The sequence below is a fragment of the Muntiacus reevesi genome, chromosome 1 (assembly GCF_963930625.1).
Source record: "Muntiacus reevesi chromosome 1, mMunRee1.1, whole genome shotgun sequence".
NCBI lineage: Eukaryota > Metazoa > Chordata > Mammalia > Artiodactyla > Cervidae > Muntiacus > Muntiacus reevesi.
In genome coordinates this window covers 178791901-178863989 of record NC_089249.1, presented here as the reverse complement: position 1 = coordinate 178863989, position 72089 = coordinate 178791901, and the positions used below count along the sequence as shown (strand labels likewise).

At 44.9% G+C, this 72089-nt stretch overlaps 1 protein-coding gene and 3 pseudogenes across 1 annotated transcript; 2 read left to right on the top strand and 2 right to left on the bottom strand.

Moving 5' to 3' along the window:
* Positions 1-7065: 7065 nt before the first annotated feature.
* Positions 7066-9388, bottom strand: LOC136155479 (tomoregulin-1 pseudogene; annotated as a pseudogene).
* Positions 9389-40426: 31038 nt separating this feature from the next.
* On the bottom strand, positions 40427-44229 carry LOC136152832 (ubiquitin carboxyl-terminal hydrolase 17-like protein 6). The gene is made up of 4 exons (XM_065914313.1): positions 44099-44229; positions 42896-44017; positions 41424-41455; positions 40427-40716 (listed from the first exon to the last, which is right to left on the bottom strand). Exons 1-4 carry the CDS (start codon positions 44227-44229, stop codon positions 40427-40429), a joined length of 1575 nt encoding a protein of 524 aa, XP_065770385.1.
* An 11823-nt stretch (positions 44230-56052) lies between these two features.
* On the top strand, positions 56053-56584 carry LOC136165179 (centrosomal protein of 126 kDa-like; annotated as a pseudogene).
* An 11-nt stretch (positions 56585-56595) lies between these two features.
* Positions 56596-70046, top strand: LOC136152776 (centrosomal protein of 126 kDa-like; annotated as a pseudogene).
* The last annotated feature ends 2043 nt before the right edge of the window (positions 70047-72089 follow it).

The window sequence follows — 72089 nt, the reverse complement described above, 5'->3', positions numbered from 1 at the left end:
ACGCGGGGCTCACACATGCTGATAAGGCCAGAGACTTGGTTGTGAAGAGGTACTCAGGAGGACAGCAGCAGAGTAAGGAAACCCAAGGGGACGACTCCGCAACGTGACTTGCAGTCTCGGGTTTTATGGTATTGGGGTTAATTTCCAGGTTGTCTCTGGCCAAACAATCTGACTCAAGGATCATTTCATGCACTTTGTTCAGCTTTCTATGACCAGTAGTAGGTGAGGAAGTCCAGAAACACCTTCTTGCATTTTACAAGCAGAAATCATATTTCATTAAGAGAAAATATACTTTTGAAAAAATAATTAAAAATTGCCTAACACATATGCTTGAAGGTTACTATTGTTTCATATTCTTTGTTTTGTTCATGAACATGGTAAAATGAAATATCAGGAGACACAATTAGATGGCTTATTTCACCACTAGAGAAAATAGGGGCCCCCTCCAACTCAGGGCGGCTTGGTGGCCAGGCGCCAGCCGTGCCGACCCAGGAGCCAAGTCACCCCGCTGGGGCCGCCCAAGCGCCGGCGACGGCCCCTCAGGGACAGAGGGTCCCCGAAGGGCATCCGCACCAGCGACGCTGGGCCGACAACCTTGCCCTCCGAGTAAGACGTTGAAGGGAGACGGACACGCACCACCCCCGTGCGCAGAAGCAGCCCCCGGGCCTCTGCAAACAAGGCCCACGAGTCTTTCCATCTCCTACCTGCAGCTGCACGAGGACGCCTCCTCCCCTCAGAAGGTGCTTCTCCGAGAACGGGCCTGGGCCCCGCCCCCTCGGGCCTTTGATGGCTTTCCCACAGCCCCACCCCCGCACGCGCAAGCTCCTCATTGGCTGAGGCGGCCGAGGGCGTGCTCACTCCCACTCCCGACATCCCACCGCCCACACTTTGCTCGGGGAATTCCCCATGACGAAGCCCTGCACGCACTTCCGATCTGGCCCTGGACCAAAGGGCTCAGGATGCAAATGAGTCGGGGGGCCTTTGACCTTCCAGCCTTGCCCGCTAGAGAGTCACTGCAGGGCTTCCACGTTCAGCACACACATGCGGGCTGGGGAGGAATTCCGTGGGCTCACCCTGCAGATCCTAACACACTTGTGGAAACATATGTCTGCCCACCTACCCTCTCCCCTTGAGGGGTCTCCCCACCCCAGACCCCTGCCTGAGGACAACCCCTCCCCGGACAACAATAAACCCTTGCCTCAACTTTGCTCTCAACTGAGGTCCATTCCAATTTCTGTGCTTTCTCACTAGCCACTCTGATAGCGTTCAGGGTCCTAGCATCAAAAGGTGCTGCGAGTGTGGCACATATGCTTTTCTCCCTTCAGGGCCGTTGGTCATGGTCCAAAGCAAGCTCCTTCAGAAAGCCAAAGGCTCGCTGCAACTTTGGATTCATTTCTTCAACACCTTTTTAATCTTAGTTGTCTTTTTTTTCTTTTTTCTTTTTGCTTTTTCATTCATTTTATAATTTGTTTCTCTTGTATTTTCTGTTAATGTTATTATTATTTTGTTTGTTTTACTTCTCTTTATCTATTTTAATGACACTAGTTGACTTATAGAGTCATCTTTCTAATTCACAGGCTCAAAACGCATTATAACTTAAGGTATAAAGAGATTTACCTCCTGGAGGAGGGTGACTGTTGGTTTCCTTCTTGGTGTGTGACATGTATGTCTGTCTGCTCTCCCATCCTGGACATTATGCTTGCCTTCTGGCACTATGGGCGTTCCACAGTCCACGGGTTTCCCATAGCTGACGTGTTGACTCCGTTGATCCTTACTAGGAAAAGACGGCCGTGACCCCGCTTTCATCCTTAGCCTCTTGCACCCCTCACACATCCCGCTGCCCCGTCCCATCCCAGGAACCTAGCGCTTTGTGCTTTATGACCCAGGTGCTCACAACCTTGCTGTCCTTTTGCCTCCTTCCCATGGCACAGAGAAGCCAGATCAGCCAGCATTTGTCTCTCTTTTGCACGGATTTGCCCCAGCATCAGGCGACCTTCCCATTCCCTCTGCCACACATTCCAATCACCATTCTTCTCCTTTTTCACCTCCTTCTCCTTCTCCTTCTCCTTCTCCTTCTCCTTCTTCTCCAGAGGGTGTGGATGGGGCAAGCAGTAAGTCCTTTTTAGGACTTATAAGGTTAATGAGGAATCATGCTATTGCTAGGGTAAAACCAATGTCACCGATGCGGTTATGTAGAATTGCTTGCAGGGCCGCTGTATGTGCATCTGCTCGTCCATATCATCACTCAATAAGTAAGAATGATACAATTCCCACGCCTTCTCATCCAATAAATAATTGGAATAAATAATTTGCGGTGACGAGAGTAAGTACAGTAATGAGAAAGAGGAGGAGGTATTTAAAAAATTGGTTAATGTTGGGATCTGAGCTTATATACCATATTGAAAACTCTATAATGGATCATGTGACAAATAAGCTACTGGGATAAATATTATTGAGAAATAACATTTTTTAAAGCTAAGTGATAGTTTGACAGTTTGGATCGTAAGTCAGTGTCAGTTTGAGATAATTATTTCTTGACCTGTGTGAATGAATATTATTGTGGGAATCATACTAGTGATGAAGGCACTTGAGATAGTTGTTTTTACATAGAATGTGTAGTTAGAGGTTTTATAGTTTTCAGAACTTGTAGTTATGATGGGGATAGTTAGTAAAAGCAGGGTAACTAATGTGAAGGAAGAGAATAGGTTTATTACATTTATTTGTAGTTGTACCAACTTTTTGGTTCCTAGGACCAACGGATTACTGCCATTCTCTAAAAGTTCGAAAAAGTCATGTTATTATACATGGGGGCATAGAATTAGCAGTTCTTGCATACTTTTTCAGTAAATAAGAAGATATAAGCTTCTATTATTAGGTTCACAATCTAATGTTTTTTTTGTTTGTTTTATTTTTTTAGCTATATTTACAGTACAAGGATCCTAGAATAATCTTTGGGTTTAGTGATCATAGTAATAAGGATAAAATGTTTAATGATATGAGGATATTCTTTCGTGTAAAGGAGAGTGAAATATTATTGATATGGTGAGTATATTTACCTCATTGTGTTGTGATTAGTATGTAAAGAGAATATAAGGCAGTAATTACTATATTTAGTCCTATGAAATAATTGTAATATTGGATCATCAAAAAGTAGATATTACTACAAATAGCTCTCCAATCAGGTTAATTGTTGGGGGGAGAGCTAAGTTGGTTAGGCTTGCTAAGAGTCATCAGGTGGCTATTAGTGGAAGGAAGGTTTGTAGACATCAGGCTAGAATTATTGTTCGACTGTGGATTCGTTCATAGTTAGTTTGCTAGGCAGAAAAGTATGGATGAGGTGAGGCCATGAGCAATTGTTAGGGCTGCGGATCCCATATAGCTTCAAGGTGTTTAGATGAGGATGGCTACGATGACAAGTGCTATATGACTGACAGAGGAGTATGCAATTAATGATTTAACATCTGTTTGGTGGAGACAGATTGAGCTGGTCATAATTATGCCCCATAGGGATAGTATAATAAAGGGATATGCTATAAATTCAGTAGGTGGATTTAGGAATGTTGTGATTCGTAGTATGCCATATCCTCCTAATTTTAGTAGGACTGCCGCAAGGACCATGGAGCCTGCAATGGGGGCTTCTACATGGGCTTTAGGCAATCAAAGGTGGAGGCCATATAGGGGTATTTTTACTATGAAGGCTATTATACATGCTAGTCATATGAAAACATTTGATCAGGAGTTGGATAAAGGCTGTACTCAGTATTGGAGCACTAGAAAGTTTAGGGATCCAATTATATTTTGGAGATAAACTAATGTGACTGGTAGTGGAAGAGAGCCTACTAGTGTATAAAACAGGAAGTAGAGGCCGGCGTTTAGGCGTTCTGTTTGATTTCCCCATCGAGTAATAATGATGAGTGTTGGGACTAGTGTTGCTTCAAATAGAATATAAAAGGAAATTAGTTCTATGGCAGTGAAGGTCATAATTAGAAATCGTTGTAGCAGAATTAATATAATAATATAGTTTTTTGGGGGTTAGATTTTCTTTTGATAAGTGGTGTTGACTGGCTATTAGTATTAGGGGAAGAAGCCATATAGTTAGAATTAATAGTGGTGTTGACAGGGAATCAGAAAAAATTACTAATGAGAAGTTGAGGCTATTATCACTAAATTGACTTATAAGGAGAAGGCTTGTGAGGCTAATTAATAGGCTATGAGTTGTAGAATTAATTCAGATCATATTGCCTTTTGATAATCAGGTCAGGGGTATGAGTATTACTGTAGGAATAATATATTTTAGCATTGAAGTAGGTTAAGATTTTAAACGTAATCAGTGCCATATGTATTTGATACTATTACTAGTAGTGATAATCCTAGTGCCGCTTCACAGGCTGCAAAAACTAGTAAAATAAGAGGCATCATGCTTGCTAGGGTAAAGTGTGAATTTAGGATCATTAGGATGGCTATTACGAATAGGGATAATATTATTCCTTCTAGGCATAGGAGGGAGGACATGAGGTGGGATCGATATATTAATAATCTTGCAAGGGATACTATAAATGCTATTATAATATTTATATATACTAGAGACACTTGGTAATTATGAATTTAATCACAATCTAATGAGTCAAAATCATTTATTTTATTTTAAACTAAGTACCATATTTGGTTCATTCTAGTCCCTTTTGGGTTCATTCATAAACTAGGCTTGCGGCTAATAGTAAAATTAAGAAAAGGGCTGTGGTAAGTATTGTACCTAGATTATTTGTTTATGAGGCTCATGGTAGTGGTAGAATGAGTGCAATTTCTAGGTCAGAAAGAAGAAATGAGATGGCCACTAGGAAAAATTTTATAGAGAAGGTTAGGCGAACTGACCCTATGGGATCAAATCCACATTCATATGGGCTTGTTTTTTCTGGGTAGACATTTAATTGAGGAAGTCAGAATGCAATAATAAGAAGTAGTGAGGCTAGTGTAAAATTGGTTAGGAGAGCTAGTATTAGGTTTATTATTCTTTTTCAGGTTATACTGAAACTAACTGATTGGAAGTCAGCTGTACTAATTAATACTAAAAGAATATGAGCCTCATCAATAGATAGATACGTAGAGGAATAGTCATACTACATCTACGAAATGTCAGTATCAGGCAGCAGCCTCGAAGCCGAAATGGTGGCTGGAAGTAAAGTGGAGTTTTAATTGGCAGAAAAAGCAGACAATTAAGAAAGTGGACCCAATAATATCATGAAGGCCATGGAAGCCTGTGGCTATGAAGAAAGTTGAACCATAAACTCTGCCTGAGATAGTAAAAGGTGTTTCACAGTATTCTGAGGCTTGTAGCAGTGTGAAATAGACATCTAGTGCAATGGTAATAAATAGGGCTTGTAATATGTGGTTATGGTTTCCCTCTATAAGGCTATGATGGGCTCAAGTAATAGACTCCTGAGGCTAGTAAGATGGAGGTATTAAGTAGTGGGACTTCTAAGGGGTTCAGTGGGTGAGTGCCTGTTGGGGGCCAGCAACCGCCTAATTCGGGTGTTGGGGCAAGGCTTGAGTGATAGAATGCCCAGAAAAATCCAGTGAAAAATAAGACCTCGGAGATAATGAAAAGGATTATTCTATAGCAGAGACGTTTTTGGACAGTTGGAGTGTGGTGTCCTTGGAAGGTGCTTTCTCGGATAATATCTCGTCATCATTGATACATTGTAAGTATATTTGTTGTTAGGCTGCGTGTTAGTAGGATTGTTGAGTTGAAGTGAAATCATATAATTAAACCAGAGGTTATTAGGAGGGCTGATAAAGCTCCTGTTAGGGGTCAGGGACTTGGATTTACTATATGGTAGGCATGGGTTTGGTGTGTCATTATGTGTTGTCCTGTAGGTAACGGCTGAATGGGATGGTAAATACGTAGGCGTGAATCATAGCTATTGCAAACTCAAGAACTGTAAGTGGTACTAGAATAATAAATGTAATGAGGGCTATTATGGTACTGATATTTATTAGTACAAGTGTGGCTCCTCCAATCAGGTGAATTAGCAAATGTCCTGCAGTAATATTGGCTGTTAGTCATATGGCTAAGGCAATTGGTTGAATAAAAAGGCTAATAGTCTCAATAATGACCAGTATAGGTATCAATGGGGTTGGTATTCCTTGTGGAAGAAACTGGGTGAGTGATGCTTTAGTTTTGTTGCAGAAGCCCGTAACTACAGCTCCTGCTCATAGGGGACTAGCCATACCCAGGTTTATTGATAGCTGTGTGGTTGGTGGAAATGAGTGGGGTAATAGACCTAGGAGATTTGTTGACCCAATAAATAAAATTAAAGACATAAGTATTAATGTTCATGTTTGTCCTTTGGCATTATGGATTCCTATTATTTGTTTTGATACAAGTTGAAGTATTCACTATTGGAGAGAACTAAGACGATTATTTACTAGACGATTTCATGTTGGAAACAGTAGGCTAGGGAACACAACGATGAGGGTAGCAAGCGGAAAGCCTAGGATTATTGGGGTAATTAAAGAGGCAAATAAATTTTCGTTCATTTTGTTTCTCAAGGGGTGTTTTGTTTTTGTATTTTGGTTGATGTGGGTTCTGGGTTAAAATGGAAACTGTGTTTTGAAATTTTTAACTGAAAAATAATAAAGAGGACTAGAAATGTTGATGTAATTATTATAAGTCATGCTGCTATATCTAGTTGTGGCATATCATTAAGGAGAGTATTATGTTCTCAGTCTCTAGCTTAAAAGGCTAGTGCTATTTTAGCTTCTTAATGATTTTATAGTATTGATGTGGATCATTTTTCAAAATATTTTAGTGGGACTAGTTCAAGAACAATGGGCATGAAGCTGTGATTTGATCCGAAGATTTCAGAACATTGTCTGTAGTACAGACCTGGTCAAGTTGACATAAGAGTTGTTTGGTTTAGGCGGCCTGGGATTGCGTCTGTTTTTAGTCGTAAAGAAGGTACGGGTCAAGAGTGTAGTACATCTTCAGAAGAAACTAACGTTCGAATTGCTATTTCTTTTTTTTTTTTTTTTTTTTAATAGTGAAAACATTATAACATGCTTTTCCAAACCAAATATTAAAATTAATATTTTGAACATATTCTTAAATTCTACATGCATACTTCTGAATACCTAAATTACATGTTAAACAGCTGAACACATTCTATTCACACTTCAGATCTTTAAACATCAACAATCTATTAGTATAGCTATTACTACAGAACAAATTTGGATAGAGGTCTGAGATGATTTTTAAGCTCACACAAAGAGCACCAATTGTTAACAATCATTTTTGCATTTTATTCACAAACACTGATACCATTGGTTTATTTATGTTAAAACAAATACTCTCTTTAAAAATGAATGTGTATTAAAGTAGTTTAAATGATAGAGTAGGCTTTATTACAATTTGTTTGTTGAACAGACTATTTTCACAACATCTAAGTCTACTTTTCAGTGATCCATTTCATCATTGCTACCATATACTTTTAAAAATTAATTCAGAATTATTTTTTCAAAGAGAGAAATGATCAAATTCCAGTCCATACATCTTATAAATATTTTACATCTAACACACACAACTTTATAGTTCATGCGATAGGCAGTGTCTAAAAAATCAGTTAATAAATCTCAAAAACATTGAAATGTCTAAACACAGTGTCTTCTAGATTTTTTTTTGTAAGAAAAGTAATCTGTAAACATCTTTACCTTTAGTTCATGCTTGGTCATTTGCTGTGGTCATTGTGGAAGAAGTGGGTATGACTTTGTAACCATTTGTGAAGTGGTCCATCTTTGCAAAAATATTACATTCCATGGGTAAAGAACAAGTCTTAGAATTACCATGTGGTACAAATTTGTGAAATCAATTTCTGTATATAAAAACATAAAACAAAGACTACTAAACAGTCCAAAACTGTTGTAGCTGAATATTCTAAATACGAGCCAACAGTACTACACTAAAAATGTCCAAAAATAAGGCCTCTGAAATAAATATTTCCATTCTTTAAAAAAAGACATAATAAATGTACATCACATGGTCTGTGTACATATAAAAGTCACCAGTTCAAACCATTCTGGATGACGTATCTGAAGTAAAATGACCTAGGTTTTGCTTCTGTCGTAGTCCTCTATTATTTTTAGGGCATTTTCTGGTTATGCACATGACAATTGCGACTATAATGGCAATCTGTACAGCTCCAATAATTGCTGCAATAAGAACATGAGTGAGCTTTTGCCTACTTGGCACTACATAGAGAATACTAAAGTCTGTCTTTTCACAGTGCTGTCCAGTGTAACCAGATTCACATCTACAAGAAGCCTTCTGAGTAGAATAAATGAATTCACATTTTCCATGGATGCAGTAACCATTGAGGTTTTCAGGGCAAGGCATGTGGTTTCCAATATAAACATCTTCCCTTTGATCACTAGCATCTTTCACATCTGGTCGATACTGTAGCCCATCATCTTTCTTTCCCAACAAACTAGTGTCATCTGTATCTGTGCAATGACCAAGATGCCTTATATCAATTTGTTCTTGCTTTATACAAGATGCTTCTCGAACAAAACAGGGATTGTTATAGGAACTCCCATCAGAAGCACACACAGGATTAAAACTGTATCCACTGCAATCTATATTACACACACACCCAACATTTTCTGCATCTTCATCACACTCAGCTTTATATTTGCAGGGTCCACACTTGGAGTGTTTTCTGTGAACTTCTGCCCCTGATCCTTCCTCTTCTCCTTCTCCAGATCCAGAGCCATTATCAGAGTAGCATGGGCCTCTTGCTACTACTGTTATCTCTTTCTGATGCTTACAAGCAGCCCTTCTGAGAAAGCATTCATTTTGGTACGTGTCCCCATTTGATCCGCAGACAGGAATGTAATTCGTATGGCACTGAAACTGACATGCACATTTCAAACCATCTCCATCTTCTTTACAGACTCCTCCATATTTACATGATGATTCATCACAAACTCTTAGATCAGATTCCCTCACATTTAATTCTGAGCAGTTGATGCTCTTGCCTTTGCCGCCGGGACAGTCCCCGCCGCCGCCGCCACCCGGGGGCTGGTTGGACGCGCGGCTCCCGGGCAGAGAGAAGGCGAAGAGCAGAAGCACCGACGTGTAGCAGCAGAAGGCGAGCGGGGGCGCGGCCGGCAGCCGGAGCGGCGCCTCAGCGGCCACGGCGCCCATGGCTGGCGCCCCTGGACGGCGGGAAGCGCAGGGAGCCGCAGGCCCGGGGCATCCAGCCGCGCGCCGGAGCCCCGCCGCTGCCTCGGCGCCTCCTAGCAGCCGCGCCGCTGCGCCGGGGAGCGGCCCCTCAGCATCCCCGCCCCACCCGCAGCGCCCGCCAGGCCCGGGCCAGCCGCGCTCGGGACGGAGTCGGAGGGTCGGGGCGAGTGCGCGCGAGCGTGCGAGCCCGCGCGGGGAGACCCCGAATTGCTATTTCTATTGGTAGAACAACATGGTTATCTACTTCTAGTAGTCGTAGTTCTGCTTTTAATTCTGATGTTGGAATCATATAGGAATCGAAGCTTAAGTCTTCATAGTCTGTATATACATAGCTTCAATATCATTGATATTCTATAGTTTTTACTGTGAGAGATGTGTTGTTAATTTTGTCTATCATATATAAGATTCGCAAAGATGGGAGGGCAATTAAAATTAGGATAATGGCTGGTAAAATAGTTCAGACTGTCTCTACCTCTTGGGCGTCTGTAGTACTGGTGTGAGTTAGTTTTTTCATTAGCATTAATGAGATGATGAAGAGTACTAGTTAGCTGATTAGAAAGACAATTATTAGTGTATGATCATGAAAATGTAATAGTTCTTCTATGATAGGTGATGTTACATCTTGGAAGCCTAGTTGTATGGGGTAAGCCATATGAGGTATACGGAGTTTTCACCTGTATCTGAACTTTGACAAAGTTATATAATGTTTTACTAACACCTCATCAATTGAGAAAGACATAGTGGCTATGATGTTGGCTTGAAACCAGCTATGGGGGGTTCGATTCCTTCCTTTCTTATTTTAAGTTGGCATATGTAGGTTCTTCAAATGTATGATATGGTGGAGGGCACCCATTTAGTCACTCTAAATTTGTTGTTGTCAGTTCTACGTTAGGACTTCTCGCTTAGATGCAAACGCTTCTCAGATAATAAAGATTATTAGTATGACTGCTGTTAAAGAGATAAACGAGACTATAGATGAGATGGTATTTCACATTGTATATACATCTGGGTAGTCAGAATAGCGTCGTGGTATACCAGACAATCCTAGGAAATGCCGTGGGAAAAAGGTTATATTTACACCTGCAAATATAATTATGAAATGGATTTTGGCTCATGTATTATTAAGGGTATATCCTGAGAATAGTGGAAATCAGTGAACAAATCCCCCTATAATAGCAAATACAGCCCCTATTGATAATACATAGTGGAAATGTGCAACTACATAGTATGTGTTGTGGAGAACAATATCGAGAGAAGAATTGGCAAGAACAATTTCAGTTAAGCCTCCAACTGTAAAAAGGAAAATAAAGCCTAGAGCTCATACTATAGCAGGTGATCATTTAATGTTGCCTCCATGAAGTGTTGCTAATAAACTAAAGACTTTCACTCCAGTTGGGATGTCAATAATTATGGTAGTTGATGTGAAATAGCCTCGTGTGTCAACATCTATTCCAACTGTGAGCATGTGGTGGGCTCATACGATAAACCCTAGAAATCCAATTGATATTATAGCCCAGACTATTCCCATGTACCCAAATGGTTCTTTTTTTTCCTGAATAATAGGTTACAATGTGAGAGATTATACCAAAGCCGGTAAAATAAGAATATATATTTCAGGGTGTCCAAAGAATCAGAATAAGTGTTGATACAGAATAGGGTCTCTGCCTCCTGCCGGGTCAAAGAAAGTTGTATTTAAATTTTGACCTGTTAGCAGTATTGTAATTCCAGCTGCTAGTACAGGGAGTGAGAGAAGCAGTAATATGGCAATAATTAACACAGATCACAGGAATAGGGGGGTTTGATATTGTGATATAGCAGGGGATTTTATATTAATGATTGTTGTAATAAAATTAATGGCCCCTAGAATTGAAGAGACACCTGCCAGGTGTAGAGAAAAAATAGTCAGGTCCACTGAAGCCCCTGCATGGGCCAGATTGCCAGCTAGAGGTGGATATATAGTTCAGCCTGTCCCTGCTCCGGCTTCAACTATAGATGATCTAGAAGTAGTAAAAAAAAAGAGGGAGGGAGGAGTCAGACACTTATATTATTTATCTGAGGAAATGCTATGTCTGGGGCACCAATTATTAGGGGAACTTGTCAATTGCCAAATCCTCCAATTATAATTAGCATTACTATAAAGAAAATTATTACGAATGCACGTGCGGTTACAACTATGTTAAAAATTTGGTCGTCTCCAAGCAGGGTTCCAGGTTGACCCAGTTCAGCACGAATCAATAGGCTTGGGGCTGTTCCTACGATGCCTGCTCAGGCACCAAATATTAAATACAGGGTGCCAATGTCTTTAGGATTAGTTGAAAATGATCAGCGGTTGATGAATGTAGGTAAAATGGCTGAGCGAAGCATTAGACTGTAAATTTAAGACAGGTTTATACTCCTCTGTTTACCAAGCCCTGTGATGAAACTACATGTTGAATTGCAAATTCAAAGAAGCAGTTTCAATTCTGCCGGGGCTTCTCCCGCCTTTCTTTCCTTGAGGCAGGAGAAGTAGATTGAAGCCAGTTGACTAGGGTGTTTAGTTGTTAACTAAATTTTCCTGGGGGTGGAGCCCGCCAATCTAGTGAGGATTTAGCTTAATTAAAGTGGCTGATTTGCATTCAATTGATGTAAGATATGGTCTTGCAATCCTTATCAGGAGTTAAGTATATTATACTTGCTTAGGGCTTTGAAGGCTCTTGGTCAAGGTTAACCTAAACTCCTCTTCTAGTACTGATAGAATTGGTGTGGTGGTAGTAGTATGGTAGATAGCACAACTATTGTAGGTAGGAGGGTTATTTGTTTTGTAGTAGAAAATTGTCATTTTATTTTTATATTATTTGTGGAGGGGAGTATTATTAGTGCGATGGAATATGTAAGTCGTATATAAAAATATAGGTTTAGTACTGCTGTAATTGCTATGAGGGTGGGTAAGATGAGGCTATTATTTTTTGTTATTTCTTGGATAATTATTCATTTTGGCATAAATCCTGATAGTGGGGGAAGTCCTCCTATTGATAAGAGGGTGACGAGTATTAGGAGGGTTATTACGGGTATTTTATTTCGTATATGTGATAATGATAGAGTAGTGGTAGTTGAATTGGCTTTAAATAGTGTAAACATGGTGGAAGTTATAATAATGTAAATGATCAGATTTAGTAATGTTATAGTGGGATATTATGAGAAGACTTCTGTTATTCAGCAAATGTGGGCGATTGATGAGTAAGCTATGATATTTCATAGTTGGGTTTGGTTTAGTCCTCCTCAGCCTCCGATCATAATTGACAGGATGGAAATGGTTAAGATTATGTTTAGATTAATGGATGGAAAGATTTGGTAGAATACAGATATGGGTGCTAGTTTTTGTCATGTAAGCAGAACTAGGCCTGATGACAAGGGGATGCCTTGTGTTACTTCTGGGACTCACAAGTGGAATGGGGCTATTCCTAATTTTATGGTGAGGGCTATTGTTATGAGTATTGATGCTATTGGGTTAAATAGTTTTATTATAGTTCATTGACCTGAAAATATTAGGTTGATAACAATAGCTATTATTAGTAGTATTGAGGCTGTTGATTGGGTTAAAAAATATTTGGTTGATGCTTCTGTAGCTCATGGGTTATGCTTTTTTATTATAATGGGAATGATAGTGAGTATATTTATTTCAAATCCAATTCAAACAAGTAGTCAATGGGAGCTGATTATAACAATGATAGTTCCTAGTATTATCATTGATAAGATAAGAATAAAGATGATTGGATTTATTAGTACAGGAAGGATATAAATCAACATTTTTGGGGTATGGGCGTGATAGCTTAATTAGCTGACCTTACTATTAGAATTTGGTATAATTGGGAGCACGAAGAGTTTTGGATTCTTAGGAGTAGGTTCAATTCCTATAGTTCTAAAAATAAGAGGGCTTAAACCTCTATTATTTACTCTATCAAAGTAAATCTTTCATCAGACATATTTCTTATGTTTGTGGGAGGATGCTTGATAGGAAAATGGATAGTGATATGTGTCATATGCATAGGGCTAGTGTTAGAGGTAAAACAATTTTTCATAATAGATGCATTAGCTGGTCATAGCGAAATCGAGGATAAGATGCTTGGATTCATAGGAAAGAGATTATTAGTAGTAGAGATTTAATAATAAAATTGATTGTGTAAAGTTCTGGTAGAATTGGATTATGAAATGCTCCTACGAATACAATTGTTGTGAAGATATTTAATATAATAATGTTTGCATATTCTGCCATGAAAAATAGGGTGAATGGTCCCCCTGCAAATTCTACGTTAAAGCCTGAGACGAGTTCTGATTCACCTTCGGTGAGGTCAAATGGGGCTCGATTCGTATCTGCTAGTCTTGAGATGAATCATATTATTGCTAAGGGTCATGCAGGAAAAATGAGTCACACTTGTTCTTGTGTAATATTTAGAGTGGAAAGTGTGAAGGACCCATTTATTAGGAGAACAGATAATAGGATAATCGCTAGTGTTACTTCATATGAAATTGTTTGTGCTACTGCTCGTAGGGCTCCAATTAGTGCATATTTAGAATTGGAGGCCCAGCCTGATCAAAGGATAGAATATACAGCTAGGCTTGATATTGCTAGTATAAATAGAACTCCTAGGTTTATGTTGATGAGAGGATATGGTATGGGTAGGTGGATTCATATAGTTAGGGCTAGGCTTAGGGCTAAAATAAATATTGAAATTGAGGATGTGGCGGGTCGTAGTGGATCTTTAATAAAAAGTTTAATAGCATCTGCAATAGGTTGGAGTAGGCCGTAGGGGCCTACAACATTCGGGCCTTTCCAAAATTGCATATATCCTAGGACTTTCCATTCTACTAGTGTGAGGAATGCTATGGCTAGGAGAATAGGAATAATTAGTATTAAAATATTAATTATAAACATTTTGTTTAGGAGAATATTTGAATCTCCGATTATAAAGCTTTAAGTTTTACGCAAATACCGGGCTCTGCCACCTTAACAAAACCCTTTTCTAGGGGGAAGTTTGTTTGTGAAATTAATTAAGATAAGATCATTAATTGACTTAAGGCGCTTGTTTGAAGTTGGCCTTATTTCTCTGGCCCTTTCGTCCTGGGAGAAACACATAATAGATAGAAAACGACCTGGATTACTCCGGTCTGAGCTCAGATCACGTAGGACTTTACTCGTTGAACAAACGAACCTTTGATAGCGGCTGCGCCATCGCTGATCCAACATCGAGGTCGTAAACCCTATTGTCGCTATGGACTCTTGAATAGGATTGCGCTGTGATCCCTAGGGTAACTTGTTCCGTTGATCAGTTTTTTGGATCAATAAGCGATTGCGTGATTTGACTTGTGGGTCTAGTCTTTAAAATCGCTCAGAGGACTTTTTGTTCTCTGACGTCACCCCAACCAAAGCTGTTAGCCCATAAAGAGTGTTGTTGTTTCCTTAGTAATTAAGTTTGCTTCTTTGGGCTAAGTAGTTAAAGCCCCATAGGGTCTTCTCGTGTTACTGGCATATTCCCGCCTCTTCACAGCAAGGTCAATTACACTGATTGGAAGTAAGAGACAGTAAAATCCTCGTGTGGCCATTCATACAAGTCCTTATTTAGAGAACAAGTAATTATGCTACCTTTGCATGGGCAGGATACAGCGGCCGTTTAACGGTTGTCACTGGGCAGACAGGCAGTGCCTCCAATACTAGTTATGCTGGAGGTGATGTTTTTGGTAAACAGGTGGGGTTTAGTGTTGTCCGAGTTCCTTTTACTTCTTTTATCTTTCCTTAAGTGCATTCCTGTGTTGGATTAACAGTGTGATTAATAAGCTATTTATAGTTAGGCTATTCTTATTTTGCTGTTATTAGTCAGAATATTAACAGGCACTGACTTAAACTCAGGCAGGGAGAAGGTACTTCTTGTTACTCATATTAACATTACTGCTTCTATTTTTAATAGATTAGTCCAGTATTAGGCTAGGAGTTGATTATTTATTATTGAAATTAATGTAATTTTACTGTTGAGCTTTAATGCTTTCTTAATTGGTGGCTGCTTTTAGGCCCACTATGGTGTTGTCAAGTTTTACTCTCTAGTTAAGGTTGTATTCATTTCTAAAAGGCTGTACCTTTTGAGACTAACTTTTAAAAATACAGTATAATTTGCTCATATTTTCGGTATTTTTAAAGCTAAACTAATATTCATTTTCTGGACAACCAGCTATCACCAGGCTCGTTAGGTGTATCACCTCTACTTATAAATCTTCTCACTATTTTGCCACATAGATGAGTTGATTCTTGGTAAATTGTTCATAAGTAGCTCGTCTGGTTTCGGGGTGCTTAGCTGAAATTCATTTTGTTAAGTTTTTACCAGTTAACTCATTATGCAAAAGGTACAAGTGATAATCTTTGCCTTTTTGTACTTTAATTTTTTTCTTTCATCGTTCCCTTGTGGTACTTTCTCTATAGCGCCATATTTAAAATTTCTATCTCCTATAATTTTAATAATAGGTAAATGTTTTAGTTATAGTATTTTGGTAATTTAGTGTAAATGAATTTGTGGGCTAGAACTGGTTCAAGATATTCATGACATGTGAAATCTTCTAGGTGCTTTGTTTAAGCTATATCTTGATTTATCCAAGCACACTTTCCAGTATGCTTATCTTGTTACGACTTGTCTCCTCTCATATAATTAATACATATAAATAAGTTTAAGTGTATTGTGCCTATTTGAGGAGGGTGACGGGTGGTGTGTGCGTGCTTAATGGCCTAGTTCAACTAAGCACTCTATTCTTAGTTTACTGCTAAATCCTCCTTTGGTTATTAATTTCATAATAACTTTCATATTGGATTTTCTTAACTTAGAAAATGTAGCCCATTTCTTCCCATTCCATAGGTTATACCTTGACCTAATGTTTTTATGTATTATAATTGTGCTTACTTTTGTTCGTTTTTAGGGTTTGCTGAAGATGGCGGTATATAGACTGTATTAGCAAGGAATGGTGAGGTCTATCGGGATTTATCGATTATAGAAGAGGTTCCTCTAGGAGGGTATAAAGCACCGCCAAGTCCTTTGAGTTTTAAGCTATTGCCGGTAGTACTCTGGTGAATAGTTTTTTTTATGTAACTATTTGTGTTTAGGGATAAGCATAGTGGGGTATCTAATCCCAGTTTGGGTCTTAGCTATCGTGTTTCAGCAGCTGTAGAGTTAATTTCATTATTTATTTTTGTTGCAATTATGGCTTTTTACAGCTTAATTGGAATTTGACTTTATTTGATGTGGTGCTTTAACACACTTTACACCGTGTGCCTATTAACTTGGGTTAATCGTATGACCGCGGTGGCTGGCACGAAATTTACCAACCCTAATTAATATGGCTTACTCAAACTTTCGTTTATGGCTTAATTTTTATCACTGCTGTCTCCCGTGGGGGTGTGGCTAAGCAAGGTGTCATGAGCTACAGGCGTGTGCTTGATACCAGCTCCTCTTAGTCTTATTAACTCGGAGGGCATTTTCACTGGGGTGCGGATGCTTGCATGTGTAAACCTGTTAAGAGTTAATAGGAAGGCTGAGACCAAACCTGTGTGTTTATGGAGTTGATACATTCATCTAGGCATTTTCAGTGCCTTGCTTTGTTGTTTAAGCTACGTTAACTATGCATAATTGAGGGAGGACGGGCGCTTAAATATTTAGCTCATCCTGGAGTGCTAATTTGAGTATTGGAAATGTGATAAATTTAAAATATTATTTAGGGAGAAGTGTGTTAAAAACAGTGATAACTATATAAGGGGGGAAAAGAATGGATAGGGGAAAGAGAATTATAAAGTTGAGTCGTGAAATAATAATTATGTCCTGTGACCATTGACTGTGATGCCCGTGCCTACCATTATGGGGATGTTCAAGATGCACTTAAGTCCAGCTACAATTCATGCTCTGTGTCAGGGCCTTAGACGGCCATAGCTGAGTCCAAGCATCCCCCCAAAAATTAAAAATGCCAAATGTATGACACCACATGTGTGGTCATACAATGTATGACAGTCCATGTGTGAGCATGGGCTGATTTGTCATTAGTCCATCGAGATGTCTTATTTAAGAGGAAAGAGTGGGCGATTTTAGGTGAGATGGCCCTGAAGAAAGAACCAGATGTCTGATAAAGTTCATTAAATAGCTACCCCCACAGTATATGGGCCCGGAGCGAGAAGAGGGATCCTTGCTAAGCGGGTTGTTGGTTTCACGCAGCATGGTGATCAAGCTCGTGATCTAGGGGACGGGATATGCATGTTGACAAGGACAGATTTGTCTTAATGTACTATGTATGATCAATAAGTACATGTACTATGTACTATTAATAATAGTATGTACATGCTTATAAGCATGGGGCATATAATATAATGTACTACTATACATAATATGTCCTAATACATTAATTCTATGTACTATAAGCACATGAAGTCGTATTATGTGTATTGCTATGTAGTTTGTGTAGTTAATGGTATCTAAATATAAAAGTATATAAATATATATATATATATAAATATATAAATATAAAAAGTATAAATATGGCTGTTGAGTGTGAAGCTGTATTAAATTGTTAAAGGTTTTTAGGAATTTAATACTGATAAAGTTCTTGATTTTTGTGGCACTATATTAATAATGGTATCAGGGAATAGTTTAAATAGAACTTTAGCTTTGGGTGTTGATAGTGGGGCTATGGCTTCTTCCTTGAGTCTTAGGGAGGTTGGTTGTTCTCCTTTTCTGGTTTACAAGACCAGTATATTAAGTATACTACAAAGACTTGTCTTCACTTTAGGAGATTATTTTCGATTGTGCTAGTAACTGGTGTAAGTACTAGAATAATGAGAAAATATAAGATAGATGCTAGTTGTCCAATGATAATGAAGGGGTATTCAACTGGTTGTCCTCCGATTCATGTAAGTGTTAGTAGGTCTGCTAGTAAAATTCAAAACAGGCATTGACTAAATTGTCGGAATATCATGCTATGTTGGTTGGATGTATGGAGGAGAGGTATAAGAATTAGGACTAAGACAGATGAGACTAGGGCTAGGACTCCTAGTTTATTGGGAATTGATCATAGAATTGCATATGCAAAGAGGAAATATCATTCGGGCTTAATATGAGGGGGTGTATTGAATGGGTTTGCTGGAGTATAGTTATCTGGATCTCTGAGCAAGTCTGGTGTGAATAATACTAACAGTATTAAGAAGAGAATTAGAAGTAGGACACCTAGAATATCTTTGATGGTATAGTAAGGATGGAATGGGATTTTGTCTGCATCTGATGGAATTCCTGTTGGGTTATTGGACCTTGTCTCATGGAGGAAGAGTAAGTGGACTATAGCAAGTGCTGCGATGATAAATGGGAGAATAAATTGGAAGGTGAAAAATCGGGTTAGGGTTGCTTTATCTACTAAAAAACCTCCTCAAATTCATTCAAATAAGTTTGTGCCGATATATGGAATTGCTGAGAGAGTAAGGTCCTCCTGAGCAATATAACTTGTCTCCCCTCCTACCCCATAGGGAGAAGGTCTTTGCCTTACTCTCCGCCCTCACCCATCCCCCCAGGAGATGTGCCTCATCCAATCAGCAAATGACCGGCAAGATCCCTATCCTGCTCCCTGCACCCCGGGTATAAAATTGGACTAAGGACCCCTGTTCAATGATGGTTCTCTTTTGAGCTGGCCCGCAGCTCCAATGGTGTCTCCCACTCTAAGAAAATTTATTTCCCTCTCACTCTGTCTCAGTCAGGAAATTCTTTTCCATCTGGCACCCAGACCATGACAATTTTCCTTACTGTTGTTATAAAATACTGATTAAATTTTCCTATCTAAAATAGGAATGTCTGCTTTACTTAAAGGGATGACTGTAACTGATACAGGAAACCCCAAGAGGATATTAGTGGATTTCTCAGAAGAAAACTACATGCCAGGAGACAGTAAAATGAAATATTCAGAAGGCAGAGTAATAAAAATTGCTAACCAGGAAAACTATATTCAACAAACTGATCCTTCAAATATGATGGGAAAATAAAGGCTTTCTTAAACAAAAGCTGAGGGAGTTCTTTACCACCAGACCTGCCTTGCAAAGAATGCTGGAGAAGTTCAAGCAGAATGAAAAAGATGCAAAGTAACACATGAACACACACAAGAGTATATAACACACTAAGTAAGGTAAAAATGCATAGTCAGATTTAGTTAATTCCAATTACTTAGAACAATGGTACATTAACAACTTCAAGTATAAAGGTTTAAGGAAAAGATGATTAAAAGTACTACAGCTAAAATACCTTATTAACAAAGGAACAGCATGAAAGAGAGAACTCTGACATCAGAACATTACAGAGGAAGAGTTAAATGGTTGATGAACTTTATTGGCTAATAAAGAGAGGCTGCAATCAGCACAAGACAAACTGTTTTAGGTATAAAATTTTAATGTAAGCTTCATGGTAACCAGAGTAAAAGTCTACAGTAGATGCAAGAAATATAGAAAGGGGAAACAATACCATGATGAAAAGCCACCAATTTACAAAAGTAGGCAGAAACAAAGGGAAAAGGAATCAACAGAGACAAAAAAACAACCAGAAAGCAATCACTCAGATGGCAGGAGTCAGTTCTTACATATCAATATCCAGTCTAAATGCAAATAGAGTGGGTTCACCAATAAAACGACGTAGATTATTTAAAAAAAAAAAAAAAAGCTATACGCTATCTACAAGAAACTCACTTCAGCTTTAGGGATACAAAGGTTCAAAGTGAGGGAATAGATAAAGGTATTTCACAGGAATAAAAACAGAAAGAAAGAGGGCATAGCAATTCTTATATCAGGCAAATAGACTTTAAGAAAAAACAATAACAAACATTAAAGGAGGCCATTATGACAAAGGAGTTAATACACCAAAATGTATACATACATGCACACGTGCACACACACACCCGTATATGTATGCAAATATATAAAACAACATTTGACCACCTAAGTATTTTAAGCAAATAATAACAGATCTATATGGAAAAAAAAACAGACAACATTACAAAACTGTAAGGGTTTTCAACATCTCACTCTTAGCAATGGATAGATCATCCAAACAGAAAATCAAGAATGACATGTTGGAATTAAACCAAACTTTAGACCAAATTGAATTAAGAGACATTTATAGAACATTCCATCCAACGAAACCAGAATACACATTTTCTCAGGTCTACATAAAGCATCCTCCATGGACACATGTGACAGATAAGACATAAGCAAGTCTAACCAGATGTCGTTGTTGCAGATGTTGCTGTAAGTCACTTAGTTGAGTCTGGCTCTTTGCGACCCCGTGGACTGTAGCCCACCAGGATCCTCTGTCCATGAGATTTCCCAGGCAAGAATCCTCTGGTGAGTTGTCATTTCCTTCTCCAGCGGATCTTCCTGACCTGTTGCAGGAAGGGGGCCCCTTCCAGGGCCCGAAAGTGGGCTCTTGTCTAACACTCGGAACTGAATTGTCCGAGGAGACACATGTGCTGACGAAGGAAGAGATCATATTGGGAAAGGGCGCCCGGGTGGAGAGCAGGCGGTGAGGGAATCCGGGGGAACTGCTCTGCTGCGTGGCGCACAGTCTCGGTTTATGGTGATGGGATTCGTTTCCGGGTTGTCTTTAGCCAATCATCTGACTCAGAGTCCTTCCTCGTGGTGGACGCATTGCTCAGCCAAGATGGATTTCAGAGAGGAGGATTCTGGGAGATGGTCAGACATGTGGTGTCTCCTTTTGACCTTTCCCGCACTCTTCCGGTTGGTGGTGGCTTATTAGTTTTGTGTTCCTTACCAGGACTTCCTGTCATAAAACAACTCATGCAAATGGTTACTATGGTGCCTGGCCAGGGTGGGTGGTTTCAGTCAGCGTGCTTCCCCAAACAGACCCAGGGATCAAACCTGAATCTCTTGCATTGGCAGGTGGATTTTTTACTATCTAAACCACCACAGAAGCCCCATAAGAAGTATATATTACATATATTACAAATAATTTTATTCCTTTAAAGACAGTGAAGTACTTGCTTAAAAATTATGCACAACCTAAAAGCTTAGAACTATGCTTTATTTAGCAGGAATTTTTAGGACTTCAAGACAGGGAGGCAGCACCTCAAGAAAACCTAAGGGAACTGCTCTGAGGTGAGAGGGGAGCCAGGTTATATAGAAGTTTTGCAACAAAGAGCAAGTAGTCAGAACATCAAAGATTATTGTTAATTAAAAGAAAACCAGATATCTCAGGTGAATGAATTTAGCATTTTTCTATGTATGGGAAGATACAAGAGTCTGGGCTCACTGAAATCATTCCTTTGTTATGCATCTCAGCTGTTTGGGGCCAAAATTCTGTGGTTTTGTTCTGGAAGGAATAGCAGTCTTTTTATTTATTTATTGACTTGGTCGTGCCAGGACTTCTCTGTGGCACACGGGATATTTGAGTTGTGGCAAGTGGGATCTAATTCCCTAACCAGGGATGGAACCTGGGCCCCCTGCACTGGGGGCACAGTCTTAGTCTTGAAGTAGGATCTTACTTTCCCTTCTAGGAAATGAACCACCATGAAGGATTTTAGCACTTTTCTAGAGATGAGGAGACACTACAGTTGGCCTTATAAACTGGACTCCTGAAACTATCTCTCTGAAGACTTGTTCCACCAGTTTTTCCCACAGCACAGAGGGCTTAATTTCTGCTCTCCACCCTGAGCTCCTTTCAGGGAGTATAGAAAATCAGCAGTTACAGCAGCACATTATTTAACCCTTGTAGAGGTAGATGGCAAGTGACCATTGCAAGTGCCAATTTGTGGCTGACAAACCTAACAGTGCGTTTTAATGCATCTCTGTTTTACTTTTTCAATATTTTCTCTACTACTTCCACGTGATATCTATGCCAGCTACAAATTGGCACTTATGAAGAGCATTTGCCAGAGGCTGAACTACAACAGGGTAGAAGGAAGTGGCAGCCCACTCCAGTATTCTTGTCTGGAGAATCACAGGGACAGAGGAGCCTGGTGGGCTGCCGTCTCTGGGGTCGCACAGAGTCGGACACGACTGAAGCGACTTAGCAGCAGCAGCAGAACTACAACAGGGAATTTGCCAGCTGCTTTGGCAGAGATTGAACACTACCCTGCTGAAGTGGATGGCGTTCAACATCCGCTGAGGGAAATTTGGGGTGGAGAACAAAGCACTCTGTTCTCTGGGGAAACTGGTGGAACAGGTCTTTTAGAGAGTCAGATATTGTCAGGAACTGATTTCTTGATTTAATTCTTACATTTCTTCATATCTAGAAAATCACTAAATCCCTTCATCGTGACATCAACTCCTCGTGACTAGCAGAAAACCTTTTGTAAAATAAGTGCTTGATTGCACTGAACTCCCCTTCACCAAAGTCTTATATAGTGACCTTCCCTCACTGCCTCTTTGGAGCAGTCTCTCAGAGGTATCTGAGGTACTGTCTCCTGGGCTGCAGTCCTCATTTTGCCCCAAATAAAATTTAACTTGGCAACAATCACATTGTGCATATCTCCATTTTTTCTCAATGAGATCACTACTCTTTCCCATTTTATTGCTTTCCTCTATTTCTTTGCATTGTTCAGTTAAGATTCTCTTATCTCTCCTTTCTATTCTTTGGAACTCTGCATTCAGAAGTGTATATCTTTTCTTTTCTCCATTGCCTTTCACTTCTGGTCTTTTCTCAGTTCTTTGTAGGATCTCCACTGACAATTCTTTTGGGGGGGAAGAATTTTGGTCTCTGTTTCCTGTAAAATTTTAATGACATCCATCTGTAGTTCTTCACACACTCTATCAGACATAAATGCGTTAACTTATATGCTCCAATGTAGAAACATAAGGGATTTTATTACATCATACATAAACACTTGCGACAATGTAACTCTGTAACTGAGTTCCACTCCAATTTCTATGATTTCTCACTAGCTAATCTTCTAGCGTTCAGTGTCGTAACAACAAAAGATGCCGGGACTGTGGCACAAATGCTTTTCTCCCTTCAGGACTGTTGGTCATGATCCACACCGAGCTCCCTCAGAAAGCAATAGGTGAGCTGTAAATTTGGATTCATTTATTCAGCTCCATTTCAAGCTTAGTTGTTATTTTCTTTCTTTTTTCTTTTTTTGATTTTGGTTTTCTTTTTTTCTTTCTCATACATTTTTTAATTTTTTTTTTTGTAATAATTTTTTTGTATTTTCTGTAGAGGAAGATGACTGTTGGTTTCCTTCTTGGTGTGTGACATGTATGTTTGTTTCCCTTCTTTCCAATTCAGGGGCTAAAAACGCACTGTAACTTAAGAACACGTGTATTCCAATGTCTTACCTGCAGCTGCTCGACGACGCCTCCTCCCCTCAGACGGTGCTTCTCCGAGAAAGGGCCTGGCCCCCCCCCCCCTCGGGCCTTTGATGGCTTTCCCACAGCCCCACCCCCGCACGCGCAAGCTCCTCATTGACCGAGGCGTCGGAGGCCGTGCTCACTCCCACTCCCGACATCCCACCGCCCACACTTTGCTCGGGGAATTCCCCATGACGAAGCCCCGCACCCACTTTCGATCTGGCCCTGGACCAAAGGGCTCAGGATGCAAATGAGTCGGGGGGCCTTTGGCCTTCCAGCCTTGCCTGCTAGAGCGTCACTGTAGGGCTTCCAAGTTCAGCACACACAAGAGGGCTGGGGAGGAATTCCGTGAGCTCACCCTTCAGATCCTAACACACTTGTGGAAACATATGTCTGCCCACCTATCCTCTCCCCTTGAGGGTTCTCCCCACCCCAGACCCCTGCCTGAGGACAACCCCTCCCCGGACAATAAACCCTTGCCTCAACTTTGCCCTCTACTGAGCTCCACTCCAATTTCTGTGCTTTCTCACTAGCCACTCTGATAGCGTTCAGGGTCCTAGCACCAAAAGATGCCGCAAGTGTGGCACATATGCTTTTCTCCCTTCGGGGCTGTTGGTCATGGTCCAAGGCGAGCTCCTTCAGAAAGCCATAGGTTCGCTGCAACTTTGGATTCATTTCTTCAGCTCCATTTCAATTTTAGTTATCTTTCTCTGTCTTTCTTCTTCTTCTTCTCTTTGGAATTTTTGTCAATTTTAATTTTTTTCCTTGTATTTTCTGTTCATTTTTCTTTTTTTTGCTTGTTCTCATTCTCTGTTTCTACTTTAATTACACTACTTGACTTCTAGAGTGATCTTTCCAAATCAACGGTTAAAACACACTATAACTTAGGGTATAAACAGATTTCCCTCCTGGAAGAGGATGACTGTTGGTATCCTTCTGGGTGTGTGACATGTATGTTTGCCTTCTTTCCCATGCTGGACGTTATGCTTGCCTTCCAGCACTTCAGGTGTTACACAGTTCATGGGTCTCCCATAGCTGACGTCTTGACTCCATTGATCCTTACTAGGAAAAGACGGCCTTGATCCCACTTTCTTCCTTAGCCTATTGCACCCCTCCCACCTCCCGCAGCCGCATCCCATTCCAGGACACTACAGCTTTGTGCATTATGCCCCACGTGCTCACAAATTTGCTGTCCTTTTGCCTCCTTCCCATGGCACAGAGAAGCCATATCACACAGTATTTGTCTCTCTTTTACACGGATTACCCCCAGCTTCAGGCGACCTTCCCATTTCCTCTGCCACTCCACTCCAATCACCATTCTTCTCCTTCTTCTCCGTCATGTCCTTCCTCTCCTTCTGCACTTTTTTCTTCTTCTCCGTCTCCTTCTCCTTCTTTTCCATCTTCTCCATCTTCTTCTTCTTCTTCAGAGGGTGTGGATGGGGCAAGCAGTAAGTCCATTTGAGGCAATGGGGCAGAGGAAGATTGGTGGTGATAATGCGGGCGGCCTGTTGGTGGCTCGACTTCCTCGTCCAGGGCACGCTTGTTCGTGTTCTTGGGGGAAGATACTGCTCATCATTCTTTTTCCTCTCTGCGCATGGAGGGCAGGGTGCGCCGTAGGTAACTGTGTGGGGGAAAACGCCAGCGGAACGTTCTCTGTTCCTTGCCAAGCCGACGAGCGCGGTCAGGAGGCACAGTTGGCCCTCTAGGACTGAGACGCTAAATCGCAAATTCCAGGTCCACCGTTTGATGGAGGGTTTTGGGTTTGAAGCCGGCAAGCAAGAGAAAGAAAGAAACCGCAAGAGGGGATCGATAAGGGTCCACAGGCGCCCCTCCACCAGGTCGCGGGATCATGAGGCAGGCGGGAAAGCAGCTAGGAGAGGACAGTCTCCCCACCGCCCCAGACACTTCGAAGGCCTGCCACGTCTCATCGCGTCCATCAGCGTTTGTCCCGGGCCACGCGGGATGAGACAACTGACTGACAGATAGGATGGGCAGAGTCGCATGCCCAGTTGTCTTGCTCTCACCATCTAGGGCAGGCTTGGGTCTTTCCTCAGGGCGGGGAGGACCTTTGCTTTCAGAAATGAACGGTGGCATGAGCCATCTCCACTTAGGCACCTGTGCCATGCTGGTGGAGAAGTTTCTTTGGGACTCGATGGGTTGCCATTCTCCCTTTGGCCGTCGTGCTTGTGCAGGTGGTGCTGGTCGTGGTGCTCGGGGCACGGTGAGTCGCTTCTCCCGTTTGGCACTTGGAGGTTCTGCAGCAGACTCCTGGCCCCAGAAATGGAGCCCCAAGCAACTCTGTGAACAAGCGTCCCGCCGGTGACAAACACATCCCTGCCTCATTCCTGACGGAGGTCCCTTTCCCAAGTAGCACTACGCCTCCCAAGGACATGCCACCCATAGAGCCTGGTCGCCCATCTTCTCCCCAGACCCTGCTTGATGTTTGGGGTGTTTTCGAGAGACTGACCGTCCGGAAGGAGACGATTCATGGACCTGCACCGGCTCCTCCCTGGCCCCCGGAGGGTTCAGGAGATCGTCTCCTTGCTCGGCTGGCTGTGGGCAGACTGGGAGGCGTCTCCCTGCCGTGTCACTCGCCAGAGCCCAGCGGTGCGGCCAGAGAAAGCAGACGGGGAAAGAAAGGCAAACCCACACCCAAAGTCCCATCCAGAGAGGACTCTCCCAGCCCCGCAGTGGCGCGAGGACCTCGGACCCTGCTCAGACCCCGTCACGCACCCCATCCTCTCCAGGAACTTCCCAGCAGAGGCAGCCCTCGAGAGCTCGGCAGCTCAGCAGGATCCAGGTGAACAGCGTGGCCCCGGGCTCACTGCAGGCCCCGCCTCTTTCCAGGAGGCTGCACCAGCCACACCTTGGTGGGTCACACAGTGCGTGCCGCACGCAGAGTGTGCGCGGGCTTCTGCACGCATGTGCCTCCGAGCCTACCTACCGCCACAGCCCCAGAGATGGCCGAGGCTTCTTGTTCTTCCTCCTGGTCGCTCGGGCCCTCCCGCTGGCACAAGGGCCGTTGCCAAGGCTCGTCGGGCCCGGAGGCGGCCTGTCCGTGCTGGGACGGTCGAGTCGGTGGTGCTCCTGTCCAGGCAGCTTGCCGTTTCTCCCTCCTCCGTGTTTGGACTGGTGAATCACGACTGCGCCGGCAGGCAGCGCCGACTGGATCTTCCGCAGGTCGAAGGCCGGCTTAGGCCGGTTGTGCTCTTGGAGGCGTCTCCACCGCTCTAAGCTGATTCCTTCGACCTCTGTGTCCCCCGGGGACACCTGCGACCCAGGAGCTCTGCCGCTGGCATCTCCTGCGGTCTCCCTGGGGCCGGCGGGGTCAGGTTCCCCGGGGTGTGTGGGGTCCGCCGTGAGGGGTCCGCTGCCCCTCCCCCAGCACCCCCTGCCACGCACCCTCCCGGGAGTAGAAGAGGACGTAGGCGCTCTGGCTCAGGGCAGCACTCTCGTCACAGGAGCTCACCTTGGCATCGTCCATCTTATACCACTGGCCGTTGCCCGCTCGCACGTAAGAAACGTAGTGTCCTCGCTCACAACTCCACCCGGAGTGCACCAGCACGGCATAGAGCACGTAGCCCAGTGGCCCTGCATTCCGCTCAGACGTGTAGGGCTGCAGGTCGAGGCACTGGGGATAGCGCACTTCCTGAGCCCTTTTGGCCCCGCTCACCTGTGTGAATCGCTTTAGCACCAGCACCAGGACCTGGGACATGCTGTGCAAAGTCAACCTCTTGGTGGCAGGCACCTTCCGCAGACAAGCGTCACAGTCATAAGCATTTTCAGCGTCCAGCTTCTCGGGCTTCACCAGCTCTCTCAGAGCTTGCTCCACACTCTGAGCCGCCGTGATATCCTGGCTGATGTCCAGATAAGGGTCGAACGTGTCCGAGACACCGAGGCAGTGGAGACACTGGATCTGAGACCTCCAAGTCCTGCCGAAGATCTGACGGATGAGGCTGGTGTCCTCGGAGGGATGGCCCGACGGCTGGGATGCACTCAAGCAGCCTTGCTGCATGGCATTCAGAGTGAACATCAGAAACTCGTCAGCATCTTCCTGCTGGTGTCTATGGAAGCCCGCCAGCAGGTCCTTGCGGGGCCGGATCACCTCTCCCGGGTGAAGGAGGGCTCGGGTCACGTGAGCTCGCATGGCACAGAGCATGCAGGAGGTGCGGGCAGGACAGAGGGTGGCGTGCTGCTGGGACACCACCCAGCTGGCCAGGGGCGGCGTGTGGCTCAGACACTGCAGCGCTGCATTCACGTAGCAGGTGTTCCCCAGATTCTGAAGCCCAGCCCCGACCCCCCACGGCCCCCTCCAACTCAGGGCGACTTGGTGGCCAGGCGCCAGCCCTGCCGACCCAGGAGCCAAGTCACCCCGCTGGGGCCGCCCAACCGCCTGCGATGGCCCCTCACGGACAGAGGGTCCCGGAAGGGCATCCGCACCAGCGGCGCTGGGCCAACAACCTTGCCCTCCGGGTAAGACGTTGAAGGGAGACGGACACGCACCACCCCAGTGCGCAGAAGCAGCCCCCGGGTCTCTGCAAACAAGGCCCACGAGTCTTTGCATCTCCTACCTGCAGCTGCACGGCGACGCCTCCTCCCCTCAGATGGTGCTTCTCCGAGAAAGGGCCTGGGCCCCGCCCTCTCGGGCCTTTGATGGCTTTCCCACAGCCCCACCCCCGCACGCGCAAGCTCCTCATTGGCTGAGGCGGCCGAGGGCGTGCTCACTCCCACTCCCGACATCCCACCGCCCACACTTTGCTCGGGGAATTCCCCATGACGAAGCCCCGCACTCACTTCCGATCTGGCCCTGGACCAAAGGGCTCAGGATGCATATGATTCGGGGGGGCCTTTAGCCTTCCAACCTTGCCCGCTAGAGAGTCACTGCAGGGCTTCCACGTTCAGCACACACATGCGGGCTGGGGAAGAATTCTGTGCGCTCACCCTTCAGATCCTAACACACTTATGGGAACATATGTCTGCCCACCTCTCCTGTCACAGAGACGGGAGAGCAATTAAAATTAGGATAATGGCTAGTAGAATAGTTCAGACTGTCTCTACCTCTTGGGCGTCTATTGTACTAGTGTGAGTTAATTTTGTCGTTAGCATCAGTGAGATGACGTAGAGTACTAGCGAGCTGATTAGAAAGACAATTATTAGTGTATGATCATGAAAATGTAATAGTTCTTCTATAATAGGTGATGTTGATTCTTGGAAACCTAGATGTATGGGGTAAGCCATATGAGGTGTACGGGGTTTTCACCTGTAACTTAACCTTGACAAAGTTATATAATGTTTTACTAACACCTCATCAATTGAGAAAGACATAGTGGCTACAATGTTGGCTTGAAACCAGCTATGGGGGGATCGATTCCTTCCTTTCTTATTTTAAGTTATTGTATGTAGGTTCTTCAAATGTATGGTATGGTGGAGGGCACCCGTTTAGTCACTCTAAGTTTGTTGCTCTTAGTTCTACAGTTAGGACTTGTCGCTTAGATGCAAACGCTTTTAAATAATAAAATTATCAGTATAACTGCTGTTAAAGAGATAAATGAGCCTATGGATGAGATGGTATTTCACATTGTGTACGCGTCTGGGTAGTCAGAGTAGCATCGTGGTATGCCGGACAATCCTAGGAAATGCCGTGGGAAAAAGGTTATATTTACACCTACAAATATAATTATGAAATGGATTTTGGCTCATGTGTTATTAAGGGTATATCCTGAGAATAGTGGGAATCAGTGAACAAATCCCCCTATAATAGCAAATACAGCTCCTATTGATCATACATAGTGGAACTGTGCAACTACATAATATGTGTCGTGGAGAACAATGTCGAGAGAAGAATTGGCACGAACAATTCCGGTTAAGCCTCCAACTTTAATAAATAAAGCCTAGAGCTCATATTATAGCAGGTGATCATTTAATGTTGCCTCGGTGAAGTGTTGCTAATCAGCTAAAGACTTTTACTCCAGTTGGGATGGCAATGATTATGGTAGTTGATATGAAATAGACTCGTGTGTCAACGTCAATTCCAACCGTGAGCATGTGGTGGGCTCATACAATAAACCCTAGAAATCCAACTGATATTATAGCCCAGACTATTCTCATGTACCCAAATGGTTCTTTTTTCCCTGAGTAATATGTTACAATGTGAGAGATTATGCCAAAGCCGGGTAAAATAAGAATATATACTTCAGAGTGTTCAAAAAATCAGAATAAGTGTTGATACAGAATAGGGTCTCTGCCTCCTGCCGGGTCAAAGAAAGTTGTATTTAAATTTCGGTCTGTTAGTAGTATTGTAATTCTGGCTGCTAGTACAGGGAGTGAGAGAAGCAGTAATATGGCAGTAATTAATACGGATCACACGAATAGGGGGGTTTGATGTTGAGATATAGCAGGAGATTTTATATTGATGATTGTTGTAATGAAATTAATGGCCCCTAGGATTGAAGAGACACCTGCCAGGTGTAAAGAAAAAATAGTCAGGTCCACTGAAGCCCCTGCGTGGGCCAGATTACCAGCTAGAGGGGAATATACAGTTCAGCCTGTCCCTGTGCCAGCTTCAACTACAGATGATGCTAGAAGTAATTAAAAAAGAGGGAGGGAGGAGTGAAAAACTTATGTTATTTATCCGAGGAAATTCTATGTCTGGGGCACCAATTATTAAGGGAACTAGTCAATTGCCAAATCCTCCAATTATAATTGGCATTACTATAAAGAAAATTATTACGAATGCATGTGCAGTTACAATTATGTTATAAATTTGGTCGTCTCCAAGCAGGGCTCCAGTTTGACCCAGTTCAGCACGAATCAATAGGCTTAGGGCTTTTCCTACCGTGCCTACTCAGGCACCAAATAATAAATACAGAGTGCCAATGTCTTTATGATTAGTTGAAAATAATTAGTGGTTAATAAATATAGGTAAAATGGCTGAGCGAAGCGTTAGACTGTAAATCTAAAGACAAAGGTTTTTATTCCTCTTTTTACCAAGTCCTGTGGTGAAATTTCATGTTGAATTGCAAATTCAAAGAAGCAGCTTCAAACTCTGCTGGGGCTTCTCCCGCCTTTTTTTCTTCGGGCGGGAGAAGTAGATTGAAGCCAGTTGATTAGGGTGTTTAGCTGTTAACTAAAGTTTCTCGGGGGTGGAACCCACCAATCTAGTGAGGATTTAGCTTAATTAAAGTGGTTGATTTGCATTCAATTGATGTAAGATATGGTCTTGCAATCCTTATCAGGAGTTAAGTATATTACACTTGCTTAGGGCTTTGAAGGCTCTTGGTCTAGGTTAACCTAAACTCCTATTCTAGTACTGATAAAATTGGTGTGATTGGTAGTAGTATAGTAGATAGAACAACTATTGTAGGTAGGAGGGTTATTTGTTTTGTAGTGGAGAATTGTCATTTTATTTTTATGTTGTTTGTAGAGGGAAATATTATTAATGCGGTGGAAGATGTGAGTCATATATAAAAATATAAATTTAGTAGTGCTGTGATTGCTATGAGGGTGGGCAAGATGAGGCTATTATTTTTGGTTATTTCTTGGATAATTATTCATTTTGGCATGAATCCTGATAGTGGTGGGAAGTCCTCCTATTGATAGGAGGGTAACAAGGATTAGGACGGTTATTACGGGTATTTTATTTCATGTGTGTGATAATGATAGAGTAGTGGTAGTTGAATTAGCTATAAATAGTGTGAACATGGTAGAAGTTATAATAATATATGTAACTAGATTTAGTAATGTTATTGTGGGATTATACGGTAAGACTGCTGTTATTCAGCCTATGTGGGCAATTGATGAGTATGCCATAATTTTTCGTAGTTGAGTTTGGTTTAGCCCCCTTCAGCCTCCAATCATAATTGATAGAATAGAAATGGTTAAGATTATATTTAGATGAATGGATGGAAAAATTTGGTAAAGTACGGATATGGGTGTGATTTTTGTCATGTAAGCAGAATTAGGCCTGATGACAGGGGGATGCCTTGTGTTACTTCTGGGACTCAGAAATGATATGGGGCTATTCCTAATTTTATGGTGAGAGCCATTGTTATGAGTATAGATGCTACTGGGTTAAATAATTTTATTACAGTCCATTGACCTGAGAATATTAAGTTAATAATAACGGCTATTATTAGCAGTATTGAGGCTGTTGAATGGGTCAAAAAATATTTGGTTGATGCCTCTGTAGCCCGTGGGTTATGCTTTTTTATTATAATAGGAATGATAGTGAGCATGTTTACTTCAAGCTAATTATAACAATGATAGTTCCTAGTATTATTGTTGATAAGATAAGAATAAAGATGATTGGGTTTACTAGTATGGGAAGGATATAAACCAACATTTTCGGGGTATGGGCCCGATAGCTGAATTAGCTGACCTTACTATTAGAATTTGGTGTAATTGGGAGCACAAAGTTTTGGATTCTTAGAAGTAGGTTCAATTGCTATAGTTCTAGAAATAAGAGGGCTTAAACCTCTATTATTTACTCTATCAAAGTAACTCTTTTGTCAGACATATTTTTTATGTTTGTGGGGCGATGCTTGATAGGAAAATGGGTAGTGATATCTGTCATATGCATAGGGCTAGTGTTAAAGGTAAGAAATTTTTTCATAGCAGATGTATTAGCTGGTCATAGCGAAATCGAGGATAAGATGCTCGGATTCATAGGAAAGAGATTGTTAGTAGCAGGGATTTAATAGTAAAATTGATTGTGTAAAGTTCTGGTAGGATTGGGTTATGAAATGCTCCTAGGAATAAAATTGTTGTGAAGATATTATAATAATGCTTGCATATTCTGCTATGAAAAACAGGGTGAATGGTCCTGCTGCATACTCTACGTTAAAACCTGAGACTAGTTCTGATTCACTTTCGGTGAGGTCAATTGGGGCTCGGTTTGTTTCTGCTAGTGATGAGATGAATCATATTATTGCTAAGGGTCATGCTGGAAAAATATGTCACACTTGTTCCTGTGTAATGATTAAAGTGGAAAGTGTGAAGGACCCATTTGTTAGGAGAACAGATAATAGGATAATCACTAGTGTTACTTCACATGAAATTGTTTGTGCTACTGCCCGTAGGGCCGCAATTAGTGTGTATTTAGAATTGGAGGCTCAGCCCGATCAGAGAATAGAATATACGGCCAGGCTTGATATTGCCAGTATAAATAGGACCCCTAGGTTTATGTTAATGAGGGGATATGGCATGGGTAGGGGAATTCATATAGTTAGGGCTAGACTCAAGGCTAAAATAGGGGCTAAATAAATATTGAAATTGAGGATGTGGCGGGTCGTACTGGTTCTTTAATAAAAAGTTTGATAGCATCTGCAATAGGTTGGAGTAGGCCGTAGGGGCCTACAACGTTTGGGCCTTTCTGAAATTGCATATATCCTAGGACTTTCCATTCTACTAGTGTGAGGAATGCCACAGCTAGGAGAATGGGAATAATTAGTATTAAAATATTAATTATAAACATTTTGTTAAGGAGAGGATTTGAATCTCTGATTATAAAGTTTTAAGTTTTACGCAATTAAATGGCTCTGCCACATTAACAAAACCCTTTTCTAGGGTAAAGTTTGTTGAGTTAATTAAGATGAGATCATTAATCGATTTAAGGCGCTTGTTTGAAGTTGGCCTTATTTCTCTGGTCCTTTCGTACTGGGAGAAATACATAATAGATAGAAACCAACCTGGATTACTCCAGTTTGAACTCATATCACGTAGGACTTTACTCGTTGAACAAACAAACCTTTGATAGCGCCTGCACCATCAGGATGTGCTGATCGAACATTGAGGTCGCAAACCCTATGTCGATATGGAGACTTGAATAGGATTGTGCTGCTATCCCTAGGGTAACTTGTTCCTTTGATCAATTTTTTGGGCAGACACCTCTCCGCTTGAGGGATCTCCCCACCCCAGACCCCTGCCTGAGGACAACCCCTCTCTGGACAATAATAAACCCTTGCCTCAACTTTGCCCTCCACTGAGGTCCACTCCAATTTCTATGCTTTCTCACTAGCCACTCTTCTAGCGTTCAGGGTCCTAGAACCAAAAGATGCTGCGAGTGTGGCACATATGCTTTTCTCCCTTCGGGGCTGTTGGTCATGGTCCAAAGCGAGCTCCCTCAGAAAGCCAGAGGCTCGCTGCAACTTTGGATTCATTTCCTCAGCTCCTTTTGAATCTTAGTTGTCTTTTTCTTTCTTTCTTATTCTTCTATGTGTGTGTGTGTGTGTGTGTTTTAGTTCATTTTTTTTTTTTTTTTTGTATTTTCCGTTCTTTTTATTACTTTTTTTTTTTTTTTTTTGGCATGTCTTCATTCTCTTTTTCTACTTTAAATACAGCAGTTGACTTCTAGAGTCATCTTTTCAATTTAGGGGCTCAAAACGCACTATAACTTAAGGTATAAACAGATTTCCCTCCTGGAGGAGGATGACGGTTTGTTTCTTTCTTGTTGTGTGAAAGGTATGTTTGTTTGCTCTCCCATCCTGGATATTATGCTTGACTTCCAGCACGGGCATTCCACAGTCTACGGGTTTCTCACAGCTGACGTGTTGACTCCGTTAATCGTTACTAGGAAAAGACGGCCCTGACCCCGCTTTCTTCCTTAGCCTCTTGCACCCCTCACACCTCCCGCTGCCCCATCCCATCCCAGGACCCTAGCGCTTTGTGCTTTATGACCCAGGTGCTCACAACCTTGCTGTCCTTTTCCCTCCTTCCCATGGCACAGAGAAGCCAGATCAGCCAGCATTTGTCTCTCTTTTGCACGGAATTGCCCCAGCATCAGGCAGCATTCCCATTCCCTCTGCCACACCATTCCAATCACCATTCTTTTCCTTCTTCTCCTTCTTCACCTTCTTCACCTCCTTCTCCTTCTCCTTCTTCTTCTTCTTCAGAGCGTGTGGATAGAGCAAGCAGTAAGTCCATTTGAGGCCATGGGGCAGAGGAAGATTGGTGGTGATAATGCGGGCGGCCTGTGGGTGGCTCGATTTCCTCCTCCAGGGCACGCTTGTTCGTGTTCTTGGGGGAAGATACTGCTCATCATTCTTTTTCCTCTCTGCGCATGGAGGGCAGGGTGCGCCGTAGGTAACTGTGCGGGGGAAAACGCCAGCGGAACGTTCTCTGTTCCTTGCCAAGCCGACGAGCGCGGTCAGGAGGCACAGTTGGCCCTCTAGGACTGAGACACTAAATCGTAAATTCCAGGTCCACCGTTTGATGGAGGGTTTTGGGTTTGAAGCCGGCAAGCAAGAGAAAGAAAGAAACCGCAAGAGGGGATCGATAAGGGTCCACAGGCGCCCCTCAACCAGGTCGCGGGATCACAAGGCAGGCGGGAAAGCAGCTAGGAGAGGACAGTTTCCCCACTGCCCCAGACACTTCGGAGGCCGGTCGCATCTCATCGCGTGCAGCGGCTTTTGTCCGGGGCCAAGCGGGACGAGACAACTGACTGACAGATAGGATGGGCAGAATCAGATGTCCAGTTGTCTTGCTCTCACCATCTAGGGCAGGCTTGGGTCTTTCCTCAGTGTGGGAAATACCTTTGCTTTCAGAAAGGAACAGTTGCATGACCCATCTCCACTTAGGCACCTGTGCCATGCTGGTGGAGAAGTTTCTTTGGGACTCGATGGGTCGCCTTTCTCCATTTGGCCTTCGTGTTGGTGCCTGTGGTGCTGGTGGTGGTGCTCGTGGCACAGTGAATTGCTTCTCCCGTTTGGCACTTGGAGGTTCTCCAGCATAGTCCTTGAATCGGAAATGGAGCCCCAGGTAACTCTGCGCGTGAGCATCCCGCCGGTGCGGAGCAGATTCCTGCGTCAATCCTGCCGGAGGTCTCTTTCCCTGTTATGACCAATGTCCGAATTCCCGAGCGGGAAGAGAGAAGGCCTCCAAGACAATGCAACTCGCAAAAAGGGAAGTTTATTGCTGACTCGAGTCAGGGCTCCTGCCGCAACCAACGCAGTGGTGCAGGATCAGATAGCCCCGAGCCAACCTGGTTCACAAATTTATAGGGTGAGCACACGCTGTTGGTAGTTGGTTTAAGCGGATTGGTTACAAGTTTGCAAAGCAATTTCATTGGTAAAACTTTCACGCGCGGGACTTTCCCAGACTGGTTTACGCCCCGTTCCTAATTTCCTAATTGGCAAACAGTGGTCAGTGTTAAGCGAAAGCTGAGTGATTGTATCCAGGTGGCCTGATAATCTTATCACCCAAAAGTAGGAAGGCCTACTCCTAATCTAAGCTGCCTGCCATGGCGTTGCCTCACATTCCCCCCCATCTGTTGTTCAAGTAGAGGAATCTCCCTCTTTTCCGTCTTGGGCCACTGGCTCATACTAGTCGGTTAGGTGGACCCAGGAGGGTGGAAATTAAGGTAGTCACCCAGGGGGAGCATTGAAACCAAGACTCAAACCATCACTGCTGGGCTTCCTGTTCTCTCTTTCATTACGCCAGTCCCTCTCTCCCTTTTGCCATAGATTCTCTTACCACTCTTGTATGGTCTGCATAGAAACAACATTCTTTTCCCAGAACCTCACAGACTCTACCCTCTTGGAGAAAAATCAAGTCTAATCCTCTCTTATTCTGCCAGACCACCTCAGACAAGGAAGTCAAAGACTTCTCTAAGTGACTGATTGCATCTACAGCTGCTCGTAGGGAGGAAAGCCCTTGGCCTTGCAGAGATAGTGAAGCCCGGTTAAATTGCACCCTTATATGAGGTACTTGGCCCTGGGGATTGAGCCACACTCGGGGCTACCAAATCTCTGTTTCCTATGTCCCATTCCCGGAGCCCATCACAAGAGGTTACACAGCTCCAGCTCCTGCAATAATAGCTTTCCATGCCACCACAAGTTTTCCAGTTATATCTTATGTTTCCCGGGCATGCAAAGAACCCCTCTTGGCTGAGTTTTCTCCCAGTCCCTATGCCCCCCCCCCCATGGCCCGAATTGTGGGTATTTCCCCCGGGGTCCTTCCCCTTTGGTCAAAGTAAAGGTCTGGCCAACAGGTGTTCGGACGGTGGATTCCTGAGGTCTCATTGAGCAGTTCATGAATCTGCCCGTCCATCAGCAGGAGAATTAGGAGACCTCCTGACAGACGAGTTTCTGTTTCAAAGGATTTGACAGGTGAGGACTCGCCTTCCATTCTGCTCGCACTTTTTCCTGTTCTTCCGGTGTGGCTTGCCACACATGATTGCAGGAACCCAGGGGTTGCAGTCCAATCCCGTCGACCTTGACAGCAGTAGGAGTGGTAAGGAGAACAACATAAGGGCTTTTCCATCTAGGTTCTAATACTTTAGATTGGTGCCATTTTACCCAAACCCAATTACCTGGGCCAATATTATGTGAGGGAATGGCCCCCTTATTTTGACCCTCGTGTATCTCTCGAATCAATTTCCAAACATGGTTATGCACCTTACTTAATGCCATCAGAGCTTGCTGGGATTGTCCCAAAGTAGGGAGTGGCAGGCATTTTCCTTTGAAAATAGGACACACAGGAGAGGGTCTTCCATACAGAATCTCAAAAGGGGTAAGATTCAGCTTATAAGGGGTTTTACGTGTCTGAAAGGGTACAAAGGGAAGGAGGGTCACCCAGTCCCTGCCAGTCTCTATTGCCAACTTTGTCAAAGTTTCCTTTAGAGTCCGATTCATTCTCTCAACCTGTCCTGAGCTCTGGGGATTATATTCACAATGTAACTTCCATTTCATCCCAAGAGCATGGGCCAGCCCTTGTACAATCTGGCTCACAAAGGCAGGTCCGTTATCAGAGCCCATAGTCACTGGCAGCCCATACCTAGGCACTATCTCCTCTAAGATATTTTTAGCAACCACTATTGCTGTCTCTCCCTTAGCAAGGAAGGCTTCCACCCACCCCGAGAAGGTATCTACCAGAAACAATAGATAGCGATACCCATACTTGCCTGGCCTTACCTCAATGAAATCTATCTCCCAGTGTTGCCCTGGCTTTTCCCCTCGGTACCTCATTCCCGTGTGCTGCTTCTTCTCTGCCCTCATTAGCTGGCACGTTTTGCAAGCATGGATTATCTCTCATCCAGTTGCATTTTGTCGAGGGAACCTCAGGCAGGCCGTCTGGAGAAATGTTAAGGTCTTTTTCTCTCCCAAGTGTGTTGGACCTTGAATATGGGCAGTGCTGAAAGCATATCGACTGTCAGTAAAAATGGTAACTCTCTTCCCTTTGGCTAGCTCCAGAGCCTGTATTAGGGCAATTAATTCTACTTTTTGCGCAGAGGTGTTTGGGGGAAGTGTCTCAGCCCATATAATCTGTCCTGAAGCATCAACTATGGCGGCTCCCGCTTTCCTTTGTCCATCTTTTACATAGCTGCTGCCATCCGTGAACCATACTAGCTCACTGTTGTCTAGGGGTACATCAGTTAAGTCTTTTCATGCCGCCAGGGCCTCAGCCAGTATCTCACTGCAATCATGGAGAGGGTGGTCTTTCTCTGGGTTGGGTAAGAGCGTGGCCAGATTCAGGAAGCAGGGGGTCTGAAAACACACCCATGGGGCCTCGAGCAGCAAGGCCTGGCAATGTGTCAAGCGGGCATTGGAGATCCACTTACCCGGTGGCTGCTTCAAAACCCCTTCAACGTCGTGGGGGGTGTAAACCAGGAGTTGCTGTCCATGCGTCAACTTGTCAGCATCTCGGACGAGGAGGGCAGTGGCTACGATGAGGCGAAAGCAAGGGGGCCACCCAGCGGCCACCAGGTCTAATAGCTTCGAAACGTATGCCACTGGCCACTTCCACGGTCCCCATTCTTGCGTCAAGACCCCCTTTCCTATTCCTTGCTTTTCATCTACAAACAGCTGGAATGGCTTATTTGGGTTAGGCAGGGCAAGGGCTGGGGCTTCTAGTAGGGCCCGTCTGAGTGTCTGAAAAGCCTGTCTCATTGGCTCAGTCCAAGTCCAGTTTGGGGTTTCTTTACTTCCATCATACAAGGGCTGGGCCTTCTCAGCAAACCCCATTATCCACAGTCTGCAATATCCTACAGTCCCCAGAAACTCTCACCCAGCGGGGGGGCCTTGGGCTCTGGTATCTGCAATATTGTTTCCTTCATGGCCTGGGTTAGCCACCTTTGCCCCTGCCTGATCTTATACCCCAAATAGGTGACCTCTTGCTGGGCTATTTGTGTCTTCTTTGTGCTAGCGCGGATACCCCAAGGTGCCTAGGGTCTATAAGAGGTCCCCGGTGGCATGGTTGCATGCCTCTTCAGTGGTTCCAGCCAACATAAAGTCGTCTACATATTGTAGCAGAATGACCTCTGGGTGGCAAGTCCGATATTCGTAGAGGTCCTCACTCAGACCCTCATTACAACAAGGTAGGGGAGTTCTTGAACCCCTGTGGGAGGTGGGCCCAAGGTAATTGTATTACCAGTTGGCCTTCCCCCTCGGTCCACTCAAAGGCCTGACTCTGGGCCACCAGTGGTAGGCTGAAAATGGCATCTTTCAAGTCCAACACAGTGTACCAAGTGTCTCACAGGCCTGTCCCCCCTGGCTTCTTCACCGACAGTAAGGGTGTGTTCCAAGGGGATTGGCACCGCTTGAGAATTCCTGCATCCATGAGACGTCGAATGTGGGGAGTGATCCCCCGCCAAGCTTCCTGGCTCATGGGGTACTGTCTCACCCTCACAGGAGCTGCCCCGGCCTTTAGCTCGATGACGACCAGATGTCTGTGTTTGGCCAGTCCCACCCCTGCCATTTCAGCCCAGGGCAACGGGTATTTATGGACCCACGGTTGTACATCTAGTGCTATCGTTTCTGAGGCCTTAGGAGCAAAAAGTCTATATTCATCTCTTAAGGCTAGGGATAAGACATGTATCGGCTGTCCAAGTCCATCCGTGACTGTCATTCTCCCAGGGTCAAAATGAATCTGAGCATTAACTTTAGTCAGCAAGTCTCTTCCAAGTAGAGGGACTGGGCATTCTGGTATCACCAAAAACGAATGGGTCACCTGGTGGGTCCCCAGATCTACTTTTCATTCTGTGGTCCAATAATATCTTTTTGTCCCTGTGGCTCCTTGCACTAAGCTGGTTTTCTTAGACATTGGCCCCAGTTTTTGATCTAAAACAGAGTGTTGGGCACCAGTATCTACCATGAAGCCAACGGGTTTGCCCTCCACATGTATGGTTACCCAGGACTCGGGGAGGGGTGCCGAGTCTTGACTCCCCCAGTCACTGTCTTCCTCCACATATAGAACTCGAGTTCTAGGGGAGATTTTCTCTCTCTGGGTCATTCCTCTCCTCGGGTCCCTCTTAGGGCACGCGTTTTTCCAGTGCCCTTGTTCTTTGCAGTAGGCACATTGATCTTTCTTTAGGACCTGCGTTTTTGGTTTCTCTTTTTCTCTCGTCCAGGGGTCTCGAGGTTCCCTCAATTCTGCTCCGGCCTTTATCCCCACAAAAACAATCTGGGTTAGGTCCCTCTGGTTCTTCCAGTTTTCCCTCACTCTATGTTCTCTATCTTCCTTCCTGATCCTCTCAGCTAATTCCCTTTCCTCCCGTCGAATTCGTTCTTCCCTTTCTTCTGGGGTCTCCCTATTATTAAATACCTTTTCAGCTGTTTTCAGTAAATCCTGTATTGTCTGTTCTCCCAATCTCTCTATCTTTTGTAATTTCTTCCTAATATCTGGAGCTGCCTGATTTACAAACGCTAACAGAACTGCAGCACGTGACTCCTCAGCCTGTGGGTCATAGGTGTATATTGCCTGAAAGCTTCCATCAGCCTCTCTAGGAAGGCTGCCGGGCTCTCAGTGGGCTCTTGCCTTACTAAATTTACCTTTGCCAAATTTGTCAGATTTCTTGCTGCGGCCCGCAGGCCAGTCATCAGAGTCTGGCGGTACACTTGGAGACTCTCCCTACCTTCCGCTCACTCAAAATCCCAGTTAGACCGCAACAGAGGAAACCCCTCGTCCACGAGATGAGGCTGGGCGGTTGGCCTCCTGTCGGCCCCTGGGACCTGTTTCCGTGCCTCTGCCAGAATTCGCTCCCGTTCTTCTGTGGTGAAGAGCACCTGCAACAGCTGCTGGCAATTGTCCCAGGTGGGGTTGTGAGTGAACAAAATGGAATCTAATAGGTCGATGAGGCCTTGGGGTTTCTCTGAGAAAAGAGGGTCTTGGGTCTTCCAATTGTACAGGTCACTCGTGGAAAAGGGCCACTCTGCACCCAAAAAATGGTCAGTCATGAGGGAAAGTGGGGTAGATTCCCCCTAACTCATGGTAAAAGAATAAATGGTAGGGAAGAGAGAGGGAGAGAGGAAGTCACTGAGAACGACCACCAAAAATCCTACCGGGAGTGGTGGCAGTCAAGAGGTTGGGCTTATGGTATGTTTTTGGAACTGTTTTTATGCCTGCATCGTTGCACGGAAGTTTTCTTGCTGCGGGTGGGCACCCTAGGGATTTCTAGCCCGTTCCATGACCCCTTTATCCTCTCATGGGAGTCTTCAAGTGGCAGGCGCCCTAATGGCCTTTAAGTGCCTGACCCGTGCCCACACAAAGAATTTTAGGCCACGTCCTCAGTTAAGGATATTAAAGGAGAGTTTCACCCAGTCGGGCTCTAGTTACTGAGGCTCACTTATTGTAGGGCCTTCAGAGTCCGCCAGAGTGTAACCCTGGCCGGGACTCATCAATTGCCCCCACAACCGTTCGCCTGTTCACTGAAACTCCTGAAAAGAGTAGGAGTTGAGGGCAGATCAGAGAAGAAGGGGAAAAGGAAGAGAATGATGCACCAGAAGAGAACGAGACCAGAAACAATGCTGCCACACACACAAACACAGAGAGCCGAAGACAAACACACGGACAGACAAACGTCGATTAACAACACAGCGCTGGGTTTTCGGGCCCCCTGAGTTTTCGTCCACTGCTCACCAGACTCGGGATCAGGAGAGAAGCTCTCCTTCCTGCAGAGCCGGCAGCCTTCCAGCGTGCTCGCTGGCCTCAGCCTTATGCTGGCTGGAACGTTTAATCCGTTCCCCCTTTATAGAAAGCTGTCTCCTGTGCCAGATACCTTCCGTCTTCACAGCAGGGCCTCGGATTTACACTGGACGTCCTGTGCCAGATAACTTCTTGCTTCACAGCAGGGCCTCGAATTTACACTGGACGTTCCTGTCCTGCCTGAGACAATGCCAGCACACACACAAACACGGAGAGCCAAAGACAAACACACAGACAGCTGACAACATAGCGCTGGGTTTTTGGGCCCCCTGAATTTTCCTGAGCACCGGTGCTATTATCTATCCTTCCCCTCTGTCCTGGAAGTTTTCTCTTCCCCCGGTCAAGGGATCCCGGACGAGCCCCCAAATGTTATGCCCGATGTCCGAATCCCCGAACGGGAAGAGAGAAAGCCTCCAAGACAATGCAACTTGCAAAAAGGGAAGTTTATTGCTGACTCGAGTAAGGGCTCCTTCCGCAACCAATGCAGTGGTGCAGGGTCAGAGAGCCCCAAGCCCAAGTTATGACACAAATTTATAGGGTGAGCACACGCCATTGGTAGTTGGTTTAAGCAGATTGGTTACAAGTTTGCAAAGCAACTTCATTGGTCAAAACTTTTGCGTGCAGGACTTTCCTGGGCGGTTTCTGCCCTGATCCTAATTTCCTTATTGGCAACACAGCGGTCAGTGTTACGCGAAAGCTGATTGATGTATCCAGGTGGCCTGATAATCTTACCACCCAGAAGTAGGAAGGCCTACTTTTAATCTAAGCTGCCTGCCATGGCATTGTCTCACATCCCAAGTAACACTACGCCTCCCAAGGACATTCCACCCATAGAGCCTGGTCGCACATCTTCTGCCCGGATCCTGCTCGACATTTGGGGCATTTTCAAGAGCCTGACCGGCCAGAAGGAGACGATTCACTGACCTACACCCGCTCCTCCCTGCCCCCCGGAGGGCTGAGGAGATCGTCTGCTTGCTCGGCTGGCTGTGGGCAGACTGGGAGGTGTCTCCCTGCCGCGTCATTCACCAGAGGCCAGCAGTGCGGCCAGAGAAGTCAGACGGGGAAAGAAAGACAAACCCACACCCAAAGTCCCATTCAGAAGAGACTCTCCCAGCCCCGCAGAAGTGCGAGGCATTTGGACCACGCTCAGACCCAGTCACGCATCCCATCCTCTCCAGTAACTTCCTGTCAGAGCCAGCCCTCGAGAGCTCGGCCGCTCAGCATGATCCAGGTGAACAGCGTGGCCCCGGGCACACTGCAGGCCCCGCGTTTTTCCAGGAGGTTGCACCAGCCACACCGCCCAGAGGAACTCGCTCCGCGCCAGAACTCTTGGTGGTTCACACAGGACGTGCCGCACGCAGAGTGTGCCTGGGCCTCTGCACACATGTGCCTCCGAGCCTACCTACCACCACAGCCCCAGAGATGGCCGCGGCTTCTTGGTCTTCCTCTTTGTCGCTCGGGCCCTCCCACTGGCACAAGGGCCGTTGCCAAAACTAGTCGGGCCCAGAGGCGGGTTCTCCGTGCTGGGACGGTCGAGCCTGTCATGCTCCTGTTCAGACAGCTTGCCGTTCCTCCCTCCTCCGTGCTTGGACTGGTGAATCACGACTGCGCTGGCAGGCAGCGCCGACTGCATCTTCCAGACGTCGAAGGCCGGCTTCAGCCAGTTGTGCTCTTGGAGGCGTCTCCACAATGCTAAACTGATTCTTTCGAACTCTGTGTCCCGTGGGGACACCTGCGACCCAGGAGCTCTGCCGCTGGCGTCTCCCGCAGGGTCCCCGGGGCCAGCGGGGTCAGGTACCCCGGGGTGTGTGGGGTCGGCCGTGAGGGGGGCCGCTGCCCCTCCCCCAGCACCGGCTTGCCATGCACCATCCCGGGAGTAGAAGAGGACGTAGGAGCTCTGGCTCAGGGCAGCACTCTCGTCACAGGAGCTCACCTTGGCATCGTCCATTTTATACCACTGGCCATTGCCCGCTCGCACGTAAGAAAAGTAGTGTCCTCGCTCACAACTCCACCTGGACTGCACCAGCACGGCATAGAGCACGTAGCCCAGTGGCCCTGCATTCCACTCAGACCTGTAGGGCTGCAGGTCGAGGCACTGGGGATAGCGCACTTCCTGAGCCCTTTTGGCGCCACTCACCTGTGTGAACCGCTTCAGCACCAGCACCAGGACCTGGGACATGCTGTGCAAAGTCAACCTCTTGGTGGCAGGCACCTTCCGGAGACAAACGCCACAGTCATAGGCATTTTCAGCGTCCAGCATCTTGGGCTTCACCAGCTCTCTCAGAGCTTGCTCCACACTCTGAGCCGCCGTGATATCCAGGCTGATGTCCAGATAAGGGTCGAACGTATCTGAGACACTGAGGCAGTAGACACACTGGATCTGAGACCTCCAAGTCCCCCCGAAGATCTGACGGATGAGGGTGGTGTCCTCGGAGGGATGGCCCGACGGCTGGGATGCACTCAAGCAGCCTTGCTGCATGGCATTCAGAGTGAACATCAGAAACTCGTCGGCATCTTCCTGCTGGTGTCTGTGGAAGCCCACCAGCAGGGCCTTGCGGGGCTGGATCACCTCTCCCGGGTGAAGGAGGGCTCGGGTCACGTGAGCTCACATGGCACAGAGCGTGCAGGAGGTGCGGGCCAGACAGAGGGTGGCGTGCTGCTGGGACACCACCCAGCTGGCCAGGGGTGGCGTGTGGCTCAGACACTGCAGCGCTGCATTCACGTAGCAGGTGTTCCCCATATTCTGAAGCCCAGCCCCGACCCCCCACGGCCCCCTCCAACTCAGGGTGACTTGGTGGCCAGGCGCCAGCCCTGCTGACCTAGGAGCCAAGTCACCCCGCTGGGGCTGCCCAGCGACGGCCCCCAAAGGGCTGCACCTTCAGTGCTGGACCGACAACCTTGCCCTCCAGGGAAGACGTTGAAGGGAGATGGACACGCACCACACCTGTGCGCAGAATCAGACCCCGGGTTTCTGCAAGCAAGTCCCACGAGTCTTTCCATCTCCTACCTGCAGCTGCACGACGACCCTTCCTTCCCTCAGAGGGTGCTTCTTGGAAAAATATCCTGGGCCCCTCCCCCTCGGTCCTCTGATGGATTTCCCACAGCCCCACCCCTGCACGCGAAAGCTCCTCATTGGCTGAGGCGTTGGACAGCGTGCTCACTCCCACCCCTGACATCCCACCAGGGACACTTTTCTCGGGGAATTCCCCATGACGAAGTCCCGCACCACTTCCGATCTGGCCCTGGACCAAAGTGCTCAGCATGCAAGTGATTCGTATGTCTGTGGCCTTCCAGCCTTTCCCGCTAGAGAGTCACTGCAGGGCTTCCAAGTTCTGCAAACCTATGCGGGCTCGGCAGGAATTCCATGGGCTCACCCTTCAGATCCTAACACACTTGTGGAAACATATGTCTGCCCACCTACCCTCTCCCCTTGAGGGGTCTCCCCACCCCAGACCCCTGGCTGAAGACAACCCCTCCCCGGACAACAATAAACCCTTGCCTCAACTTTGCTCTCAACTGAGGTCCACTCCAATTTCTATGCTTTCTCTCTAGCCACTCTTCTAGCGTTCAGGGTCCTAGCACCAAAAGATGCCTCGAGTGTGGCACATATTCTTTTCTCCCTTCAAGGCCGTTAGTCATGGTCCAAGGCGAGCTCCTTCAGAAAGCCATAGTATCGCTGCAACTTTGGATTCATTTCTTCAGCTCCTTTTCAATCTTAGCTGTCTTTTTCTCTCTTCTTGTACTTTTTTAAACTTTTTTTTAATTTTCTGTTCAATTTTATTTATTTATTTATTTTTGCTTGTTTTCATTCTCTTTTTCTATTTTAATTACACTAATTGCCTTCTAGTGTCATCTTTCCAATTGAGGGGCTCAAAACGCACTATAACCTAAGGGATAAACACATTTCCCTCCTGGAGTAGGATAGCTGTTGTTTCCTTCTTGGTGTGTGACTTATTTGTTTGTTCTCCCATCCTGTACATTATATTTCCCTTTCAGCACTACCGGCATGTCTCTGAGGAGCTCTGGGCCACAGTCCCCCATCCCCTGTCACTATAGCCAGGCACCTAGGAGGGTCGTTAACAACATATACACTTGTCAGTCCTGAACCTGCACACCCAGCTCACTGTTGCCTCCTGAGGAGTCACAGTAAAGCCCCCTGTACTGAATTCCCCTATCTCCCTTTCCAAACAAGCCGGTCCTTTCCCATGTGGCCCAATGGCTTGGCCTGTCCCTCCTCTTGGGAGCTGTAATCCATCGATTCTCTTTACAATGACAGGTCTCTCCTTATCTGTTTGCCTCATTATGTCTCAAATTTCCTATTAATACAATCTATTTTACAGTAGCCAAGAATGACAGCAGACTGTAGACAATTACGTGTGGACAAGTGGAGAACAGAGTATGACTGGCTGCCATGTCCTCGGTCAGTTTACTATTTTATTGTGTGTTAAGTGTGTCTGTGTTTTCCTGCCTGGTTAGGATCCTCTGGGTCACCCCTGCCTTCATCCACCAGCTGTTTGTCCTCACAAAGTGACTTGCAAGCACAACTCAAATTCAGAGTATGTCAAATTGTTCCCTATATGGCAGGCATCTTAGAGCAAAACTTAATGCGGCACTGATAAGGCGTTCATGTCTTTCTCCAGTTGGCTAAGAACGAGCACAGTAGTAGGGATGTAATGTTAGTCCCTCTGCTGTGTCCAGCTATTTGTGACCCCTCCTTTGAGAGAAGCCTGGCAGGCTACAGACCCTGGGGTCCCAAAGAGTTGGACATGACTCTTTGAGAGAATATATATTCTTTCAGATTCTTTCCCATTATAGATCATTGCAAGATATTGAGTATAGCTCCCTGCACTATACAGTAGGTCTTTGTTGTCCACTTAGTTTATATACAGTAGTGTGTGCATATTGATCCCAAACTCCTAATTTACCTCTCCCCACATCCCCCGGTGATCCTCTTTGGTAACCATAAGCTTGTTTTCTATGTCTGTGACTCTACTTCTATCTTGTAAATAAGTTAATTTGTATCTTTTGTCAATATTCCACATATGTGACATCACATGATGTTTGTCTTTTTCTATCTGACTTACTTCGCTTAATATGAAATCACCATGTTCATCCATGTTGCTGTGAATGGCATTATTTCATTCACTTTTATGGCTGCGTAGTTTTCCATTGTACATATATTCCACGTCTTCTGGAGCAAGCACTTCTTAGAATATACAACTTGACTTACTTTTAAAGAACAAAAATTGTGAGTACACCTAAGTTTTTTAGAGATGGAGAATTTCTCTGCAAATGTTCATATATCATTTATTAGTATTTAATAGATTAGGATTTTGAGGCCAAGAACAGTAGGTGAAATTGGTGTGTGTTTTGTTTCCTGTCACTTATGTCAAGTTCTGACAGCAGGGTTAAATTATATTCACAAAATACAGATTTCTTCTGTTCTTCTATTCTTGATTCTCTAAAACTATGTGGTACTTTTGTAGCCAGTTGTTCTTTGCTTGCATAACTTTTACATGATTTTCAGAAGTAATTCTCGAAAAAATTTACTTTATAGCCTTCCTTGCTTATTTTTCCTTTGCTTTAGTTGCTTTAAATAATGGTTTTGACAATTCATATTTTTCTAAAAAGTAGTCAATTTCTTGAATATTCTAAAATATTTGAAGTGTGTGTAAAGGGGTTTATATTCATGTTTTATGGGTGGGTATGAGATAATATGAAATATACATCAGACCTGCTGTCTGACACAGGACTCCTAAATGTCTTAAAGTTTCCTGGGTGATAGAAATGCTTTTGTTTTGTTTTATTTATATGTTTTCAGAAAGCGTTAATTTATTTTTTTCCTGGTAGGCAATGGTTACTTGCATAACAAACACTTTTCAGGATTATTGCTAAGGTTTGTTAGTACAATTCTATGTGCCCTTTATTTTAAGGTTTGTGATTAGTTTCATCTCTCTCTCTCCCTCTTTCTTTTTTTTTTTTTTTTCTTTTTTTTCTTCAGCTGTAATACATGCATTTTTTTGTGCCTTGTTTGAATGCCCCACATATTCAAGGAGGTTTCTTCATTCTGGCTGGTGAGGATTCTCAGTCCCACATGATCATTGGACATTATTCAATGCATTAGAAATTTATAAATTTTCCTGCAGTGGAATAACATAGGCTAAGAATATGCATTACATTGTTTTTTGTGATGTCAAGATGTAATTGAATATTAGTATTTATTCCAATGTGGACCAGTAAAGTGTGTTATAGTACCTCATTCATTCAGTAGACTGATTGGCAGAAAATAGTGTCCCAAGAGATTTCCCCAATATATTGTCAGCTGAATATAAGCAAGATATAATAAAATATTGTGCACAGTATACTACCATTTATGGTTTTAAATGTGGTTGTGTGCTAACTCATTCAGTCATGCCTGACACTTTGTGACTCTGTGAACTGGAAGCGAACAGGCTCCTCTGCACCATGGGGATTTTCTAGGCAAGAATGCTAGAGTGGATCGCCATTTCCTTCACCAGAGGATCTTCCAGACCCAGGAATTGAACCCGAGTCTCTTCTGTCTCCTGCATTGGCAGGTAAGATCTTTACCACTAGCACCACCATGTAGAATGAAGAAGAAACAGATATTCATAGTTGCTTGTGTCTGCATAAATGACATTCTGGGACATCTCTCCTGGTCCAGTGGCTAAGACTCTGCACTTTCATTGTAGGGGCCTGAGCTCAGCCCCTTGTCAGGAAACTAGGCCCCACATGCCACAGCTAAGTGTTCCCATGGAAAAGGTCCCGCAGGCCAAAACTAAGACCTGGCACAGCCAAATAAATAATTTTTAAAAAATTCAAAACTCTGGAAAGATTCCGGGCAAACGAAACACCATGACTGACCGTGAAAGCAGCAGAGATTTCGCAAGAAGGGAGGGGTAGGAAGAGAAAGGTAATATGAAATATTTTAATTTTTTTAGGTACTTAAACCTTCTACATGTATCATAAATTTCCCATAAATGTCAAAACATTATAAAAAATGTTAAAGATCTAAAGAGTAAAGCTCATAGTGTTATTTCTACCAACTGAATGAAAGTCAAGTTTGTTTTATCAGAAAGATTACCTGGCTTCTCTAAAACATCTTCTCAGACTTTTTCCCCACTACCCAGACAGTGGTCCACATGGCACTGTCAGGATTCTTGTCATAACTTGAAGTGAATCTTTTACACTATTCTGGGTCCTTGATGTCCGGCAAATGAAGGGGGACATCATCACGTTCCTTGCAGCAGGAGCCCTTAGGTGGCACCAACCTTTTCTTCCCAGTGCAGCAGTACATCTACAGAAGGAAAAGTGAGGGCGTCTACATTAGGGATCCGAAGAGAACCTGGGAGAAACTTCTGTCGGCAGCTCATGCCATTGGTGCCATTGAAACCCCAGCTCTGTCACCGCTGCGTCCTCCAGGAACCCTCGCCAGCGAGCTGTGCGGCGGTTTGCTGCCGCCGCTCCTGTGGTCGGCCGCTTCACTCCTGGAGCCTCCACTAGCCAGCCCCAGGCAGCGTCCAGGAGCCAAGACTCCTGTGAACTTCTCACCATCGGCCTGTGTGACACACCCTCTCCCCTGCATTCTGGAGACGACCCATTCCCGGCACAAAGGGAGCTCAGTCAGTGGGTCTGATGGCAGGTGCTCACCCGGGCAGTTCTGCCGGAGCGCGGCACTGTTTCCTGTGAACACTCGGGAGGTCGTGCCTGATCGCCACGTCTGCACACTCTGAAGAGATTAAAAGGGAAAGGCAGGTGGCAGTGAGCAGGCTCTGACCAAGGAGGACGTCACGGTGAATGGGTGACGTCAGCACCTGGGTGCAAGGCTGCTCCATCTGAGGTGGTGGCCTAGTCCACAGGCGGGCAGGTGAGCTCGCTGCCCACTCCGCAGTGCCCCCGAGGGCTGGCCTGCAGCGCCCACTGCTCAGGCCACGGGGCGGGGAGGGTCAACACGGAGTGGGCTTCGGCTGTTCTTGCACAGGCTCTTTCCTTGGGTGGGGCTGTGCTGGGTCCTTGCTGCTGCACGGGCTTTGCTCTGGTTGCGGTGCACCGCCTTCTCCTCACAGCAGCTTCTCCTGTCATGGGCTGCAGTAGTGGCAGAGTGTGGGCTCAGCAGCTGTGGACCCCAGGCTCTAGAGCACAGGCTCAATGGTTGTGGTGCACGGGCTTAGTTCCTCTGACGCACGCGGGATCCTTCTAGACCAGAAATTGAACTCATGTCTCCTGCATTGGCAGGATTCTTTACCATGAGCCGTCATGGAAACCCCACAAACTCTTAAAATGGAAGTAGGCTGATAGAAAACAAACAGTTTATAAATAAATAAATAAGTCTACTCATGAGAATGTTCTGTGACTTTTGATTTTTCCCTTTCACATAAGAGGAAAATTTCCTAATCCATAATTCATTATGTTCTTCCCTCAAACATTTACCACTGCTAATTTTATTAGCTAAGCTCGATCTAGTTTTTAAAATACTTTTCTCCCACTTTCCCTATGCACTGTGCATTCATTATGAACTGAAATAATACTTTATCATCGCTCAGTCACTCAGTCATGTCCAACTCTTCCTGACCCCATGGCCTGGAGCACACCAGGCTTCCCTGTCCTTCACCATCGCCCAGAGACTATATTTATATACTTCATATGGAGAGGATAATCATTTGATTTCATACTTGAATTATTCCTCTGAATCTGACGTTTTAACATGCTAGTAAGATATAAAACACTTGACTGACTTCAGCACAATAAAAAAATAATAAAATCAGGTGACCATATCTTAAGACTGATTATAAAACCAGCAGCCATGTTGATGAGGAGCAGTGACACATGGGGGGACATTTTATGTGGTGACAGAGAGGAGCGCTGTCCTCGGGGACTTAAAGGGCTGTTTGAAAACAGAGTAAAACTAGGCTCAGTGGTTGGACCTCATGTGAGTCACTTCCCCAGGACACATAGGACGGGGTCCTGAGCATCTTCAGGGCCCCACAACGTGGTCTGAAGCCGTGGCCAGGGCACTCCTCTGTGTATCAGTGGAGATGGTGGTTGTATTGTGTGTCTGTACAAGTCTGTATAAGGTGATCTGGCATGCAGAAAAGTAAATTTGACTAAATGGCAGATGACCTCAGCTTTAATAATAAGATCTTTTCTTGAATCAATTTGTTTCTCCTCTCAGCTTCGCCATCCCAAAGGAGTTACTCTTCATGAGATCCATTCTCTTTTAATTCCATTCTTCAAAGCCTCAAATTTTATAGCATTTTTTCGGTATCTGTCCATGTTTATTCCTCAGACAACATAAGCAAGAGTAAAATTTCCTCATTGGGCTTTAAAGATAAACAAATACGTTTACAATTAGACTTTCTAAAAGTTCTAAATTCATTCATGTTCTCACATTAGTATGTTCAATCCTAAGTCTGTAATGAGCATTTTTACCTGATTCAAACACAACTCTGGAGAGCGAGTTGGTGGTGGGACTTCACAGACCACTGGAATTTCGAACTCTTGAGAGTTAGATCTCCTTTTACCGAAATGTTAGCAGCCAATAGAACAAGGAGCATATAGTGCCGAATTACAGGGCTGACAGCAAGGAAAAGACAGTTTATCTATTAGAGAAAAGATCTGCCTTCTGACAAGCAGTCGCCTCTCACGGTGAGGCAAACCGGAAGTGCCTGCAGACGCAGAGACGCGCACGGAGGGAGCAGGACGCTTCGGCCATGTCCGTTATCAGCACAGCCGGAAGTGGGTCGTTCCTTGACCTGACTCGTGCTTCCTGTCTCTTTAGCTCCCTCGTTCTTCCGGTCTGCTTGGCTGAGTTGGACTCCCCTTTGCTTTTCCTAGATCTCCTAGGGGCCTTCTCACGATGCCCCGCAACAGGCAGGAAGCAGCAGGCGGTTGGGCTGGGCTGCGCCTGTAACTCGTCTGGCATCCGTGAGGCTGGGACAGCGTGTGAGCGTCCACCGTCCCTCTCAGGGTGAGGCTGTGATGGGATCAGAGGTTGCAATGGGAAGATGGAAGGGCTGCCTTTGTTTTCTTACACTTCTGGGCCAGGAGCTCTTAACCTGAGGGATTTGGAGAGCCCAGGGAACCTGTGGCCACCCGGAAGTGATGCATAAAATGCGTCGGTGCACAAGCTTTAGTTCAGATAGGATTAAATGCCCTGGATTCACCCCTTCAGAATATTTTATCATTGTTCCTAGTCTGTCCGGATCCTGTGCATTGGAGCAGAGCACTGCTGCAGTGATTTCATCACACTTCCATTGCTACCAGTCCCTAGTAAACCCAGCTTTCAGAATCAAGAGAATCTGGTGACTGACAAGGCTTAAAAACATCTTATGATGTACCTAGGATCAACAGCATTTGATTGTACTCTACTGGAACATTTTAAGGTCTAGTAGTTTGCTTTTCACTTGTGATCAACTGGGTCAAGTTGTTTCCAAACAAGAAAATCCAAACTTTATAAAGTCTATGTGTCTGACCAGGGTTACAGGACACAAACTAGTTTAGGACAGAGCCTAGGTCGACCTGAGATTCTGTCATTACCAGAAATTGAAGTAGCAAAGAGCATTTGTGACACAAACACCAAAAGCATCTTATTACTGGATAATTTGGGTTGGGGAGATTCCCTAGATGCCGAGGTCAAGTCCCGGCAGGACCAGAAATACCCAAGGGATGAGTGACATTGGCAAGGAAGAAGACAGACACACACAGAAGGTTGTGTAGAAGAGGTAGCTTTTTTTTTTTTTTTTTTTTTTAGGATAGCTCAGTTTTTATAGAATGAACGTTACTTCCCCCTTAAGTCACCACATGGTGCATCCGATATAGTTTCGTGCATCTGTCAATATTTTTCTTTCCCATGTTTTTCCCCTATGCATTCATCTAGAATGTTTCCAATTACAGGGTTTATTTTTAAATGTCCCATATATAGTCTTCTTGCCTCAATGGCCTAACATTTTCACTCTAACAAAAACAATGTCCTACAAATCTCAGGCACAGTGTAAATTCTTTGGACAATAAAACAATACATGGGAAGGATCACAGTAACATGTTTGACATTTCTGAGAATAGTGCTATGAGAAAAAACCTGATATTTTTCTTTACCTGAAACCACAAAATCTCAATTTACAATGGTTAACTATTAAACAGCAGAAACACCTCTAAAGCAGCAAAACACCTCTATTAATAGTGAGATAATGGCAGTGAAGCTGGTTAATATAAATCTTCTATTGAAAGCCAAGTACCCCATTTCCTAACTCTACAAAAATACCCATAATATCATGTTGTTTAAAGAAAGGGAAACAATGAACAAAGAGCAGCAAGGAAATAGCAATAATGAAACCCCTCTCAACCAAGGAGCAAGTAAATTGATGCAGTATATCTACTTCTAAATCTAAATGCCTCTACTCTTTTCTATTCTAGAACATTATAATCTTTTAAGCAAGCAGCCAAACTATACCTGTGGCCTTTTCTTTGCTGAGTTGATGTTTATGGTCATGTCCTGATCCAGAACAATCATGAGCATTTCCAAAAAAGGCTTGGACTTTTCCAGGGAGGCCTTATTACTATATATTATATTTCCAAAAATTAATAGAAAGCCCAACAACAGTATGAAAGAAGGAAGAAAGGGACATACCGGGCCCCCGGGACAACCTCGAGGGGAAGCTGCTTGCAGATTCCTTTCTCATCCTGGCGGCTCCTGAGAGGACATATTGGGCCCCCGGGGCAGCTCCGTGTGAGAAAGAGCTGCCTTGCAGGTTCCTCCCTCATCCCGTGACCTTGTCACGGTTTGGACGCACCCCGGTGGCTCCCGACACGTAGAGAAGGGAATGGCAACTCACTCCAGCATTCTTGCCTGGAGAATTCCGTGGGCAGAGGAGCCTGACGGGATTACAGTCCAAGGGTCACAAAGAGTTGACATGACTGAGTGACTTTCACTTTCTTTTTGCAGTTTGGATCTACAGAAAGGTAAAGTCTTTTCTGTGGTTATTTGTAAATGCTTCCTACAGATTCAGTTAAATGGCTTTGTGTTCTGAAATTGCTCCCAAGACATTGATCTGGACTTCATACACTTATGTACGAAATTAGTTTGTTTTCTGTACAATGGTGGTAAAACAGTTAAAAAGCAAGCAAACAAGCCAAAGCTGGTGAAGTGTTTTTTAAACAGGCTGAAAGTGCCACCTACTGTCCACCCTGTAGAAATGCCCAAAGAATGTAGTCTGAGCCTTATGGATTGAGTCACAGGAACTAGGATTTTAAGGTAAGGTAGATTCACATCTAACTACACTTTCTACTTATATGCTATTTATAATGAGTTATGTCATTATATTTATGCTCTCTCCTGAGCATTCTCAATATTTGCTTACAGAAAGTAAGATATTGAAAATCATTGAACTGCGGCAGTTGTAAGAAACAGTATCAGGCTCTCATGTGATTTCCACAGGTCCAGATTATCCAACACCAAAATGTCTTTAGAATGCTGGAGCAAAAATGCTATTTGCCACTTTAACTCCTGGTAAGGACTGAGGCCCAGAGCTCCCTGAGTAGCAGTTCCTGCTGGGGACTCCACTGTATTTATTTTGCATGTGTTTAAGAGATGACAGAAAAAGAGAAATCTCTAAAATAGCAAATGCTTTAAGGTACACCACAATGGTGGCTTTCAATGTTGGTTTGAGTGTTTTGTTTTTAATGAAATAATCCATTATAGGACAGACCAAAATAAGTTTTGAGAATAAAGTGTACATATCCTTCCCCTCAGAGGTATTGGCAGCCAAATTAGTTAAAACATGTCTTTACTATGGGCCTGGCATAAATTCTGACTTGCCTTGGACAGGTAACTGATTTCCAGGCTGACTTAAGCCCAGCAAGTGTTCAAGGGGTGTTCTAGTGACTGGAGGAGACAGCAGTGTGCAGCCCGCCTTTCATTGATTCGGCTGCTCATGTGCTCATTCTGTCTTTAACCCTTCAGCAAATATTCAGTCTCTTACACATAGCTTATCATTTGTTTGACTCTGAAATACATTGGTTCAGTTTTTATGATAAGCTAGTTCTGTACAATCATATGTAATGTGTTTATTTAATACAAACAATATACACTGTTGTTCAAGTTCATTCTGAATTAAAAGTACACACACAAAAAATCTGGATAATTTAGAGTAAAAGTAAAAGTTCTCTTTCATCCCTATCAAGGTGCCTGTGGATCATTTGTATATATTGCTCCAGCTTTTTAAAAAGCATTTTCAAATATATATAAATGTATATATATATATATATATATATATATTTGCACAGATAATATAGTATCACTTTTTAGTTCAGTTAGACAAATAATGTGTGTTGTTTTACAACTTGCTTTTGTCGTGTGACAGTATGACTTTGAGGTATCATCATTTCCTGTTTGGGGGAATATAAAAATCTTTGTTTCGAACAATATGAATCTGCTCTAAGCAAACCAGGTTTATCTAGCATCCACCTTCAGGGAAATGCAGAAATGCCTTTAGTTGCCCTGCACATCTCAGCATCTGCAAGGGAGGAATCTGAGAGCAAGGGAAGCCTCAGTAATGAACCCCAGGCACCCCCATTAACCCAGCTCTCAAGGAGGAGGGCGGGGCAAGGACAGCTCACTGGCTGGAGGGAGGTCTTGTGATGCCTGCGTCTCCAGCCTGGCCGGTAGCAGCCCAGAGAACCAGGAAGGAAGGAAAGAGAGCCGGTAGGAGAGCAGCGGAGGGCAGTGGAGGGCCTGCTGGCAGCAAAGGACAAAGGCTGCAGCAGAGGCTGGGGAGGATGAGAGGGCCCGGGGAGGAGCCGGAGGGGAGACCCCTGGAGGAGGCTTCCTCCTGCTCAGCCTCCCCAGGAGGGGCCGAGGGGCCGGGTGAGGGGCCGCATCCGCTGCCCTCACTGAGCCCGCAGTGCGGGTTGGTCTCGGGAGCACACTCCTGTCACCTGAGTGATTCAGCTGTGTCTCCCCTGTAATTTCAGGATGCGTCTTCTCTGCCTGCCTTCCCCTCACTTTCACTCTGGCCTCAGTCTTCATTGTTTTCTGGCAAAGAAAATATGGCCAGTAGGAAGAGCTGACCATACCAAAGGCAAAGGCCTGCCTCTGAGGAGTAATATACACTCATATTGTTGTGCTAGTTTATTTATATTTATTAATTCAACTTATTTTAACATAATGCTGTATAAACTTATGTGTATATATAATGCAAGTAAATATTAAATGTGATGTACTATTATTTTATTATAATAATATCTATAAGCCAATCATATATGTTAATGTTAATAATATATAGGCAGATTTAGTTGACGACACCCCTGGTGAGAAGACTAACGAAGACTAAGGAAATCAGTGCTTGTGAACATGGCGGCGGCGTCGCCTCCTCAGCCGTTTCCAGGCAGGGTCGCCGCTGCGGCAGCTGCTGTCGACACCACAGCCGAGAGCGCCGCCTTGCGGGAACCGCAGCTGCGGCGGCCAGCTTTCCCGCCGCAGTGACGCGAGGCTGAGAGACGGAGTGCTGGGAGGGCCGGAGGAGACAGCGGGAGCCTCCTTGAGGGGGGCCCTCAGGGCTAGCGGGAGGCGGCGCTGAGGTGAAGGATGCTGACCAGGAGGCCTGGAGCCCGGAGCGCGGTCGCGGGGCTGGGCACTGAATCCTCGGACGCCCACGTCAAGGCCCCCCTCAGCCCTCGCTTGAGCGGCGGGCGTCACCGACCTGGCGCCTACCAAGATATGAAAATTAATTTTGAGAAAAATTTAGAAGAGTGCCAAATATTACTGCAGCAACAAAAAATATGTCGAAATCCAGCACGTAAATATTTTGTGGAGTCAAACCGGAGAAAAAAAGCTTTTGAAGAAAAACGAAAAGAACAAGAAGAAAGAGAACACCAAATCAGAGAACAGATAACTTCAACAAGGAAAACAGAAGGTGGAAGAAGTTACTGAAAAATTCCAGCGTGCCCATATTCCTTTTTCACAGCGGAAGAGAACAGTTCTTCAAAGACCAGTTCTTCCATTACAAGATGCCCTCAAACAAATTCAGGAATCCAACCTAAAATCAGAAGTAAACCCTCCCTCTTCCCACAGACCAATAATAAACTGGAGAAATTTCGTGATGAAGTTAATCAGATAATAAATTCTGAAACCCTCTCAAGTATAGACAGTCTTGAGGCTGGGGAACGTGAAGAAATATATTTAACACTTAGTAAGGAGTGTTCCACATCAGTCCAGCAGGCAGAATTCTATTTCCCTCAAATCAGCAAATCTGCAATCAACTAATCTAAGCTGCTTTGATGAAGATAAACTGTCAATCTCTAAAATTCAACACATAAATAATTGGCTTGTAAATATAGATGATCCAAATATTTTCTCAGATATTTTTAGTAAACCTAATGTTCTCCTCGACTCAAGTAAATGTTTTAATAGTAAAGAACAAAATCCGTCTACTCTGAGTAGAACTGTGGAAAGAGCCATAAATACTGCTAATAATTCAGTAGCCATTCTATATAGTCCATCTATATTTGTACAAGATAAAAAAAGCAAAAACACATCTGAAACTAGTGTTATAAGGACAACTGACTCTTCTGGAGCATTCAAAAGAGAGAGACCGTTAGTTTCCGAGAGCCCAAAATTTAAATTCAGGAAAACCTCGGCCACTCCAGATTCTCTAACACAGGAAGTCACAATAATGTCAGACCAAAAGAAATATTCTGAAATGACTCAAGAAAATAGAACTACTTCAGTTCCTACTTCATTTGTACCTTTGGCAACACCTTTAGTTTTGCCGTTGAATACACAATCAGCTAGGCCTTTACCGAAGAGCAGTATACACATATAAGAAATTGACCCAGTTCAGTGTTCTGATAAGTTAGGGGAAATGAAAGACATTAAAAATGAAAAGACAAAATGTTTTAATTGTAATGAGTAAGAGTTGTCTTTATTTTCAGATAATTTTCAAGCCACCTATATACTTCACAACTCTGATTCAAAAAGACAAAAAACAGAAAATATCTGAAGCATCAAAATCATTGTCTAATATAATTTCTAATTGTGACTTAGTCAGTCAGCACAAGAAAATGAAATACAATATTTGTGAGAAGTATAGTGTGAGATTTCTTAAAAAGTATTTTAAAGAAAGAATCTAAATACGAGCATGATTATTTTAAAGCACTGGTTACAAACCAAGGCTTTAAGTTAGGAAATCAAAAAGCAGCAGTTATCAGAGATAGTATTGAATTAACAAAAGAAAAAGGGAAAAGTGCAGAAACTCCAAAAACTATTAAAAAACTGAGATGGTTTGATGAAACTGGCAATACAAGGGAAAATGCTAAAGATAGTCATTTGCTGAAGAGTAGAAAAAGAGTATCTCAACAGTGGTCTCAACCATTCCACATTCGATCTAAAAGTGGTACTGCCAGCAACATGCCTAGTATTCCTGCTTCTGCTGTGGATTCTGCTAATAAAAAAGAGTCCGAGGACGATTTTCTCTCTGAAAGTGTCACTGCTTTAGGAGGATCTGGAATAGACCATGTGCCTTTGAACTGTTGTATACCTTCAGATTATAGCACTGCTAAAGAAGCCTGGCCAGACTCCACAGAGGAGGAAACTATATCCCCTGCAAAGAGTGGTGGTTCCAAGACTCAGAACACTAACCCACAAAGGAGTGAAGCCAAAGTCGTTAGAAGAACAAGATGTGCTAAAGTCCAGTCAGGCTTTGTATGTATGAACAGAAAAGGCACTGTTATTCTACCACAGTCTGTGAGCAAAGCCAGCATGTTTTTACAAGCTCAGAGTAAATTAATTGTACCTCATTCTCCTCCTCCATCTCAATTAAATATTAGAAGTTGTAAAAATTTAAAAAAGTAAAGAAATCAGAAAAAATCAGCAATCTGAAGATCTTTGAGAACTCCGTGCTCACGATGTAAATGGTGACACGTGCATGAAGGTTCTTCGCCAGGGGTCCTCACAGGCTTTTCCAGGCCCCTGTTACAGGTCAGCAGGGAACTAGGGAACAAGTGTCTGGGTAAAGCCCCCAGGCTGAGCCAGGCCGGGTCTCCTGCCAGTCTCCTTCCTTCCATCACCGTGTGTCACCTGCTCACTTACACTAGTGCAAGCGAGTGTTATCACTTCTCTTACAGAATGAAGGTGTGTGTTGCAAGAGAGCCAGAGTGAACTAACTAGTGACATAAATCTTAAAACTACAGCAAGAGGGAGATGGAGGGAGGGAGACACATAAACAGATATCATGTGCCCTGGCTTTAGTCTATAATGAAAATTTTATGAAAAGAGAAAGTGATATTAAAACCGGTTAGCCTTTAGCTTGTATTTTTATCAGTGCCTGTATTAAACAATTTATCAGTCATCTAAATATCATAGATTTAAATGATAAACTAGGATTTTAAAACACTGTGGTTTTCTCTGTTACCAAAATGTACTTTTGAAGCCAATGTCCAAATAATCCAGTGTCTTCTTTTCCTGAGTGTTTGGTCATGTGTTGTTGTCTTTCTAACTTTTGTCTTTATTTGAGGTATAGCCCTTTAGCAAACAGTGCTGTGATAGTTTCAAGTGAACACCAAAGGGAACAATTCAACCATTCACATCCATGTGTCCTTTCTCCCCCAAACTCCCCTCCCATCAGGGCTGCTGCATAGCATGAAGATCCATGTGCCAAACAGCGTGTCCTTGTTGATTCTTAACCGAACCGGACATCTGTTGCATCATCAGAGACCCTGTCGGAATGTTTCCCAGAGGTTAGAGAGGAGTTTCATGGAAAATACTCAGCCCGCCCCCTGTTGCCAGATGAAGGCTGTTTGTATATGGGTGCTAGTTTTGAGAGAGCTTGGTGAGCTGAAGTAGCTCCTACAGAGATGGAAAGAGCTTGTCACCATCAACATTCCCCAGTAGGTTCAGCCTGCCCCGAATGCACCCTGAGTCCTGACTGCTGAGCAGGCCAAGCCCTGTCCGCCCTTCGCCCCCAGCGCCTCTTCCCTCAGGACCACGGGAGACAGAGGGACTGACCGTTCGTCCCCTCCTACCCGCCCCCCCCACTCCCGGGCGTGGACGGGCCCAGCTCCCTGCTCTGGTTGAAGGAGGAAGAAGGCCCAACAGCAGCCCCAGAAGAAGCGCAGGGGGGCCCCTCCATTCCCAGGACTGTGAGCTCATCGTGCAGGGCCGAGGGGACACGGGGGCGGGAGGAGCCTCAGCGTCAGACACTGTGGGAGGTTGTCTGTTGAACAGACTCAGGGACTGTCTGCTGGCTGTGAGATCTGGGGAACCGGAGAGATTTGGATGGACTGGGGCTAGATGGGAGGGTTTCTCATGTCTAAAGCATAGGCTGTTGTCTCTCTGGGCTGAAAATATTAACCTCTGAGCACTAGATCCCACCAAAAGCAGAGTATTGGTTAGAGGTGTCCTGAGACATGACAGTTTCTCAGGGAGATGAGAGGAGATACTAGGAGGATGTGAAATGCCTTGTAGAGCCTGAACCATACACCGAGGCTTCTGATCCCAGTTTGGGGAGGTAGCAGTTTCTTATGCATGTCTCTGGTAGCTCAAATGGTAAAGAATATGCCTGTAATGTAGGAGACCTGGGTTTGATCTCTCAGTCGAGAGGATCCCCTGGAGAAGGAAAAGACAACCCACTCCAGTATCCTTGCCTGGGGAAACCCATGGACAGAGGAGCCTGGCGGGCTGTAGTCCATGGAATTGCAAAGCTTCAAACATGACTGAGAGCCTGACCCCTTTCAGGTGAGGCAGCTGGTGTCCTTGGGCCTGATCAGGGAGGAGCACGGCTGACTGTTGCTTCCGACAGCCCTGTCCGAGAGAAGAGCACAGACAGGTGCCCCGGGGAGTCAAGACACAGGCTGCTTAGTCAGCAAGACTGTGAGGGGGTGGAGTGGGCGCCCCGCAGGGCGTCGCCACACTGCCCACATTTGCCCTGCGGTTCCGAGCTTTGGCCTGAATGCGCCATAGAGAAGGACCCTTCATAGTCTACCTACTATGAGGTAGCAGCTAAAGGAATGTTTCCTAAAAGCTTATACATAAAGTTCCATCTCTGGGAAACCTGCATCCCACGTAATGGGAAACAAGCTAAAATAACTTTGTTCAGTTCACAGGAAACCTCCTGAGCAGACTCTCCTGTGAGTCACAGCAGGGAGGCAGACATGAACACATCCCCTCTGGAGGCTGATTGAACGAAGAAATATTTGACTTTCCTCCCCCTCCCCCCACACCTTTTAGTATAAATATGAAAGAAGCCTGAATTCTAACTCAGGTAAGATGGGTCCTAGGGGCAAGAGTGCCAGGTTTCGGAATAAAGCTGCTGTTCCTTGCCCCAACAACTCATCTCTCAATTAATTGGCCTGTCATGAGGTGAGCAGTACAAGCTTGGACTCAGTTATGGAAGAGCTGGCACTCTTGCTCCCTCGGGAAGATTTCCACTTTCATTCATTTAGTCATTCATCGTGTATTTGAGTCCTGCTCAGAGCCAGGCCCTAGCTAACTGATCACTCACCCTTGGAGACCCAGCTCAGACCTCACCTGGTCCACCGTGCCTTTCTCTATCCCCTGCTCTGCCCGCATCATTTTCTGCCTCACCCAGGGCCCCTCAAGTCTTTAACCACACTTTAATGAGTTCTCAAGCGTGTGAGCCCTGTGAGGACCTCGACGATGCAGAACGGGGCTGAGAAAATGTGATAAGACAAATGATCCAATCAATGAGCTGGTTAAACACAAACCAGGCTTAGGTCACATTCACCAAAGGTGTCATCTTCTTCTCCCTCTTTCCAGGGCCAGAGTTTCAGGGGGACCTTTACCCAGAGCCCAAGGATCTTCTCTGACACTAACCTCATCTAAAATATTACCTCTCTGGATGGATTTTATGTTTAGTTATATTTATTTTTACATGACTATTCCACTGAATATTGAGTAACTGAATGATCACTTCTGTTGTGTCTGGTCCAAGAAAGCCCAATACAGGGGAGGATACTGAGAAGGAGAAGGCCAGGGGAGTGAGGGGTGGGAAACCAATGGAAGCAGGCAGGTCCCACCCCCGTTCCCACCGCCCCACCACACCCCCTTTGTCCTTAGCCAATCTGACTGTGATTACCAGGGGTCAGTTTGTCTCCTTGCTAGATGGTCCATCCTTTAGAGACAGCTGGAGAGGGCACAAGACAAACCTAAGCTCCTAGGCCCCTGTGTGACCCAGGAGCAGGCGCCTCTGCCTTCAGAGGGTCACTTTCTGACCCACAGTGATGCTCTCCCAGAGTCGAGGGTGTGTTGTGGCCAGCCCTGCTCACCATGAGACACTGCAGCTCTTGCTCTGCCCTGAAACCCCTCCCTGCAGCCTGGCTGTATTTGGGGGGACACCTGGACAAAGCAAGGCATGAGCGAGTAAGAGAAAGTGGGCGCTTCAGGAGCAGAAGAGATACAGAGAAACTTGGTCTCACTGTGGCCACTTCCAACTTAGGTCCCAGCCTAAGGCCGCTTGTCAGACATCCTGAGTGGACACAGTCTCCTGGGAACTCAGAGGAATCTCCTGATAGCTGGGAATGTGGGACTCTGGAGGGTGTGGCTGGCATAGCCCCCCACATGAGGCTGGGGCTCTGGGGCTCTGCAACTGGCCTGGGGACTGAAGCTGGGCCTGGCAGGTTTGTAGTGTAGACTGTCGGAGTGTCTGGCTGAAGCTGCTGGCGTCCACGGTCACACTTCCCCCACCTGTCTGACCGTTTCTGATCCCAGCAGTTAAGCAGGGCTGGTTGGCGAGTATGCGACTGAGACTTGGGAGCTCAGCATGGGAGGCTCTTCCGCCCGCCTCTCCTGTCCTTCTCCTGGGTCTCTCTCTCCTTCACCACCACTGCCCCCCCCCCCCCATGGAGTTCTCTCCTTAGGCCGCCGTGGGGAGGCCTGTGTGGAGTCCTGGTCGGGTGGGTGGTACGGAGGCCCCGAGACGGGGTGTCATGGCCGGGCTGGTGCGCTCTGCTCGCTGGTGGCTCAGGGCCGGTGTGGCAAAGAGGGTCCCTGCACAAGGACAGTTCTTAGTGACGTGGGCTGAGCACGCACCACTGCCATAATGGTAATGTTATATTGTATGAGCTTTTCACAATAAAAAAGAAAAGAACTTGGTTGTGTGTGTGTGTGTGTGTGTGTTATAATGGCCTAGAAAGGGAAATTCTCAAGTCAAACAGAGGAATGTGCTAAACCATAGATGAATCTCAAAGACATAGCACCACATGTAGGAAACCAGCATGCATGGCCACTGTTGTACAAACCCATGCACTTTAAACATGCAGAACAGGCAAATCATGAGGAACAAAAAGCACACAGATTGTCAGAAGTTGGGGGAAGGTGGGAGGGGAAGTGACTGTTGAATGGATAGTGGCTTTCTTTGTGAGTAGATGAAATTCTCTGATTTAGTTGTACATTTTACAGTATAAATGTTGTGTGAATTAGATTTCAACTTAAAAATTATGATAGATAAAGGATCTTTTTTTTTTTAAGATTTAACACAAGCAGCACATATTGTCCTGACTTTTATTTGCTTCTCTCTTCTAACATCTGTAGGCAAACAAAAATCACCCTAGAGAGAACGAGCACTGTTTATTGCACTCTTGCTCCATCATGTGAAGGACTCAGTTACCACCCCTTTTGTTCGGCACAGACTCGGGCATTGTGGTTGCTGTTGTTCAGTCACTAAGCTGGGTCCAACTCCTTGCGATCCCATGGCCTGCAGGACACCAGGCCTTTCTATCCTTTGCTATCTCCCAGAGTCAGGCATAGGCATGGGATGGTTTTCTGATAGAAAAAAGGAAGCATATTGTGATCAGAGATTGTGATGCAGGAAAGCTGGTGAAGGACTGGATAGAAGATGGGCCTCCTCTATGTGAGTTTGAGGGACATATTTGGTTTCCCTCTTTTGCTTCTAAATAGGAAGGATGATTAAAAATAAGGAAGCTGTCAGTTAGTGATTAAAGTCTGACTATTGAGGTTTAATCCTGCAGGAGTTGTGACCAGGCTTTCTGGGTTGGTTGCTACAGATTATGGATTAAGACCTCACAGATTGGGCTGAGAAGTTCCTTTGCTCCAGGTGGATTGAGAAAATTCTGTATATTGAAACTGTTGTCAAAAGCCAGAACTAAGAGTGTTCCCAGAAACAAAGATGATCCACACCTCCTGCCTCTCCACCCATGTCCACCACACATCAGCTTCAATCATCCAAAGCAGGAGTGGTGGCCACTTTTATATTTTTATACTGACTATAAAATGTCTGAAAGCAAAATTATGGGATTATATTTAATGCATATACATCTTGGTGACTCTAGTGGTAAAAGAACCCACCTGCCAATGCAGGAGTTGTAAGATATACGGGTTTGATTCCTAGGTCAGGAAGATCCCCTGGAGGAGGGCACAGTAACCCCTTCCAGTACCTTGCCTGGAAAATCCCATGGACAGAGGAACCTGGCGGGCAACAGTCCATAGGGTCACACATAATCGGACATGACTGAAGTGACTTAGCATGAGGGCACCAATGTACACCTTGAAATTCTGAAACAATGCTTGAGAGAGCATGCTGAATGTTTCTTAAATAAACATATGTATTTTTTATCTTTTCAAACATTCAAAAAATATTTTCTGTTTCATAATTTGAAAGAATTTTTAGTTTATTTTTTAATCCATAATTCTGTAAGGTAAAGTTACTCACCGTAGCATAGAAACAAGAAAATATCAGCTGCATGAACACCATAAAATCTTACCTTTACTTGAACATAGGCTTTCAAATGTCAAGTGACTCTGCTTGTTGATTTCCTTTCAACATAAGGATTCAGGGGCCATGGTACCTTTGAGTTATAGGTTTGTCATCAACAACCTGTGGTTTCAAATCTGGCCCTGGCACGGTGTCTATTCCACTCAGCTAGAAAGGGGAAAGGATGCCTTGTGGGACATTTTCAGAGGCCAGGCCTGTTCAGAGCCAATGGAACTTCTACTCAATTTAGCTTGACCACAACTCACGGGCATAGCTGTCCCTGAGAGCTGGGTGGCTACAACAAGAGTCTATTGCATGTTGAGTTGGAAAGAAGTGAGAAGCTTGGTGACTAGAACTCTACACTCTGTGTACAAATATTAATTTTAAAACAAATTTCTTTCTGATTCACATTTCATCTGATGAAAAAGGTGACTCACTATCTGATTCTACCAATTAACCCTGGCGAGAAGATCTGTGGGAAAAGACCAAGCATATCAAACAATGCTCTCTGAAAGGAAAAGTCACACTGATTCCCAAGAGTAAAGCTGGAAAATGTCCAAGATTAAAGCTATCCAAAAGATTTTAAAATATATGATGCATGTGTTTAGAAATATTTAAATATGAGTTGCCCTTGGTGCAATAGAATGGGAAAGAGTAGAGATCTCTTCAAGAAAATTAGAGATACCAAGGGAACATTTCATGCAAAGATGGGCTCAATAAAGGACAGAAATGGTATGGGCCTAACAGAAGCAGAAGATATTAAGAAGAGGTGGCAAGAGTACAAAGAAGAATTGCACAAAAAAGATCTTCACGACCCAGATAATCACGACGGTGTGATCACTCACCTAGAGCTAGATATCCTGAAATGTGAAGTCAAGTGGGCCTTAGGAAGCATCACTATGAACAAAGCTAGTGGAGGCAATGGAATTCCAGTTGAACTATTTCAAATCCTAAAAGATGATGCTGTGAAAGTGCTGCACTCAACATGCCAGCAAATTTGGAAAACTCAGCAGTGACCACAGGGCTGGGAACGGTCCGTTTTCATTACAATCCCCAAAAAATGCAATGCCAAAAAATGCTCAAACAACCACACAATTGCACTCATCCCACTCACTACCAAAGTAAATGTCAAAATTCTCCAAGCCAGGTTTCAATATTACATGAACCATGAACTTCCAGACAATCAAGCTGGATTTAGAAAAGGCAGAGGAACCAGAGATCAAGTTGCTGACATCTGTTGGATTATCAAAAAAGCAAGAGAGCTCCAGAAAAACATCTGTTTCTCCTTTATTGACTATGCCGAACCTTTGACTGTGTGGATCACAACAAACTGGAAAACTCTTCAGGAGGTGGGAATATCAGACCACCTTACTGCCTCCTGAGAAATCTGTATGCAGGTCAGGAAGCAACCATTAGAACTGGACATGGAACAACAGCCTGTCTCCAAATCGGGAAAGGAGTACATCAAGGCTGTATATTATCACCAGGCTTATTTAACTTATATGCAGAGTACATCATGCAAAATGCAGGGCTTTTGCATAACTTAAAGATGAGTAAATGAGTATTCATTTGTAAATATACTTTTTTTTTTTTTTTTTTTTTGCTGAGTACATCATGCAAAATGCCAGGCTTTTGAATAACTGAAAGATGAGTATGTAATTATTTATATATTAAGATTGAGATAAAATACACACAACCGAAAATTTATCCTCTTAGCCACTTTAAGTGGTCGGTTCAGCTGTAACCTATACATTCACATTAATGTGTAACCCAGCTCCAGAACTCTTCTTGCAAAACTCGAGCTCTGTACCCACTGAACCAGTCCCCATTTCCCTATTCCCATCCTCTGTCCACCACTATCCCACTTTCTGTGCCTATGAATTTGACTACTTTTGAGTCATTAAGTACCCTTGGTACTTCATGGGCTTGCCTTGTGGCTCAGTTAGTAAAGAATCCCCCACAATGTGGCTGACGTGGTTTTGACTCTAGGTTAGGAAGCTCCCCTGGAGAAGGGAAAGGTTACCTACTCCAGTATTCTCGCCTGGACTATTCAGGCCATGGGGCCTCAAAGAGTCAGACATGACTGAGAGAATTTCACTCCGTGGGTACCTTATATAAGAGGACGTAAGTGTTTACCCTTTTGTGTCTGGCTTATTTCATTTAGCATGATGTCCTCCAAGTTCATCCATGCTCTAGCCTGTGCCAAAGTTCCCTTTATGTTTTCAGTCTGAACAACATTCCAGGTTATGCATACACCATATTCTGTTTATGCAGTCATCTGTTACTGGACACTTGGGTTCCTTCCACCTGTGGGCTCTTGTGCATCATGCAGCTATGAACCTTGCTGCACAAATATCTGTTCAAACTTCTGCTTTCCTTCTTTTGAATATACACCCAGAAGTGGAATTCCTGGATCATGTGGTAATTTTAGTTCCAATTTTTAAGGACTGGCCCTGGTGCTTTCCACAGTGGCTGTATTATACTATATTGTCAGCAACTCTGCACAAGATTCAATGTTCACCCACATTCTCACAAACACATCTTATTTCTGTCTTTTGATAATTGCTATCCTAATGGGTAAGAAGTGGTATCTCATTGTGAGTTTTATTTGCATTGAGCATTCTTCTCTGTGCTTGTTGGCCATTTGTATATCTTCTTAGAGAAATGTCTATTGAAGTAAGTCCTTTCAGACTTTCTGTGGATATTATATTTAAGTTGTAGTGAGAACATTCAACAGTAGTCTAGTGAGATCTACACTCTGAATAAATTTCTAAGTGTAGAACATAGTGTCACTGGGGTTTCCCTGGTGCTCATGGTGAAGAATCTGCCTGCCGGTACAGGAGACTTAAGTTCAGTCCCTGGATTGGGAAGACACCCTGGAGAGGGAAGTGGCAACCCAACCCAGTATTTTTGCCTGGGAAATTCCAAAACACAGGATCCTGGTGGGCTATGGTCCACGGGGTCACAGACTCGGACATGACTCAGTGACTACACAACAACATAGTGTCATTAGTTATAGACAAAGTATATACAGCACATCTCCAGAAGGTGTGTATCTTGCAGAACTGAAACGTCTTACCTGGTGAGTAGCAGCTCCCCATTTTCCTTCTCCTGCCCCCAGCAACCACAATTCTACTCTCTGCATAGATGAGTTTGACTATTTTATTCATCTTATACATTATACGGGATTTCTCTTTCTGCCTCTGGCTTTGTTCATTTAGCATAATGTCCTTCCTGGTTCATACATGTCCCTGCAAAGAGCAGGATTGACTTCTTTTTGAAAAGTGAATAATATTTCAGTATATGTGTGTATGAAGTGAAAGCAAGTGAAAGTCACTCAGACATGTCCAATGCTTTGAGACCCCATGGACTATGCAGTCCATGGAATGCTCCAGGCAAGAATACTGGAGTGGGTAGCTGCTTCCTTCAGGGGATCTTCCCAACCCAGGGATTGAACCCAGATCTCCTACATTGCAGGTGGATTCTTTACCAACTGAGCCACAAGGGAAGCCCAAGAATACTGAAGTGGGTAGCTTTTCCCTTCTCCAGTGGATCTTCCTGATCCAGGGATTGAGCTGGGGTCTCCTGCATTGAGGTGGATTCTTTACCAACTGAGCTATCAGGGAATATGTGTGTATGTACATTATCTTTCTGCATTCATTTGTCAATGGACAACTTGGTTATTGTGAATAATGGTGCAGTCATTTGCCCATTATTTTAGCTCGGTTTGGTCACTTGTTTATTTCAATTTTTAATCATCTAGCTTTTAAACACTTTCATAGCTTTTGTGATGATGATAACTGGGCTGCAGTAATGTAATTCATGTCAGTTTTAAAACGCAGCCTTCTTTTTGGAACTGACGGAGAGTAGCATCTGGGGAAACACTGGACAGAGATTAGAGCTCAAGTCTTTCCTCCTGCAGGGATTGACTTCTCTGAGCTTCCTTTCATCACAAAAGAACGAGGGTCCTCAGCATCTGTAGGAGCTACTCTCCATGTTCCTCCTGTCCTGCCTTCTCCTTCTCTTCCTCCAGGACTGCTCTGATGGGCTTCATCCCTCCAGCTCTCCGCCTCCTGAGTTCAGTCTGGGCTCCTCTCACTGGCGCTCTTACTGGGCTCCTGACCACCCTATGGCTGCAGCCTTTCTGCCTCCCGTTAGCTTTCTCCCTGTGATAACTCATTTGCTTTAACCCATTCTCTACTCATAGCATCAGAGTGACTCGTGTGTCCCTTGGAAGCAGAGTGGCATCCCCAGCCATGCTCTGACGGTCTTTCACTCTCTCCCCTGCCCCCTTCCTCTGCCAGCCTTCACCGGCTGCATCCACCCTGCAGTCCACGCCTCCTCTGACATCATCCAGGAGTTTAGATGAATGCTTTGCCTTCACATCGGCCTCTTTAGGGGGTCTTTCTCTCTCTGGTGCACCTACCGCTGGCCCCAGGCTCTGGGTTCCTGGCTGCTGAACTGCATTTCTCCGAGACCTTGGCTTGAAAACCACCGCTCTGCTGATTCCCTCTGACTCCCTCAGGCTGTGCCGTCACTCCTGGTCTTTCCTCTGGTCCTGAGTGCCTTTTCTCGGTGAGCACCTGCCACAAGCTGGGGCACTTATGTCTTCCTGACGCCCCTCTGAGGCCCGGGGCTTCCTGAGGGCCGGAATCCAGTCTCCACGACTCGCTCAGGCCCAGAGGTGCTCACTGTTCACCTGCTCAGAGACTGAGGCGTGCGGCTTCCCTGTCAGGCCTGCAGGGCCATCTGGGTCTCATCTCAGGCCCTGTCCATACTGTGGGGGAGCAGCTTTCACCCTAGGAAGGCCCCCTCTCCGTCTCCCATCTCCCCAGCAGAGCCCCTCGCCCTCTGGTGCATCCACCCCGGCTCCCTCTCCCGGTCACTCTTCAGGGTCTGCTGCCACTGGGGCTTCGTGTGCAGAGCTCACCAGCCCTGCCTTCCAGGGGCTTCCAAGCCGGGGAGGGACAGAGAAGGCACCGACAGAGGGAAATGCCCTGTGCCGCTTCACACAGACCCCGTGTACAGGCCACACGAACTTCGGAGCGAGGACAGGCTCCATGACTTGCCCCCATGCCAGCCTGCCGGCGGAGAAGGTGGGCAGGAAGAGAGCAGTCCTCTCGGGGTGTCAGGGGCCAGCTGCGTCCCGAGCCCCACGGCACCTTCATCTGTGGAGACGGCCTCGGCCCGAGCCTCCCCACGGGCTCCAGGGGCTGCTCAGGGCCCAGAGCTCACACACCTCTTCTCTTTAAATAATTTTGTTTGTTCATTTATTTTGGCTGTGCCGAGCCTTCACTCCCGTGGGGGCTTTTCTCCAGCGCTGGGGCACTGGCCTCTCTTCGCGCGGCTTCTCCGGCTGCAGAGACAGGCTCCGGGAGGCACCGGCAGCAGGAGTTGCGGCTCCGCGCTCTACCGGCGACAGTCGCGGTGCGCGGCCTTAGCTGCTCGGCGTGTGGGGGCTTCCTGGGTCGGACCTGTCTCCTGCGTTGGCAGGAAGATTCTTTACCGCTGGGTCCTGCCCGAGAGCACACACTTCCGACACCTGCCAGCTTTCTTGGGGCCCAAGGACTGTTGAAGCATCAAGGGACCCAAGAAATACCCCAGAGTGGCCGGGTCACTCATCTTACCCCCGTGGAAGCTGACCCCAGCGGAGCGCGGGGATGGTGTCCCTTGGCGCGTGGCCCAGCCCGAGCCCGGGGCCCTCACTCCATGCCCAGGGTCTCTCCTGAGCCCACTGCTTCCTCCCCCAGGTCAGAGGAGAACACCGGAGCCCACACCAGGCCTCTTAGGACCCGCGGCCATCGGGAGGCGTGTCTGAGGGTCTTGGGGCTTAGACAGAGCCTTTATCAGAGGAGCTGAGAGGGCGAGGAGCTCGGCTGGCTCCTCTCCTGTGACGCATCTGCGTCTTCTGCAGGCTCACTTTCTACTCCTCACGGTGACCAAGAACTTATAGCTTCCCAAGGGAAGTCCCTGCCATATTTTAACAAGTTTAGTAAAGGGTCCTTCCTATGTTATTTATATTTTATTTGCCACCAGAGCTTTGAACAAGCAGTGACACACTCAGGCAAGCCTCATGTAATTGCAGACACTTCTAAGAAGGGTTCCTGCTGAGTCCTCCAAGATTAATTCAAGATAAAACTTTAAAATAAATAAATAAAAGATTAGACACAATCCATTTAAAAAAAAAAAAAGATAAAACTTGAAAAACACTCCCAGGCAATTGAACAACATGAGCTGTGGCATAAAATCATTTTGTTTTAATCTAGTTTATTTATTGTGGATAGCATTCCAAAATAATAATTAAAAAATTGTAGTGTTATTTTAGCCTTTATTTCTGAAGGTTTTGCTAGTGGGCTCCATGTGTCTGCAGAGGTCAGCATATGAACATGAAACCACATCATTTCTATTCTGATGAAAGTTGCCACCTTCCTCTTCTCTGCAAAGAGACGCCACCTCAGCTCCCCCAGCAGATGTTCACACAGGCCAAAAGAGCCCCTGTGCTGTACTCATCATAATTGTAACTGGATCCCTTAGAAACCAGCCCAGTTAATCTCCACCCTCAGGAGTTTTAACACCTTGCTACTCAAAGTGCAGCCAGGAATCTGCAGGAATTGGCATTTCCTGGGAGCTTATGAGAAATGCAAAACCCCAGGCCTATCCCATCTGCTGTATCCAAGGCTATATGTACCCTTTCCATTGATGAGAGGAAGGAAGACTGCAGACCCTGATGCAAAGCTCAATGCTTAATCTTTCTCAGCAATTTTGAGAGTGCATATCGTCCTTCTGCCTTTTTCTTGTTTTTATTAATTGATGCATAGTTGACTTCTATCTTTATGTTAGCTTTCTGTGTGCAACATAATGATTCCTTATCTGTATATATCCTGAAATGATCACCATGACAAATCCATCTCATGTCCAGCATCTTACATACCTACACCTTTCTTGTGTGTGATGAAGACTTTTTAGATCCACACTTTTAGGAACTTTTAGGTGCACAAAATAAATAGTAGTATTAGCCATGATACACATGATGACCCCATGAGTTACTTCTCTATAACTGTGAGTCTGTTCCTCTTGACCACCTCTGCCCACTCCTCACATCCCCACAGCCCGCCCTTTGCAAACACCGATCTGTGTCCTGTACTGATGACCTTCGTGGTCTGTTTTTTATTTATTTATTTATTTTAAGATGCCACGTGTAAGTTAAATCACCCTTTTTCTGTCGGCCTGCACAAGTAGTAGGTCTTAGGCGGTCCTGGATCAGTTACCCTCTCAACATTCCATGTGGAGTCTTGGGGCTTCCTGTGAGAAAGATCATTCAGTGGATGGTAAACTCGCTGAGATAGGAATGTGATCTCCTCCCACCACCTGGCATAGGGCAGATTCTCCCAGCCCTAGTGTGTGGCTCTGGGGCATTTCCACTGCACATCAGAAAAGGGTGTGGTCATTCAGTAATGACTCTGTTTCCAACAATGGTGATAATGGACATCACCTTTGATAAACACTGCATTAATTAGAGCAACTGTTTGGAAACACAAATCCACACTTGAACTTCTCCCCTTGTACTATCAAACATCTGGCAGGAAAACAACTCCCTAAGAGACATTCCCCAGATTTTAGCCAGAGTCAGCTGACCATGTGTTCTATAGCACTTTACAGAAGGTTGTTTTTACATTAAACCACAAGAGTGGGTTTGAATCTGCCCTAATCCTAGGTGATGCAGAACTGACTTCTGTAATTCAGGAAACATTAAATGTCCTCTTGGAATCTATGTACAGATATGAATGAGAATCGACTCATATTAAAAGCCACAAGCAAATTTTAATTGCAAGAAAAGCCGGCAGAGTTTTGCCCTGTATGT

Excerpts from the sequence above, each read along its gene's own strand:
- LOC136152832 (XM_065914313.1), bottom strand. The coding sequence starts at position 44,229 with ATGGGGAACACCTGCTACGTGAATGCAGCGCTGCAGTGTCTGAGCCAC. Across the intron at positions 44,018-44,098 it reads TCCTGCACGCTCTGTGCCAT|ACACCAGCAGGAAGATGCCG; the intron begins GTGAGCTCACGT and ends GGGCTTCCACAG. Across the intron at positions 41,456-42,895 it reads CCATCTCTGGGGCTGTGGTG|GAAGGAGAGCTTCTCTCCTG; the intron begins GTAGGTAGGCTC and ends CCGGCTCTGCAG.